Here is a 70,317-nt window from a genome sequence, read left to right as displayed (position 1 = left end):
ACCATAGCTGGCCCCAAATTTAACCATGGTTAAAGGGTCAAGTCTTGGTGGTTGTAATCCCAAGCCCCCAGGAGGCAGAGGCAGAAAAATCACTGTAGGTGGGAGGCTGCAGGTAGGAGGCTGCTTTTGACTACACAGAGAGTTCCAGGCCAGTCTGGGGTGGGCGGTAGGGTAAATAAAAGGCTGGAGATGTAACTCGGTGGCCGAATGCTTGTCTAGCATGTGAAGACCTGGATTCAACTCCCTGTCCCACCAAAGGCTGAGGGGGGAAGACTCTCTAACTAGTAAGGATTGGCCCTGTGAGAAGGTTAGGAGGACTAAGAGAGAACGAGGCGGGCAGCAAAGCCTCATGTCTGGCCTCAAACACACCATGTAGGCAAAGTTTAAAGTTTAGCCATGAACTCCTGACCCTTGCCTCTGCATCTCCAGTCCCCAGTGCTGGGATTTCGGGTGTGAGCCACCACACCAGGTTCCGAATGCATGTGTGTGTTTGTGAGACAGGGTCTCTCACTATGTAGTCCTGACTGACCTGGAACTCTCGAACCAGGCTGGCTTCAAACTCATAGAAATTGGAATGATGAGATTAAAGGCATGTACCAGCATCCTGGCTACGAATGTGGTTTGGAACAGAAATGTCTATAAGGCTGTGTGTGTAGGTCGGTGGTGCAGTAAGTTTTCAGTGTGTTGCAGGCCCTGGATTCACTCGCAATAGAAACAGAGGTAAAAGAGGAAGAAACAGGGGGAAGAGGGAAAAAAGAAAAAAGAAAAATATATTTCTATGCTCCTTTGTATAGAGGCCCACCTCACAGGCCTGACTGCTTGCTGAGATGAGGTCAGAGCCAAGAATATTTTGCACACAGTAGGGGAAACAGAAATGAGGTGACAATTGAATCCCAAAACTGAAGTATGTGAGGGTGTGAAAGCCCAGGTGTGTGCAAGCTCTGTGCATGTAGAGGCCAGAGGACAACTTGGAGTTCGTTCTTTCCTTCCACCGTGGTCCCTCCTTCCACCGTGGTCCCCTCCCTCCACTGTGGTCTCTTCCTTCTACCGTGGCTTCTGGGGATTGAACTCAGGATTTCAGGATTGCCTGTTAGGTGCTCCTACCTGCTCCTCTCTGTCTCCAGCCCTGAAACGGCCTCAACACCTGTTCGGCTGGCTCTGTGCTTGCCATTATTCCCCCAGCAGGACCACAAGATCAATGCATCTTAGTAGACGCCCAAGAAACACCAAAAGGAGCTCTTTTCTTTTGTTCTTTTCCTCCCTGAGACGGGGGTCTCATTTGCCCAAGCCGGACTCCGCTTAACTATGTAGCTCTTCCTGAGCTCTGGGGTTATAGATACGCCCCACCATGTCTGCTTTATGTGTTGCTGGGGATCGAACCCAGGGCTTTGTGCATGCCAGGAAAGCTCTCTTCGAGCTGATACAGCCCATCTCTCCTCTTATTTGACGTGTATGGATGTTTTTGCCTGCATGCATGTCTGTGTACCATGTGAGGTCCTGGTGCCCTCTGAGGCCAGAAGAAGGTGTCAGATTCTCTGGAACTGGAGTTTCGGACAGTTGTGAGCCAACATGTAGGTGCGGGGAACTGCAGCCTACTCCTCTGGAAGAGCAGCCAGTGCTCTTAACCTCTGAGACATCTCTTTGGTCCCAGTATTTTTTATTTATTTATTTTTTTTTTTTAGGTATGATCCAGGTTGGTCTCAAATTTCTGGGCTCAAGCCATCCTTCTGGAGTGGCTGGCACTACCACACTGAGACTACCAGAGTGCCTGGTGCTGGGACTTAGTGTGTGTCACTGGGCCTGACATGGTGGAGGCTTCCTGGCCCCGGGTGGTTTCTTGTATTAGTTATTTTTCAGTTATTTTTCTCATCACTGAGACAGAGTACCTGATGTAAGAACTCAGGGAAGAGCTGCTTTCTTTTGGCCCATCAGACAGTCCAGCAGAGTGGGAAGGCAGTGTGAGTGTGCTCATCGTCAGAGTGGGAAGGCGGTGTGAGTGTGCTCCGTCGTCAGAGTGGGAAGGCGGTGTGAGTGTGCTCATCGTCAGAGTGGGAAGGCGGTGTGAGTGTGCTCCGTCGTCCAGAGTGGGGAGGCGGTGTGAGTGTGCTCTGTCTCGTACTCTATGAAGAGGCACAGGAGAAACGTGCTGAATGAAGGCAGGGCACCATCACACCTGCTAAGGAAAGCTTCTCCAGGATGATTTCCATCCCAGGGCCTCCCTTTCTGTGAGGCAAATGGCTCAGAATAACTTAGTGCTCCCTCAGTTTCAGGCATTGTTCTAAGTATTAGCCTAAGCCAGAGGGCAGGGGCCCAGTGTCCCATCCAGTGCTCAGCTACAGGGCCTGTCGCATCAGGGAGGCCCTGGACCAGTCACTGAATGAGCAGTCACATCACGTCCTTTCTGCAGGATGACTAGCTTCGGAGCACACAGTGTGACTAGCTTTGGGGCACACAGTGTGACTAGCTTTGGGGCACACAGTGTGGAGGTGACATTGCCTCTCAGTGTGGGCGTGTGGGGATGTGGGGAGACTTTGCACAGAAGTCCCCACTGCCGTGTGTCTCTGTGGACATGTGCACTTCCAGCTTATTCCTCAACTGCCCTTTCCCATAGTCTTGGCTCTGTAGGCTCCAGGGCGGGCCTGTTTGGTGCCCACGTGACCTGCTCTGGCCCTGGCCCGCCAGCTGCTCCCCAGATGTGCCCACAGCGAAGTCTTCCAGCAGCCAGGCCGGCGCCTCTGGGCTGGGACTGAGGGAGCTTTGGGGAAAGACCTTGGGCTCTGGCTGTCCCCACCCCTGCTTGTAACTAGAGACTACATAGTCAGTCCCCCATCCCACCCCAGGACTCGGGTCCAGCCAGCACAGGGTCTGTGCCCATCTCACCAAGAACAGTACCCAAACTCCTCCCCTCTGCTCACCCCTCCCCCTTCCCCACCCATCCCATGTCCTGTCCTCTCTCCAGCCTCTTGACTTCCTCTAAACCAGCTCCATCCGGTCTTGAGGCTCTTGCCCTGGATGTGCCCTCAGCCTAGAGCACTTACCAGCCAGATCTCTGCAGGTTTGTCACCCTGAGGTCCCAGGTCAAAGGTCTCCTCCTCACTGGAGACCTCAGAACACCCTTGGCTATTTTCCTTTACTATCTAAAGTGATCTTTGTCTTGTGCTCTGTTATCTACTTCCTTTTCCCACCCTCCACTGACGGGGCTGTGAGCTCTGGAAAGCAAGTAGGATTTACAGGGCATGGTAAACCCGTAACCCCAGCACCCAGGTGGAGGCAGCTGGAGAGCTGGCCTTCTGTGGCCATCCTGGATTGCATAGAACAACCCTATTGAGGGGCTCAGGGGAGCAGGATTAGAGACCCACTGAGGAAGTGCATAGCTCAGGAAAGGTGAACAGTTTGCTCAAACAGCATAATACTTGCAACTGAGTAATTTTTTTTTAGATAATTTTAGTTAAATAGTGATGGTTCCTCTAAGGCCCTCAGTTTCCTCATTTGCAAAACGAGGACAAGACTTGAACTTGGGCCTCTGCAGATGGAAGAGGGGAAAGGTGCTTGGGGCCAAGGCTGACAGCGCGTGCTCTGTTCTTGGGACCTACCCTCATGAGAGAAGGAGAGAACCAGCTTTTACAAGTTGTTCTCTGCCCTCCACACGAGTGCACGCACACTAGATAAATAAATAAAATACAACAACAAGATAAAATTTAAAAGTTGAACTTAACCCAGAATTAGGGTTAATGTTTAGCTCACAAGAAGTACTCTGAAATGGGAGCCAGGACAGACAGTTTTGTATCTTTTTCTAGGATCTCATTTATCTAGCCCCCAGATCCAGCAGGAGGTTGTGGTGGTGGTGGTGGTGGTGTGTGTGTGTGTGTGGGGGAGTTTGCACACGAGGTGTGTGTGAAGGCTGTGACCTTTCTGGCCTTATCACTCACAGAATCATCTCTTTCTGCTCTGGACTCAACTTCTCCATCTGCACAATGGGGTCCATAGTCAACCTTACCCTAAGGGTTCCGGGCTGGGTTTCTGGGTGGTTCTAGGGAGTGTGATGGTCCAGGCTTGGACCCACCTTTTGCCGTCCACCCCAGTTTCCCAAAGAGACCCTAGAACAATGGGCGGGAGTCTGGAGCCTGGTAGTCTGGGCCCCTCCCCAGGTCCCTGCAGATGGAGGGGGCGGGGCCTTCCTGTGGCTGGACAAAGGGCTGCTGCCCCCATCCCCCAGTGTCTCCAGTGACAAGGAGAAAGGGCAGAGCCTATGCCAGGGAGCTTCTGTCTTAAGCAACCAAACCTTAAGGCAGCACACTGCTGTATACACCCACACAGCAGAATATAGGTGCACTGATCCAGCACCCCATGAGTGTGCAACAGACACAGCCAGCATGATAGCAGCACACTCACACAAAACCAAAGGAGCAGCCTGCCAAGATGCACACGAACGTGCATGTGCAAACACAAATACAGAGTCCGCACAAAGCCAACACACTGGAAAAGACTAAGGAGGCAACATACAAACTACACAATGGTTGTCCTTCTCCCAGCCACTCACACAGCACATACAGCCATCCCGGGAACCCAAACCACACGCAGATGCACACAGCCTCCTGCCCCTGCACCATCCGGAACCACGAGGACAACACACACTTCCAACTGTGCGGTACTAGTCATACCAAAGCACCATCCACAGACTGGGTTGTAGCTGGGGGCGGAGCATGGCTGGAGCACGCCGGAGACCCTAGGTTCCCATTCCCAACACTGCAAAACCCAAAGGAACCAAGCCCAGGCCTCCTATCCCGTGGGGGAGGGTTCCGAAGGATCACTGAGAACTGGAGGCCAGCTCAGTCCACCCAGTAAGTTCCAGGTCAACAGGGGCTACACGCTAAGTGAGATTCGGTCTCAAAAGAAAAAAAAAAAAAAAAAGCCAAAGCAAAAATGAAAACATTAAAAAACAAAAGAAAGCCTCCCAGTCATACCAAGACCTGTAGCTGTACAAAAATGCCTCTTTTAGACATCTGTCACAGTGCTTAGGCCCAGCCACTGTCAGCCCATGCCAAGATGAAGACTCCATGTTGGCGGGTGATAGCGTGCAGCTAGGATTCCAGCTACTTGGGAAGATCACAAGTTCAAGGCCAGTCTAGACTACTTATGGAGACCCTGTCTCAAAATAACAATAAACAAAGATAAAGAACAGATCAATAGATTCTAAGGAGTTTAAAATTAAAACAAGGCAAAAATCCCACCAAGACCCCCATACTGTCACCCAGCCCCGAGTATTTTTAATTGTACACAACCCCTTGACTCTCAACATGAACACATACTTCAGAAGGCTACAAAAGCCCCACAGACACACAGCTGTAAAGATCCAGACCTCAGGAGTCTCACACCCACGCATGCAGGCCTAGCCCTTTCCCAGGACTGTGGTGTAGGAGTTAGCCTGACCCTGGCACACTCTGAGGCTCTCAGGCCACAGCCTAAGCAAAGGCCCGCAGAGGTGGGAGGGTGGGACAAGGAGATTGCACAAGACACCCCTGGGCGGGGCCTTGGTGGTTTCTGCATGCACTCACTGGGGATGGACAGGAGCCTCCAGAGATCCCATCGGGGAAGCAGCACCCCTCCCTCCCTAGCATGTGACCTGGTCTTCCTTTGACTCACCTACCTCCCATACACCTGGGTTCCCCCTCCTGCTGCTGCAGGGCCTGGAACCAGGGGAGGGGCTGAGGTGGAGGCTGTCATAGGACCCCACCCAGCTCCCTGCCCGTCAGTCCTTCAAAGCCTTGAGCACCCCCTTCCTGTCTGCTCCACCCAACCTTGAGTATCCTGTCACCAGGGGTGGCACCTCTAGCTCCTCCCTCATCTCAGGCCCCAAGGAAGGACAGCTGGATTCCGACTGTGTGTGACTCACCACGATGCCTTTCCTACTTTTCTTTTTAAAAGTATCATTATCATTTTACCGAGGCCAAAGCAGCGATGAGCTGGCTGAAAGGCAGTTCAGACATCCTGGAAGCTGGGCTTAATGGCTCACACCTGTAATCCTAGCACTTAGGAAGCTGAGGCAAGAGGGTTACCTTTAGTTCAAGGCTAGCCTAGGCTACATAGTGAGTCCTGGCCAGCCTAGACAAAAATAGGAGAGCTTGTCACAAACACCACCACATAATAATAATAATAATAATAATAATAATAATAATAATGACATCCAGGAACACTTGAAAAGGGAGCTTTTTTCTGGGTGTCTCAAAGGCCCCAAGAGTCTGGCTCCACAGGACTGAGCCACTTTATTTCATCATGTTTCTGTGTCATTATCTGTGAGAGCATAGACGGCAGATGCTCCCACCTCTGTGAGAGTGAAATGATTACGCCAGTGAGGAGCTTGGAGCAACCTCAGCAAAGTCAGCCTTGAACAGACACTGCTTCTTCTTCTTCTTTTTTCCCCCAAGACAGTGTCTATGTAGCTTTGTAGACCAGGCTGGCCTTGAACTCACAGAGATCTGCCTGCCTCTGCCTCCCGAGTGCTGGAATTAAAGGCGTGCACCACCACTGCCCAGCTCAGACACTGCTTCTTAATTATTGTTCTCATAACTCTGCTCTCTCTCTTAGCGGCTCCACCATGGCCATTAATTCCATAGTAACTCCATGGTTCACACTCGCATCACAGAGAGTGACTTGACTTCATGACTTTAGGGACCCCATTCGTTCAGCTGGGAGTAAACCAAATGGGAGCAGTTTGCTTGGGACACACAGATGCTGTCTGGAGCTGGCGTTTGTCACCTCAATAGCACACTTCATAGAATAGTGAAAGCCCTACATTCTGAGTAGGGGCAACGTCTGCAAGAACACTATCTATAGTGCCTGTGTACCCTTCACAGCTGGTTCAGTAGCCGGAAACTCTGGTGCCTGCCTGGGGAACTCATAGTCTGGAGGGAGAGACAGGCTGGAATGAGGCCATCATCTCCCAAGTTCCCCAGGAGAGACACAGGGAACTAGAAGTCAAGGGGGTCTTTCTGTCAGCGGAGGCTACTTCCCCCGCGGAGGCAGATGTTTCTAGCTCCAGCGTCTGCAGACCGATGGCCACATACACTGCAAAGGTAATTGAAAGCGCTGGTGATGGTGTGGGAGAAGGAAGCCTCTGGTCCTCTGCCGGTGGGTGTGGAAACTGGTAGGATCGCTCAGAGCTCTGTGTGGCAACAAGGAGGAAAAGTGAACATCCAGACACCCTGTGACCCAGAGGCTTGCTCTCACTCCCACGGACAAACCCAGAGAGCCTTTCACACAACCCGCTGCGGATGTGGGCTGGAACCCTTGGCTAGCACTTGCCCAGCAGCCTCGAATGGAAAGCTCCTTGTCCTCCGCAGAACAGAAATGAAGTGACAATGGCCAACTGTGCAACATTTCATCTGGGTGAGCTGGAGGGATGAGAGCACTCGGCAGATACATGACAGACTTGCTAAGGGCAGATGCAGAACGACAGAAAAAAAAAAAACAAACACTCGAAAACCTCTCCAGCAAGACCAAGACGTTTATGTGGAGCAAAGTCTGAAGCATGGGGTTCTCAACCTGTGGGTCGCGCTCCCTTGGAGGTTGAAGGACTTGTCCACAGTGGTCGCCTAAGACCATCAGAAAACACAGATATTTACATTAAGAGTCACTAGGAAGGTAGGGAACCACTGCAAAGAAAGAACCACGGCCGAGTAATTAAAAATAGAAGTATGGCCCAGGCGTGGTGGCTCCCTGGTCAGAGTGTGTACTGTGCAATAGGAATCCCAGCTCCACATTGGCAGTTTAAAACCACCTGGAACTCTAGGGGAATCTGTTGCCTCCGGCTTTCACGGGCATTGGCATTATCCCTCCCCACAGACACACACAAGCACATACACAATTAAAATAATAATAAATCTTTTTTAAAAAAGAAAAGAAAAAGAATGAGGTGGCTAAGGACGCAGCTTAAGTTAGGCAGAGTGCTGGCCTAACATTTATGAGGGCCTGGGTTTGACCCCCAGGACTGCATAACCTCAGCATGGCGGTCCTTGTCTGTGACGTCAGCACTCGGGAGATAGAAGCAGGAGGATTGGAACTTCAAGAGAATCCCGGGCTACTAAGGGAGCAAGTATTTGCTTAATCTCTGGAGGTAGGGTGCCGGAGAGATCCAGGGCAGGGCAAGTTGACGACACCACCTCAAAACAACCACCAAAAAAACAAAACCCTCCACAACCAAGACCAGTACCTTCTGGCCCAGGCCTGCAGCGTTCAGAACTGAGGCAGAGCTGGGCGTGGACCTTGGCCTCAGCTGCTCCTGCAGCGATTTAGGACTCAGTAGGACTGGGCCTGGAGGAGGCTCGTACCCCGGCTTTGTTCCGGGCGCGCACTGCCCGAAAGCATCCCCCGCCAGGGCACCCGCCCCGGCAGATGGGAGCCCGGGCTGCGCGCGCTGGACCGTGGGAACCGACCGGCGGCCCGGGCAAGGCAGGGCACAGATGGGGCGGGCGCCGGGGGCGGCGGCAGATGGGTGCGAGGCTGGCCCCGGCTGTAGCGACAAAGGCGAAGGGCAGATGTTTGTGACCAGATGTTCGCGAGAGTGGGGCGAGGGCCTGGGAAAAACCGACAGGCCAGTTTCCTGCATCCTTCCCTCGCGGCCGCTGGGGAGGGCCTGGGAAGCCAGGGACCGAGGTCGGGGTCTCAGGGCTGATGTGATTCTGTGTCTCAACCTGGGTCCCCTGCACCCACGCCCTGCACCACCGCCCACCCTGATGTAGGAGTCTGTGGGTGCAACCACACCATCCTGGCCACAGCGGGGGCTCAAAGCCTCCTGCTACTGAACTTTCGCAGACACTTGTGCAGAAGTTGATCCAAGAATCGCCTCCCATGAGGGTCTATGAACCTGGAGGTCTCCAACAGCAACGACTGGACCAAAGGCTCAGCCCGTAGTGTGTGAGGACTGCGGCTAGAATCTAGACTCGCAAAGCCTGTGGGTCCTCTACACCACACCTTTAGTTTGTCCGCTAGAACTTCACAAATCTTACCCAGGGATCAGTCGGGGAGCCCAGCATGGTGTGGAGACAACCCATAATCTCAGCACTTGGCGGGAGGATCAGAGGTTAAAGGTCGTTCTAAACTAAGAATCATCTTCGTGTTCTGGGCTATATGAGGCTCCATCTCAACACGACAAGTATCTGGAAGACCCTACGTGCCAGGTTCTGGCCAGTGCTGAGATATTATAGAGGACAGAAACAACTCCAGTCTTTCTCCTGGGCAGCTTTTATTTTGGAGGTGGAGACAAGGAGACATGCAATATAAATGCATAACATTATCTCATATGAGAAATTACTACTACTACTACTACTACTACTACTACTCTACTACTACTACACCAATAATAATAATTTTGAGATCATCTTGTTATGTAGCCCAGGCTGGCCTGGAGCTCAGGATACCTCTCCCTTGTCACCCAGCCTCCTATCCTAGGATGATAGGTACACACCACTGTGTGAGGTACAAAAGGTAATTGGTGTAAAAGGTTCTCTATCTTCTATATTTTTAAAATTTATTCTTATTTATATGTATGAATTTTTCCTGCATACACGTAAGTGTGTTGTATATGTGCCTGGTGCCCAAAGAGGTCAGAAGAGGCCCTTGGATCCCCTGGAACTGGAGTTACCAAGAGTTGTAAGCCACGATATGGGTACTGGGGAGAAAACCTGGGTCCTCTGTAAGAGCAACAACTCATCTCTCCAGCTGTCTGTCTGTCTGTCTGCACTGGCAAGGTTGAGAGAGGAAGATGGGAAGTTTAAGGTCATCCTTAGCTACATAGTGAGTTGGCGCAGGACTGGGTTGCAGGAGCCTCTGTCTCAGGTCAGCTTCAAAAGGCCTGTGAGGTGTCTCAGCTGCTAAAGGTACCTGCCACCGAGTCTGATGAACTCAGTTCCTTCTCTCAATCCCAGGGACTCACATGATGGAGGAAGTGAATTGATGCCCCAAAATTGTCTTTTGACCTCTAAACTTACACACACACACACACACACACACACGCGCGCGCGCGTGCGCGCGCGCAGGCACGAATAAAAACACTTTAAAATAATTCAGTTTTTAAAAAAGGTCAGGTTAATTTGTTATGTTTCTTTGGGAGAGTTAAGCCCACAGCACGGACAGGCAGCCAAGGGCTCAAGGAGGGCTTCCCGCAGTGTTTCTGTCAGCTTGTTTGAAAGAGCAACCCGAAAAAGTCCTAATAAACAGCCGCTGGAAGAATGGCTGAATAAACTATGAATTCCTCATGCCTCGGGACCTCATGAGACAGCACTTTCCTTTCAGGACTTTGTCCTAAGGAAGTCCTCAAACGTGGGAAATAATGTATGTCTGAGAGGGGCAGCCAACTGGAAAAAGTCACACAGTCATCAATCACCAAGGCACATCACCTCGAATCATGGTGTTGTAGTCACTTGAGAGAATGAGGAATAGCAGAGCATGGAATGTGGACCTATAATTGAGATGGAAGCAGGAGGCTGGAAAATTGGGCTTACCTATGCTACGTAGTGTGTTCTAGACCAGCCTGGGCTACCTGTCCTAAAAAAGAAAACTACCAGGGTTGGAGAGGCGGCTCATCAGTTAAGAGCATTTGCAGCTCTTGCAAAGGATTCAGGCTTGGTTCCCAACATCCAGCTCATAACCATCTGTAACTTCAGCTCCAGGGAGCTAATGCATTCTGGCCTTTTCCATGGGCACCTGTATGCACATGCACATACCCGCCCACATACATACACACAATTTAACATAAAAGATTAATCTTTTGTTGTTGTTGTTGTTTTCCAGACAGGGTTTCTCTGTAACAGCCCTGGCAGTCCTGGATCTTGCTCTGTAGACCAGGCTGGCCTCAAACTCACTGAGATCCGCCTGCCTCTGCCTCCCAAGTGCTGGCATTAAAGGTGTGGGTCATCACTGCCCGGCTAAAAGGTAAATCTTTTAAAAAGGAAAACATCCAGGCTTACTGGTGAATGCCTTTTAAAAACCCTAGCATTCAAGAGGCAGAGGCAGGTGGATCTCTGAGTTTGAGGCCAGCTTGGTCTATATAGTGAGTTCCAGGACAATCATTGCTACACAATAAGACCTGCTGAAAACAAACAAACCAATGAAAACCACGGGCTGGGGCTGTAGTTCAGTATTTGTCCCGAATGCTTGCGGTCCTGGGTTTAATCCTCAGTACTGCACACAACAGTATCCCTTGCTGTCGGCCTGAGGTCAATTCTGAGACCCCATGCAAAGGAGGAAGGGGAGACTCCAGAGAGCTGTCCTCTGATCTGCACACTCACGCCATGACATGTGTGCCCTTTCCCAACACACACACACACACACACACACACACACACACACACACACACACACACAGATTTACTAAACCAAAGTTTTTTAAGACAGGGTTTCTCTGTGTAGCTTTGTGCCTTTCCTGGAACTCTACTCTGTAGACCAGGCTGGCCTCGAACTCACAGAGATTCACCTGCCTCTGTCTTCTGAGGGCTGGGATTAAAGGCATGTGCCACCACCGCCTGGCCTTAAACCAAAGTTTTAAAGCAGTCCAAACAATGGCTTGCTTGTCAGCAGTGATTGGTGCATTGGCAGGGCTGTTCCACCATCACCACTGTGTCTCTAGAGCATTCCCACTGCTTCCCAGAAGCCACCTGTAACTATTCCCCATGGGACCCAGCCAGGCCTCTAGTTAATTTTCTGTCTCTATATGTCTGACTGTTCTGAATACTTGAAGTAAATGCAATGGTTGAGGCTGGATCCTTAGTGACTTCGGCTTTTGTTGTTTTTTGAGACAGGGTCTCTCTGTGTAGTCCTGTTACTCACCCTGTAGACCAGGCTGGCCTCGAACTCACAGAGATCTGCCTGCCTCTGCCTCCTGAGTGCTGGGATTAAAGATGTGCACCACCACCACCTGACTTGCAACTTCTTTTATATCTAAGGTTTTCAAGGCATCTCCCCCTCTCCCTGCCACCTTGTTAAGCAACGTTAGAATAGCTGCTCCAGACCTTTTTGTGCATGCTCAGTAGACAAGGGCTTCACCACCGAGCTGCCAGCTGCACACCCAAACAAGACTAGTTTTCTTCAGTTATTTTATTTTAGATAAAAAAAAAATTTTTTTTAAACTGTGTGTGTGTGTGTGTGTGTGTATTCCATGCATATGTGGGTGCCCATGGAAGCCAGAAGTGTCAGATCTCCAGGAGCTAGAGTGACAGGCTGTTGTGAGCCACCATGTGGGTGCTGGGTCCTGGTGCTCTGAACCATTCAGTCATCTCTCCAGCCTTTTCTTTCTATGACAAGGTCTTGTGTCGCTCCAGCTGGTCTTAAACTTGCTATATAGCTCAGAGTGGTCTTCATCAAAGTTGGATCCTTCTATCTCCATCTTCTGGGAGCTGAGATAGATGCGTGCCACTATACCTGGCTGGTACAGTGCTGGGCACTGAACCTGCTGGGGGCTTTGTGCATGCTGGCTTGGCAAGTCCTTTACCAAGTGAGCCACATTTCCAGTTGTAGAACATGGATTTTGTTTGTGTGTTTTGTTTTTGAGACAGGGTCTCACTGTGTAACCCTGGCTGGCACGGAACTGGATATTCAGGGCAGGCTGGCCTCAGATTCAGAGATCTGCCTGTCTCTACCTCTGGAAGGCTGGCACTGAAAGTGTGTGCCACCATGCTCAGCAGAACATATTTTTTAAGGGCACAGCTGGGCATGGTGGCACACACGTGCAATCCCCACAGTTGAGAAGCAGAGGCAGCTGAAGCAGGAGTTAGAAGCCTTCTTTTTCTTAGGAAGGGATTAAGACCAATCTAAGACCCCATGTCAAGGGGCTGGAGAGATGGCTCAGCAGTTGGAAGCACTGGCTGTTCTTCCAGGGGAGCTGGGTTCAATTTCCAGCACCCACATGGCAGCTCACAACTGTCTGTCTGTAACTCCAGTTCCAGGGACCTGACACACCCTCACACAGACATACATACATTAAAACACCACTGCACATTAAAAAAAGACCCCATGTCAAAAACAAAAAGCGGGCTGGAGAGATGGCTCAGAGGTTAAGAGCACCAACTGCTCTTCCAGAGGACCCGGAGTTCAATTCCTAGCACCCACAAGGTGGCTCATAGCCATCTGTAATGAGATCTGGCACCCTCTTCTGTATTCATAATAAATAAATACATCTTAAACAAACAAACAAACAAAAAAACCAAAAAAAACAAACCCAAAAAGCATGGAGACACTGGCAAGGTGTTTTTGTTTGCTTGTTTTCTTTCCGAGACAGGGTTTCTCTATGTAGCCCTGGTGTCCTGGAACTCGATCTGCATATCAGGCTGACCTCAGGGAACTTAGAGATCCACCTGCTTCTGCCTCTGGAGTGCTGGGATTAAAGGTGTGCACCATCACCACCTGGCTTAGTAAACTGTTTTAGCAGGGATTAGGATGGGGATTATACGGGCAACTCAGGCTTGATGTGGACTTTCTTCACGTTGTCCCTGTTCCTGTATCCTTTGCCAGCCTGTGGTGCTGCATCGCTTGTATTGTGCTGACTAAAATGTCATATCCAGAGTGCAAAGCTAAGAAACATGTTTAACTTTAAATAGAGTGCAAGTCTTTCTCGGTTTACCCTCCTGAATGTCCTGAGATAACTAGTTTGGACGTTTGGGTGTGGGTAGGAGGAGATGGATTTGGAAGTGTGGAGATGCTATTTTTCTTGGGGGATGGGGAGCTGGGAGAACCAATGACTTCCAAGATTCCATGGGAATGGACAAAGATTCTAACTGTCACTGGCAAAAGTCCCAGCTCGTCCCATGTCCTTCCTTTATGTTGAGGTGGAATTGTATGTTTGAGGACTCATTTAGTTCAAGAGCATTTGAGGTCTTGGAGGCTATAAACCAAGTAGGAATAACAGCTCCAACATCACTTAGGGACCTGGTGAACGAAGCATGGGTGGACGCATCCAGAGCTCAGCACCTTGATTCCCAGAGACCTTCATCATCTGTGGCATGACACCTGGAGTGTGAAGATATGTGCTCATCATCTGGTCATGCCATACATTTACTGGTCAGTTTTGTTTTTTGTTTGTTTTGCTTTTCTAGGCAGTCTAGGCAGGGGCTTGCTATGCAGTTTAGCCTGGACTTGAACTTATGATCCTGGGCCGGCGATGAAGCTCAGTTGTAGGTTCTTAGCCTGCAGGAGGTCCTGTGCTCTGTTCCTAGCACCACATAAACGTGACACACTTCTGTAATCCCAGCTCCGAGGAGGCAGAGGCAGGAGGATCAGAATTCGAGATCATCTTTAACTATACAGCAAATTTACGGTCAGCCTGTGTACCGAAGACCCCACTTCAAAAATACAACAACAACAAAAAATTTTTTTTTTAAAGAAAAGCAATTCCAATCCTTATGCCTCAGCATCTGAGGGGAGAGCAGGAATTCTGGGCAGGTTCATCATACTTGGCTTTGATCTTCAGTTTTAAGCACCCACTGTTATGTTTCATGCTCTGCCCAAGTCTTGGGGAGACAGTGGTGGGTAACATTTGGTCTCTTTCCCTTCTTAGCCTCCTTGAGGTTTTCACATGACCAAGGTCACGACCTAACTCATGAACTGATATTAATAATGATGATAACGACCTAATGTGCTTCCAATTTCAGATTGGAATAGCAAAACTGCCCTCATATCTTGGCTCTGCTGTTTGGGGGACATTTATCTTCTTGGGTCTGGGTGCTCTCCTTTGGAAATGAGAGGCCCACCAACCAACCGCCTGTCACAGCAAGCTGTAGTCCGGCACCTTGGTGGGACATTTCCCAGCTGGGCTCTTCCTGATAATGCTACTAGCAAGGCTATGGTGGGAATATAGGAGACAAGGACGAACTTGAAACTTCCTCTTGTCCAGCTTAGTCCAGCTAAGTCCTCAAGAAACCACAGGGACTGGAGTGTTCTTGGGACTGGAACCCAGGGCTTCCCGCATGCTAGGGAAGAACGCCATCAGAAAAAAAATAAGTAATTAGAGTAGCAAATTTTTAAAAATATCTCTACGGGGGAGGCGGGGCTCTAGACTGGTGTCCCCTCCTGGACCATTCTCCATTTGTCCCGCAGCAACCCTTGCTAGCCTGCCCCCACGTTGACTTTGGCAGCCTGGCCTGCCACACTAAGTTGCTAACACGCACAGCATCACCTCCATTTGCTGAGGAGGAAACAGAGTGCGGAGGAGGATGGCTGTGAGCCGAGCCAAGGACAGCAGGCTCTTGGGAGTTGATTCCCAAGATCAGGGTCTACGGGAGGTGGGGGCTGAGAGCCGGGGCTCCTCCTCTTGGTCAGCTCCCTCCCTTCCCTGGGAAAATCCAACAGGTGGTGGAGCCACTGCACTGGGGCCATTGTATGGCCCAGAGGGTCCTGAGAGTGTGTGTGGGAAGATGGATGCCTTCATTACCATCTGAATCCTGGGAAAGCGCAGGGCTGGAGGTGGGTGGGCGTGGGGCCGGGTGGGGGACTTGGCTGGCCCTGGCCGGACCACACAGCGCCTGGGAAGGGGGTCCCCACAAACCCTGAGAGAGCCTTTTAAAAATCCCAGGTAATGGGATTCCTCTTCTTGTTTAGCTCCTTAGTTTTAGGACATTTCCATCCTGTGAAGCTTAAACGGGACACAGACAGAAATACAAATTTTTAAAAGGAGAAACATTCCTGTTTCCCATCCATACTTTCTCAGTTGCAATGTCTCACCGCGGGCACTGGCCCACCAACCCCTATCACAGCAAGCTCTGTAGTCCTGCACCTTGGTGGGACATTTCCCAGCAGGGCTCTTCCTGACTGCTCTTCACATGCGTCCCAGGTAACTCCAGAGTGATTAGTTGATGAACAAATTGACAGAGGCAGGGTTTGGACTTAGAAACTAGATGTGGTCAATTTGGCCAGAGTGGAAATGGCCGTGATGGGAAAATAAGCGAGGGAGAGAGAATGCCACTAGAATAACAATGTTCGGTGACCATGTGTCCCCACGTTACAGATGATGAGAATTCACTGACTAGAATCCACACAAGGAGAGAACCGCACGGTCAGAATGGCATGTCCTGTTTCTCTAATCCAGTTCCTGCCATTTCTGGAGGTCTTCCCTGGGGGCGGGAAAGAGGAAGGCTACTTGGGAGATGGGATGGGTGAGGGGACACAGGAAACTCAAACTGGGAGTCACACACACACACACACACACACACACACACACACACACACACACAGTCGCACAACCATGCACGCAGGCTCACACCCACCCACCCACCCCACACAAGCAGAGAGAGGACAGAAGAGCACAGGTTCACAAGTTGATGCCAACAGGCTTGCAAACCTTTATGAGCGCATTCTCAAACTAGTGTGCTCCTGCTCCCCACCAAGCATCCCGGCACATTCTCATAGAGACACACACTCCTAAGCCTATCAGAAACACGAGGGAGGGCATCGGCATGTACACTGTGGAGGAGAAAGTATAGGCAGCCACTGGCTTAGCCTGAGCTCTGGCACTAGACCAAAATGGTCTCTGATGGTGGAGGCCCACTTGGCAAAAGCCAAAGCAAGATGCTTATCTGACTGTCCAAGAAAGGAGGGCTGAAAGCCAACTGCTCGGCGGCATGCCGGTGCAGCCAGGTGTGCTGGGAAGTCCCTCCTCTGTGCCCGTAACCTTTAGGACAGAAAGGTGTGTAAGACAAGGCCTTCCTTTGTAGGCCAGGCTAGCCTATAATGCCACTGTCTTCCTGCCTCAGCCTCCACATCTACTGAGGAAGATAACTTTGAAATGACTAATTCACTTTTTGCTGTTTCTACTTTCGTCCTTTGGATCATCTCCATCCATGGACTCAGGCTCTCTCACTCACCTCCCTCTCCTTGTTTTGAGACAGAATCTCCCCCTGTGTCTCGATGGCTAGCCTGAAACTTGCTATGTAGACCAGTCTGGCCCCAAACTTGAAGTTCTCCTCCTGTCTCTGCCTCCCAAGTGCTAGAATTAGAGGTTGTGCCATCACAGGCAGCCTGAACAGTCACTCCATGTCAGCCCAAAGCGCTGCCTGAATACAGAACCACACATAAAACCAGCTAAGAGCAGAAGTACAAAGCTTGGCCAGGTGTGGCGGCCCAGCACTCACTCAGGAGGCAGAGGGAGGTAGATCTCTGTGAGTGGAGGCCAGCCAGGTCTATGTAGCAAGTTCCAGGCCAGCCAGGGCTGGACTGTTCCACAGACTGCGGGGGACACAGAAGGGAGGGGAGTTTAGCCTTCCCAGCAGACAGCCTCCGAATGACAGGGATCGGGTCCTGGCTGGAATGAGAGGCCAGGAACTGACGGGAAAGGGAAGACATCAAAATGATATGTACTGGGGAGCTGATTTAGGCCAAAAACATAAGAAACAGCCAGGTTTGGTAGCACACGCCTTTAATCCCAGTACTTGAGAGGCAGGCGGATCTCTGTGAGTTTGAAGCCAATCTGGTCTATACAGTGAGTTCCAGAACAGCCAGGACTACATAGAGAGACTCTGCCTCAAACAACAACAACAACAAAGCAAAAACAAAAAACAAAACAAAACAAAAAACCCAAAATAGATTAAAAAATAAAAACAAAGAAGCAATATCGCTTTTAAAAAGACCTTTCGTGTTACTAGTCCCTCTCTGTAGTATTATCTCCTCCATCCTGCCTTCCCTATAGAGACCACCACAGCAGCTGCCTAAAGACACACAGAGAATTAAATGGAGTTACCGTATAGCGGACAACAATGTCCCTATGGGCAGGCACTACAGGCTGACAAAGTGAGAAGCCTGGTGCAGGAATGGGTTACCTCCTCTGAAGCTGAAGGCCAGTGATATCCCTAGGCAAGCATTACAGGCTATTGCCAATGCCATGAGAACTGGACAGAAGACCCTATTGCTGAAGACACCACATACTTGAGTCACAGAACATGGAGAAATCAAGTCGGTGCTGACCTGGAAGTTCCATCCCTACTGGCTAGTTTCATAGTTCTGGAAAGTACTATCTATGCTACCAGAGGAGAAAAGTAGTCATCCGTCTTATCCAGCTGTGAATCCTGCCCAATGATGCAACAGTAGTATGAACGTCATGGGAGTAACCAATAACTTTCTGATTGGATTTCAATTCCGATCTATAAGGTGAATCTCGTACCTACCACCATTATCAGGCCAAGAACCTGTTGCTAGATAGGTCACAGAAAATAGATAGGAAACCTACTACTCCTCCTCTGCTTAAATAGACACTGTCTTAAATTGAGTCCTTTTTCTCTTTCTTTTTTCTTTTTCTTTTTTTTTTTTTTTTTTTTTTTTCTTTTTTCTTTTTTTTTTTGATTTTTTGAGACAGGGTTTTTCTGTATAGCTTTGCATCTTTTCTGTAACTCACTTGGTAGCCCAGGCTGGCCTCGAACTCACAGAGATCCGCCTGCCTCTGCCTCCTGAGTGCTGGGATTAAAGGCCCTATTAATTTCTTTTAGGTTAGTGAATCTCTCCATCCTCATATGAGACAGTTTTTTCTTTTTCACAAATAACACTAGATTAAGGCCAAAATATGAAAAGCACAAAACGTGAGATCAGGGCAAATGCAGTGTGGGGAGCACTACAAGGAACTCGAGCAGGGGGGCTCCAGCACACAGGCGCAAGATGACACAAGCACAAGCTACTTGGGCCTCCTTCTCTCGGCCCTGCCTGCTGCATGATCTCCGAGTCCTCTCTTGCGTCCTCTGCTTGCGGGGCAGCAGAAGCCATCATCTCGGCGCTTTCCCTTAACCGAGTCGCTCTGCTTCTTCATGTTCTTCTGGCCGAGTCTCGCTGTTACCGCGTCATGGCGACGCAGCGGCTCCGACCTGCCTCCGTTGCGTCCCTCGTTCGGCCGACTTGCAGCCCCGTAAGTGGGGCATCTTTTTCACAACCCTCCTAAGGCTCAGGGAAGAGGTGGTGGAAGACTGTAAGCCAGAGGCAGTGGATGACCACGAGGTGTTTCCGGGACATCGCAGGACAGCAGCACACAAGAACTCATAGTGGTTGTGACCGCATGCACAAGGCCTGTGGAACCTCGACCCAGACAAACTCTCAGTATGGTGTGTGTGTGTGTGTGTGTGTCTGTGTGTGTGTGTGTGTGGCATCAAGCTCCACCCCTCGCTGAGAAGGTATTGGCAATTGACACCTGCCGTGAGTGGCTGAGTCAGTTTTCTTTAATGGTGTGGTCCCTGGTCGGTGCATCACACTTCAGGAGAAGGCCATACATCCAAGAATATATAAGCAACGCATACAGGTGACTAGATGTGCTAAAAAAAAAAAAAAAAAAGAATTCAACGTTGGGTGAGTAGGGAAGGTGGGATAGGTCTAGGCATGGGGGGAGGGGGAGTAGGATAATATCGTGTGACATTCTCGAAGAACTAATACAAAGACAAGAGGCAAACCAACAGGGCCTTACGTGAACCGTCACTGTGTGAAATGTATTGCTGTGCTTGGTGTAGTCAAAGCAAAATGGTCACTAGCTAGGCAGGAGGTGTAGGTGGGACTTCAGGGCAGAGAGAACTCCGGGAAGAAGAAAGGCAGAGTTGCCAGCTGGACGTGGAGGAAGCAGCATGAGCAGTATGGAGAAATGAGGGAAATGCAGATTTAAAAATGTAGGTTAATTTAAGTCATAAGAACTAGTTAGAAACAAGCCTAGGCTAAGGCCAAGCATTCATAATTAATAATAAATCTCTGTGTCATTATTTGGGAGCTGGTGGTTGTGGTGATATTTTATTTGTGCTGAAATGTGGTGATATTTTATCTGTATGTTAATAAATAAAGTTTGCCTGGCAATCAGAGGACATAGCCAGCCATAAACAAAAGTCAGGTGTTGGTACCACACGCCCTTAATCCGATCACATGGCAGGCAGAGTCTGTGTGTTTAAGGACACCGCCAAGCGTGGTGACACACATCTTTAATCCCAATACCAACCATAGAGTCCTGGAGGTCTGTATAGACAAGCAGTGATGAGGAAGTGAGGTGGCTGGGCTAAGAGCCAATGAGAAGGCAGAACAGCAAGGCAATAAAGGCGCAGGTTAGACAGGAAGAAGCTGGTTCTCTTGGGAAGCTACAGCGGCATGGTGAGCTAAGGTTAGCTGGTGGCTATTCCTATTTCTCTGATCTCTACGGCTTTCACCCCTATATTTGGCTCTGTGTTTCTTATTTAATAAGACTGTTTAGAGATTTGTCTACATGTGGTCTTGACGAGAAAGTTTATCTACAGCCTTATACTCGTTAATAAGTACTTTATCATTAAGCCACACTCCTAGCCCCAATAAAGGGTCTTTTTTTTTTTTTTTTTTAAGATTTTACATGTATGTTTTGCCTGGAGGTATTTCTGTGTACCACACGAGTGCCTGGTGTCTGCAGAAGAAGGCATCAGTTCTCTTGGATGTTCCTGGAGTCATGGAGTTACAGATGGTTCTAAGTCATCATGTGGGTGCTGTGAACCAAATGTCCTCTGTAAGAGTAGCAAATGCTCTTGGCCACTGGGCCATCTCCCCAGGCCTCCAACAAAGGCTCTTTCTTTTCTTTCTCTTTCTGAGACAGGATTTCTCTGTGTAGTCCTGACTGTCCTGGAACTCAGAGATCCGCCTGCATCTGCCTCCCGAGTGCTGGGATTAAAGGCATAAAGCCACCACTGGCTCTTTTTTTTTTTTTTTTTTTTTTCAAGACATGGTTTCCTCTGTGTAGCCCTGGCTGTCCTGGAACTCACTCTGTAGACCAGGCTGGCCTCAAACTCAAGAGATCTGCCTGCCTCTGCCTCCCGAGTGCTGGGATTAAAGGTGTACCAACATTATTTAAATTAGTGACATTTGGGAGAGGACCCAGACCATTCTCGGTGGGGCCACTCCTGGGCTGGTGGCCCTGGGTTCCATAAGAAAGCAGGCTGAATGAATAGTGAGAACAAGCCAGTAAGCAGCCCTCCTCCATGGCCTCTGCGGCAGTGCCTGTCTCCAGGTTCCTGCCCAATTTGAGTTCCTGCCTTGGCTTCCTCCAGTGGATTGTGACTCAAGATGTGTAAGCCAAATAAAGCCCTCCCCAAGTTCTTTTGGTTGTGGTGTTTCATCATTGCAATGGAACCCCTAAGACATGTGTCTCGAGCACACCCCAAACCTGGAACCCCCTGTGGGTGGTGGGTAGGTAAATACTGCCGCTCGTTCTTGTCAGCGCTTCTGAACCTCTGCACTATGCCCAGATTCTTTCATGTCAGTCAGGCCCCAGAGATCTTGAGGTCTGGAACTTTTTTTCTTTGCAGTGTGGAGGATCAAATCCTGGCCTTGCACGGTAGGCCAGTGTGGTTCCACTGAGCTGTGTAGTCCCACTCGGTCTTAGGACTTGTCAAGGGAGAGGATGGGAATGTGAGGAGTTGCCTTGGAACTGTCCCCTCCCCCCTGGGCTCTCAAACTGGGCTAAAGAGAAGTTCCTCAGTTCTGGGTAACTAGCTGGAGAAGAAGGATCATCCCTGGCTGAGGAAGGCCCTGCCCAGAGTATGGGTTCCCTGTAGTTTGCCTTGTAAGTTTCTGTGACCTTAAGTCTCCTTGAGAGAGAGAGAGAGAGATTCAAGGTGGAGGGCCTCCTCATCCACCTTCTGCAAGGTGGGCCCTTTTCTTTTCCCCATCTTTTCTTCCTCTGTTTTTTTTTAAAATGTAATTTATTTTTATTCTATGTGCATTGGTGTCTTGCCTGCACATACGTCTGTGTGAGGGTCCCCTGGAACTGGAGCCACAGATAGCCATGAGCCACCATCCAGGTGCTGGGAACTGAACCCAGGTCCTCTAGAAGAGCAGTCTGCTCTCCCAATCGCTAAGCCATCTCTGTCTTTTTTTTTTTTTTTTTTTTTTTTTTTTTTTTTTTTTTTGTTGTTGTTGTGTTTTTTCGAGACAGGGTTTCTCTGTGTAGCTTTGCACCTTTCCTGGAACTCACTTGGTAGCCCAGGCTGGCCTCGAACTCACAGAGATCTGCCTGCCTCTGCCTCCCGAGTGCTGGGATTAAAGGTGTGTGCCACCACCACCCGGTCATTTTTTTTTTTTTTTTTTTTTTTTTAGATAAAACTTTTTTTTTTTTTTTTTTTTGTTTTTTTCGAGACAGGGTTTCTCTGTGTAGCTTTGCGCCTTTCCTGGAGCTCACTTGGTAGCCCAGGCTGGCCTCGAACTCACAAAGATCCACCTGCCTCTGCCTCCCGAGTGCTGGGATTAAAGGCGTGCGCCACCACGCCCGGCTTAGATAAAACTTTTTAATTACATTATTTTAGTGTATGTGGGTGTTCATGCCAAGGTGGAGACAGTTGTAGGAAGCAATCCTCTTCTACCACCACTTGGTTCTGAGGATCAAACTTGGGTTATTAGGCTTGGCAGCAGGTGTTTTCTATCTGGGTCATCTTGCTGGACTTGTCTCTCTTTTGACATAGTTTCTCATAGCCAAGGCTAGTCTTTAATTCCTACATTTTAACTGTTTATATTTTGTGTGTAGGGGTGAGTGTATACTCCAGCACATGTGGAAAAGTCGGAGGACAGTTACCAGGAGTTGGTTCTCTTCTTCCAGCACGTGAGGCCCCAGGTCACTAGGCTTGGATGCAGGTGCCTTAACCCACTGAGATGTCTTGCCTGACCATTGACCTCATGCCTGGCTGGAGGCCTTAAACTTCTGAACCTCGTATTGGGATTACGGGCATGTACCACCACACCCAGTCCTAAGGCTGCATTTGAGTAAACCTGTTTCTGCCTACCAACTTCTGGTCCTGTTTTTTGATTAGAGTGGTGAGCTGTAAGAACTTGATTATTCACATGAATGAGGCCATGAGAAAATTGTCAGGACATGCTAAGGGACATCTGGATGACCTTGGGTCCACTCTATAGCATGCCTCCAGTTCCCTGTCTCTCCTTTCTACCCAACCCATAGTCTCTGCTCTGGCCTCCTGGCTTGTTTATTTTAATGCCCATTAAGGACAATGACACTTCTCAGCTCAGAGTCCTCCCTTGGCTCCCCATTGTCTTTAGGATAAACTCTAAGTTCCCTGGTCTGGCTTTGTGCAAGGGCGGTATACTGCTCCCCAGCTCACTCCTAAAGCCTCTGGCTTCTCTCCCTCTCCGCTGGGCCCTTTTCCTCTTTTGGACTAGGACTCACTCCTGGAGGAAGTGATGAAAAGCCAGGGAGGGAGACGAGCTTCCCCCCCTTACTTTCTGTGTATTTAATTTGGAGTCCGACAGATTTTCATTCATGTCTCATCCTACTGTTTCCTGCTGAGGTTCTTGTTACCATTTGGTTTTGGCACAGGGGATTGAGCCTAGGGGCCTCCTCCTTCTAAATCAATGCTTACCAACTGAGCTCTGGCCCTAGGCTCTGGATCAAAATATTTAATATGAAATTTGATAAATTATTTCCTCGAATCTAGGTACACCATAAACTTGCAGGTACCCCACGATGGATTTCTTATCTTTTAAAGATTTATTATTTTATGTGTATGAGTGTATGTATGTGTGTACATGGTGCCTGTGGTGGTCAAAAGATGGTGTAAAATGCCCTGGGACTGGAGTTACAGACAACTGTGCGCTACCATGTGGGTTCTGGGAATTGAACCCAGGTCCTCTGCAAGAGCAACAAGTGTTCTTGACTACTGAGCCAACTCTCCAGACTTGGATCAAAATCTTTAAAAAAGCAAATAAGAACAAAATTGCCGGGTGGTGGTGGTGGTGGTGGTGGTGGTGGTGGTGGTGGTGGTGCATGCCTTTAATCCCAGCACTAGGGAGGCAGAGCCAGGTGGATCTCTTTGAGTTCGAAGCCAGCCTGGTCTACAGAGCAAGATCCAGGAAAGGCGCAAAGCTACACAGAGAGACCCTGTCTTGAAAACAAAACAAAACAAAACAAACAAACAAAAAAAGCCGGCAGTGGCGGCACACGCCTTTAATCCCAGCACTCGGGAGGCAGAGGCAGGCAGATCTCTGTGAGTTCGAAGCCAGCCTGGTCTACAGAGCTAGTCCAGAATAGGCTCCAAAGCTACAGAGAAACACTGTCTCGAAAAACCAAAAAAAAAAAAAAAAAAAAAAACCAAAACCAAAACAAAACAAAACAAAAAAACAAATAAGAGGTTGCATATGTAGAAAATTTCTAGTAGTCCTAGCCTGGTATACATAGAATTTCATCTAGGCTAGCCTGGGTTACATAGCAAGACCCTGTCTCAAAACCCAACAACTCACTTTATTATTATTATCATTATTATTATTATTTTTGGTTTTTTGAGACAGGGTTTCTCTGTGTAGCTTTGCACCTTTCCTGGAACTCACTTGGTAGCCCAGGCTGGCCTGGAACTCACAGAAATCCACCTGCCTCTGCCTCCCGAGTGCTGGGATTAAAGGCTTGGGCCACTAACCAGCCGGCTCCCACTCACTTTAAATACTACTACCCTCGAAAAAGAAAAGGAAATCTTCCAAGTGGAATTTTATGTATCTTTTACCTCCAAATTTATCTTACATTCGTTTTGAGAGAATAGTCTTATGTAGTCCAAACTCTCTGCAGTGAAGCCCTGATGCTTCTGTCCCCATTTCCCTCCCGACCCCAACTCCAGTGTCACAGGAGTCAGCCACCACACCTAGCTTTCACTTAATATTGCTTTTTCACCTCTTGGCGATTCCTCCATAATATCTTTTACTGAGGATATACTAGATGTCTATGCTTCCAAGGACTGTTTAATCCCCAGCTACCCTTGAAGTAGAGGAAAACGTAGCTCAGATTAAACAAAGGATGCCTCATCTAAGGGAAGTATTCACCGAAGACAATGCAGACCTTCGCATCCATTCATGTAACAGACAGTGCCTGCATGAGTCCGCACTAGGCCAGGTGTTGGGGGGGGGCAATTGTTCCCTCATTTTCCAGGTAAGAACACCAAAATACAGGGCTGGAGATTCAGCGATAAAGCGCTCGCCTAGCACGTGACCTTTCACAGATTCGGCCCCCTGGGACTGGGATGAAAGAAAAGCAATGGAGAGAAGGTAAAGCCAGACCGAATTCCGAAGCTTGTCCTTGGCCAGTGACCCCGCCTTCTTGGGTGGGACCAACGCCGACCACGCCCCCAAGGCGAATGGCTTCCGGCCGCAAAGCTGCGCGGGCGGGCGAGCAGCCCAGCTGGCGGCCCCCGCGGTGCGGAGGGAGGCGGCCCAGACTCGCTGGAGCCAGGCGCTGGCCGGGCCGACCGCCTGCGGGGCCCAGGTGTGGCCTTGGCGGGGGCGGGAGAGGTGGCGCTTTCCTTCCCGCTCGCTCGGCCCTTCCTGGCGCACCCCGCAGGATGCTGCTCCTCCCGTGGCCGGCAGTCACGTGGGGAGTCCAAAGTCGGGGAGCAGGAAGGAGGTACATGCCGCCGCAGAGACCCCAGCCAGCCTGGCTTTTTTCCTCCCTTGGTGTGGTGGCAGTGGCACTTAGTTTTGCAAGGGCAGCTGATGTCATAGGCCCTTGCTTTGCCCACCAGGACCAGGAGGCCCCTCTCCTGCGGCGTCCATCTTGACATGTCCACCCAGTCATCTGTTTAAATCAGTGTCCCCGGAGGAATGTCATCTTGCAGGATGTCAGCTCTGGAGAACCACCATTTGAGTCCCTTGCTAAGTCCTTGGTGCCTTAGCTAGTGTCTGACACACTGCATGGAAACAGAAGGGCCCCGCACTTTCCATAATGGGGACTGGCCCTGGGAGGAAGCTCTCACCCCTTAGCTGGGGATAGGGGCCAGATGTCAGGACGGCCATCCCATCGTGGAAGCCAGAATTGGGAAGCCTTTGACGTCGTCACCCTCTCCATCCCCACACCCCTATGCTGTCCCTAAGGAAAAGAATCAGGAAGTGGCTGAACATGAGCTTAGAAGCCAGACACCACGGTTCAAACGCCCCCCAGGCACCTACTAATGGCCTCACTGCCTCAGTTTCCTTATCTGTAAATAGGATGGTAGGTACCATATAGGATTACAATTAATCTTCCCGTTGGCTTTGAGAGAGGGTCTCATAAAGAGGCCTTGAACTCTCTGCAGTCAAGGGGACCTTAGCCTGAGTGCTGGGATTAGTTGGGCACCAGCATGACCAATCATGCTTTTCTCGCTTTGTTTTGCAATAGGGTCTCTCATCATGTAGCCCTGGCTGGCCTGGATGTAGACCAGGCTCCTCTCAGCTTGCTGCCTCTACAAGTACTGGGATGACAGGCATTCACTACACAGGGGTACAACCAACTACTTCTAGAATACCAGCACAATGCTGGCCACATGCGTACCCGGTTCGTATGGAGTATTGGGGTCTCTTGCAGGGATAGTCTTACTCTTAACAGCCTCCTCCTGCTACAACCAGGAGAAGCCAAGGCACACAGAGAACATCACAAATCAGGGGAAATCTGTCTGAAAGCAGCTTCCCGAGGATCCCCCCCCCCACACCCCAGGGTGAGCCTGGCCCCAGGCCCACCGGAGGCCCTGCCACCCACCCACCCCGTACCCCAGTGTGCAGGACCAGTGCGTGCCCGGCCTGGTGCCATTTTTCCATGGGGCTCAGGCGGTGGCGGTTCACATCTGGAGTCTAGACTCAGAGGCTCTGCTGGCCGGGCCTACCGCCCAGGCTGGGCCCCGCTGCCCGCTGTTTGCTCAGCTGAAGCTGGTTAATTGGAACTGGAGTGGCCTCTGTGGCTGGTTGGCCAGGCAGGCCCTGATCGGTGCTACAAGGTCTGTGGAACATCTGGCCGGGCCAGGACGGTCATTAGGTGGCAGGCGCCCGGCGCCACTGCCACCTCAGCCTCTGCTGGGGGTCGGCTGTGACTCAATGAGGCCTTTGTGGGCTGTGGGCTGTAGAAGCCAACCACACTGTGTGCCTGGGCTGCCTGCCCCATCTGCCACCCTCAGAGGGGCTTTGTTCCAGGACCACACGGCCTCCCCCTGAAGGCAGTACAAGCCTGCAGAGATCCGAGAAGCCCCTAAAGAGATCCCCTGGCTGGAGGAGCCTTTGAGATTTTCCTCTCCATAGAATTTTAGACCCAGAGAAGTTGGGTGGCTGACTCAGAGGGGCCCAGCATACCAGCTACAGTGACTTGGTCTTAGAAGGCCTGGAGAAGAGCACAGTGCTTCAGTACACTGAGCTGGACAACCACTTGAGGTCACATCCATGTCTGAGGGCAAGCTGCCCTCATTTCCTCATCTGTACGGTGAGGCTAACAATGTGTTAACACATTGGTCCACATCGGAACCCAGGGAAGACTCAACCCCTGTATTCTCACTCCCAGGGTCTGGCCATGTTTATTCTCTGGCTACTTCCAATCTGTTATTTTTAGGCATTAAACCTGAACCCTGGACAGGGAAGAGCTGCCCTTCCCTTGTCTCCGGACTCTCCTGAAGGTCAGAGGTGAGGGAAAACTCTGGCATTGGGACCCCTAACTCCTGTCCCCGGATGGCCTCTTCTAGTCACCGGAGCCTACTCCCTTCCTAACCCAGGCTCTCTGAAGATCTGGGCTTTATGTTGGGAAGCCCAGGAATGGGCAGAATGGGAAAGATGGAGCTTTGATCTCCAGCCAGATGGACAGCAAGCCCAGGGAGAGCCGCCTGTCCACGGTTACAGTTCCCTGAGTCAGGTGCCCGTGAGTCTCTCATCTCCTCATGCCAAGGCCAGCGGGACACAAGCACTTGCCCACCACCTTCACTGTCCCCAAGGGTTTGGAAGAGCGTGGTGAGGAAAACCACAGGCCGGGGAAGAAGGTGCGTGAGGACCCACCCTCTTCTGGCTTGGCAATGGGGTGGGCACCCAAGAAGGGGCTTGCAGAGACCTCGTGAGCTTAGCACAAGACACTAGGTGAAGCTGGGAACCCCCCAGGAGCACAGTGCCCGACAGCCATGGGATGAGTTTTTAATGTGAGTCAGTCCACAATACAAAATCTAAAAACCACGTTCGGCTCCCACCTGGCTCCTGGGGAAAGAAGAAGCAGAGGGTTTCCTTGGCCTGCAGGGGATGAGGAGCAGCAGAGGAAGCCAGAGAAAGGGGAGAGGGAAACAGGCAGCAGCGGCCCGCTCCCCGTCCTGGAGCCACCCTCGCCTCCTGCAGGTCCTGTCGGGATCCCACAGGCCGTCCCGTCTGTCCGATTTGGCCCTCAAGGGTCAGGCAGCGGCCGCCTCACTTCTCCTTCTTCTCTAGCTTCTTCGATGCTGACGTCTCTGTTGTCACCTCTTTGGATTCGGTTCCAGTTGCTTGATCTTTCGGGTTTGACTCCTCGTAACTGACCGGAAAACAAAGGAACACACTGAGAGGATGCTGAGGGCAGAGTCTTCGCCACCCCCTCTCGTTGCGATCTCAGGGAATCACAAGGACCCCGCATCTCAAGCCTGGCCTCTGCCAGTACCTGGCCCCAGCCTTCTGGGTGTCCTCGTGGACACCCTGCTTGGCTTTCTCTGTGCCCTGTGCTGCCAAAGGGCTGTAAGGACAGCAGCAAATGGGAGAGGCTGGGCCTGGACTTGTGTGGGTCAACACTAAACTTCTCGAACCTTCTGCTGGAAAGCAGCAGATAGCACTAGGGATGAGACTCGGGGAGACCAGCTGTCTCCTGGGGCACATGGCGGAGTTAGAGCTCAGCCCTGGGTGAGGACTGGTCTGGCAAACAGCAGAGTGCTGCTCATTAGGATGGACACACTAGGTCTTACCAGGGGCTCTGCTTACTGAGCACCTGTGCCCATTCAAGCATAATGCCTATTTCCTGCCTGGTTTAGGTGGGCACCAGGTGCTTGCTTGATGGATGAAGGCCATAGAGGAGAAAGTGGTGTGTTCAGGGGCAAACACACAAGCAGGCAGTCATGGTGTTTGCTAGTCTCACAGGCTACTCATGCTCATCTCATGTGACTTCCCTCTGTGGGTGAGCACCCCAAGGTTCTGCCTTGGGGCTGGGCAGCAAGTGCTGGTGGCTGTGAAGAGCTGCCTCCTGCCATCAGCCCCAGCCACACTCCATGACTTGACACCAGGGCTAGAGCTTCTGCCCTACCTTAGGCCCAGGACAGTGGGGGGAGCGGGCAGGTGGGCACCCGCTGGGCACTACATGGCGCTGGGATTCTGCGGGCGCCGGCGACGAGGGCCAGCCAGCTTCTGCTGCATGGAGTCGGCCAGGCTGGCAGGGGAGCCCGAGACAGTGGGGAAGTGAGTGAGCCTCGGCGTATGAGGCAGGATTACGGCCGAGGACTCGTAGCTGTGTAAGAGACAGACAGAGAAGACAGAACAAGTAGATGGAGAGGGGAAGAGGAAGGAAGGACAGAGACCTCCTTCCCGAGGAGCACAGAACACTGCTCTTGGTCACCTGGCTTGCACTTGCCCTCCACTGTGGTAAAGCAGCCCGTGCTGTTTTGGGGGAAGATGCACCACTGCAAACAAGTGTGAAGGAGGGCTTGCGGTGCTGGGCTGGCACACTGTGAACTAGTGTCTCCAACATATGCTGTTCCGCAACACACGAAGTGCCCGGGAGCCGCTCAGCAGGAGAGCATGTGCTGAGACTAAGAGAGGACCCGGATTGAACCTCAGCCCTCTAAAACACCACACAGGAAAAGCACCAAAGTGCAGAGAAGATGCTGGAGATCCTGTCAGTGCACAGATGTCTCTGAAGGTCTGTAAGAACTGGCCTCCCGCAGGCCAGGGTAGGAGGCTATCCTCCCTTCTCACAGCGGTGCCGTGTCTGTGTGTGTGTGTGTGTGTGTGTGTGTGCCGTGTCTGTGTGTGTGGTGTCTGTGTGTGAGTGTGGAAGCCAGAGATTAATGTTGTCTTCCTCTATAACTCTGCACCTTATGTTTTGAGACAGGGTCTCTTACTGAACCACAGCTCACCTATTGGCAAGATTGGCTGTCCAGTGAGCTCCAAGGATCTGTATGTCTGTCCCACCCAAAGCTAGGGTTACAGATGTGTGCCACTCTGCCCATCTGGGTATCCAAATACAGGTCTTCATGTTGGTGCAGGAGGCACATTAATAACCGAGCTAGCTCCCTAGTTGGTTTAAAACAAAATAAAACAAAACAAAACAACCTTCGTGTGTGCCATGGTGCTTGTGAGGAGGTCAGAGGACAACTTCTGGGATCAAACTCAGGTCCTCAAGCCTGGCAGCAAGCAACGTTACCTTGTAAGCCATCTCACCCATTTAAAAAAATTCATGCCAGGCGGTGGTGGCACACGCCTTTAATCCCAGCACTGGGAGCCAGAGCCAGGCGGAACTATGTGAGTTCGAGGCCAGCCTGGTCTACAGAGCGAGATCCAGGACAGGCACCATAACTACACAGAGAAACCCTGTCTCGAAAAACGAAAAAAAAAAATCACTTCCATTTTCTGTACGTGTGTGTTTGGCCTGCATTTATGCATGCACACCAAGTGCCTGCAGATGTAAGAGGAATGTGTTGGATCCCTGGAACTGGAGTTTACAGAAGGGTGTGAGCTGCCCCGGGGGTGCTGGGAACCAAAACCACGTTCTCTTTAAGGGTAAGAAGTGCTCTTAACTGCTGAGCCATCTTCCTAGCTCTCTTTTTAACAACTTTCTGAACTTCAAAAATTTTATTTATTAATTTAGAGACAGGATTTTACAATGTTGCCCTGGATGGGCTGAGATTGTACTGTACAGAGATGTAGCTGCGTCTGTCTTCTGAATGCTAGGATCAAGGGTATGTATCACCATGCCAGGCTTTTTAGTCACTATATTGATGCTGAACTTAGTGTGGACACCTGATAAGCATGACACACCACAGTCCAGAACTTCTGGACTTGAGCAATCCTCCTGTCTCAGCCTCCCCAGTAGCTGGGACCACAGGTGTGCACCTGGCTGAAACAAGGTTTTATTTTGCCACCCAGGCTGCTGGCCCAGAGCTTGCTATATAGTAAGGGCTGGTTTTGAAATCAGTGATATTCTGTCTCAATCTTCTAAGTACAGGGATTAAGGCACGCAACACCATAAGACACAGGCTCAGCTGCGAATATGAAAAAGCAAGGGGAACACTCCTCCACTGTTGGTGGGAGTGCAAACTTATACAACCACTGTGGAAATCAGTATGGCAGTTTCTCAGAAAATTGGGAATCGATTTACCTTAAGACCCAGCCATACCACTCTTGGGCATATACCCAAGGAATGCTCAATCGTACCACAAAGACACATGCTCAACTATGTTCATATCAGCATTATTCATAATAGCCAGAACCTGGAAACAACCTAGAAACCTGTCAACCAAAGAATGGATTAAGAAAATGTGGTACATATACACAATGGAGTACTACTCAGCAGAGAAAAACAATGACAGCATGAAATTTGCAGGCAAATGGATAGAACTAGAAAATATCATCCTGAGTGAGGTAACCCAAACCCAGAAGGACAAACATGTTATGTACTCACTCAAAAGTGGATTCTAGATATAAAGCAAAGGACAATCAAACTGCAACCCACAGATCCAGGGAGGCTACATAGCAGGGGGGACCCTAGGATGACTGTGCCTTATAATAAGTTTTGGGTTTACCCAATCACTGGGCAAGCTTTAGTGAAACATTTCACTATTAGGATAAGAATTTATACTGTATCAAGCTGATAATAGAAAACTAAATAAATAAAAATGGGGAAATTTTTTTTTTATATCCAACTGGGTGCTGAGTATCCAAACACAGGTTTTAATTCTTACGCAGCAGGCACTTTGCTGACCAAGCTCTCTCCCTGGTCTCATATATTTGAATGTTTAGTCATCAGGGAGTGGCACTACTTGAAAAGAATTAGGAGGTGTGGCCTTGCTGGAGGAAGAGTGTCCGTGCCGGCCCAGTCACTCTCAGCCTACCGACCGGGATGCAGCTCTCAGCTCCGGCCCTAGCATCAAACATGCCACCACGCTCCCTGCAACGATGCTAACCCTCCGAACCGTGAGCCAGCCCCAGTCAAATGCTTCCTTCCACACGAGTTGCCTTGGTCACGGTGTCTCTTCACAGCGACAGAACAGTGACTGAGACAAATACATTACTTGTGTGTGCCATGGTGCTTATGAGGTCAGAGGACAACTTATGGGAGTTGGCACATGTGTGTGTGTATGTACATGGGTGCAGGTGAGTACATGTGCGGAGTACAGGTGCCCCATGGAGGCTTCAGGTCCCCCCAGAGACATGGTTGTCAGCTGCCCAATGTGGGTTCTAAGAACCGAACTAGAGTCCTCTGGGAGAGCAGCAGGTCCTCTTATCTGCTGAGTCAACTCTCTAGCCCCAGCAAGGGCACTTGGAACCATGCAAATGTGCAATCCACTCAAGAACCAATCAGTGAACGAACTTTTCAAAAGGGGAGTGGCAGTGAAAGAGAAAAAAGCGCAAGAGACCAGGTTGAGAATGGGAGAGGACAGAGGAGAGAAAGGCTACCTGCTTTTCCCTAAGGACCTTCTGGGCAGGGTGGGGCTTACACAGAAGAACATTTAGGAATGGGGCCTTGGGGGGCGGGCACCTTCTGGCTGGGTGCTCAGAGCTCAAGCTGCTGAGGATACAGGGGGTGGTTCAGAAGTTTCTCCAAGCATGGATGTGCAGAGGGAGGGATGGTAAGTGCTGACCTCAAGGATCAGCTGCATGCCAGAAGATAGGGGTGGGCGGGCTTCCGAGGGCAGGCCGGGAGCTGGGGATTCCAGGCAGGGCAGGCACGGGGAAGGGGTGAGTCATCTGCGGCCCTGAGGCATCCAGGTGCACAGGAGGCCGTGGCAGGCACTCGGGGGACAACTTAAGGCCAAGCAGGTGGAGTTGGGTGAAGGGCCCGAGTGGGCAGCTTTAACAGTAGCTGGCAGCTATTTCTAGGCCTTTGGCAGACAGGGTTGATGGTGCCTGGGAGCAGACACCTGCTGGGAGTCATGCGGGCCCTGGGGTAGGGTTGGGGCGGTGCACAAGGTGTGGCAGATATGGCAGCAGCCAGGGAGGAAGGGGACTGTGTATCGAAAACAAGCTGTGGGGTATGGCTACAGAGGCATCTGGATGGGGATGGACATGACTTCCTGTGGAGGTGTCCTTGTCCTAGAACATGCAAACACGGCGGCGGTGGGTGGGTGGGGGGGGGGGAAATGAGCCTCAAGCCACCTGGCAGAGTTAGCTTGTGATCCAAGGCCCAGGAGAGCAGGCAGCCATCCCTTTAAGACACAGTAGGCGCGTGGTATGGGCTGCCCTAGACTAGACCTCCCCTGGCTCCTAGGGAGGGTCCCACTGGTGACCACAGGCCAGGCAGCTGGTCACCGGCGGCGGAAAGGAACAGGTGGTGGGAACACTCCCTTGGAGACATGCTCATGTGATCCGGCAGGCCATGCAGGTGCGCGAGGGCCGTCTGCATGCCTGCTCCACCCCGCCTTACCTGAACATCTCGGCCACTTCTCCCTTGGCCAGTGCCACCAGGACAGGAAAGCCAATGCAGGCAGGAACCAGGTACAGGAGAGCGGGCTGGGAAAAGACAGAGAATGTGAGGCCAGGCACTCCACCCTCTTCCGGACCTGACTGAGGGACAGCTCAGACCCAGGTCTGCAGAGTGAGTCAGTGGCTGAGCCAAACACAGGGCTGGAGTCCCAAACCAGGGCTGCTCCTCCCTGGGAGGGAAAGCATGCGCTGCAGGAAAGGGCGCAGCGCTCCCAGGCTCCTCAGGTAGTGTCTGCATCACAGAGAGCGGCTCAGTGCTGCTCCTTCTCGGCCGGCTCTCTTCCTAGAAGCCTGCAGCCTAGGCTGGGGCAGAGCCTTGCACTTTAGTAATGCTCACGAAACACTGTAATGATGGCGACAAGGACGGTAGCCAGACAGGACCGTTAGCCAGCCGCGGTCGGTGTTAGCGTGACTCCTGCTCACTGGCTTTCACTCTCATATGCTCTGCTTTCCACGTCCCCTACTTCCAAGTCTGTGCTGAGACTCCCGAGAAAGCTGGGAGAAAAGGAGACTGTCCCCAACGCTTGAGGCTTTTCCTGGTGGTTCCAGCTCACCTCCATGGCTGTGACCACCCCCTTTGGGCAGAGAAGGGCTAACGTTCTAGAGGGAGGGGACAGTCTAGGTCTCAGTTCTATGAGTTAAGCCGAGGATGGAAGCGCTACGTCCTAGGCCCTGACGTCACTCCTTGCTCCTTTCCTCTAAAGGTGAACGTCACACCTGTTGGATACTCTAAAGTCATCAATGCTGCCAGCGGCCTAAAGGCCCCACGAGACGTGACCCTTGTCATCACCTCCTCCCACCTCCGTCCGTCCGACCTCACTCCGACCACAGCCCCAGTACTCAGGCATGTGCAGCTGCAGCTGCCTAGGCATTCTTGCCCCCTCTGCCCAGCTCCTCCTGTCCTCAGCCCTCAGCTCTGTGGAGAAGCCCCCACTGGCACGGCATCAGGTCCCCGGCAGTGTGGAAGTGATCATCCTAGGCAGAATAGAGTCTCTATCCCCTGACGGGCGGTGGACTTGGATAGAGCAAGTGTCTGCTGTCCTATTCAGTCTGTATGCGTGGCATTCCAGAGGGCCTGGGGGTGGGCAGGTATGCGGTATACTGGTGGCTTCTTTGCCATGCTCACCAAGTTAGGTCTTGGAGATGAATGGGATGAGATTAAAGAGACATCATTCTCAGTACAAAACCAGCCTGGGGCCCAAGAACAACAGGATCTGTCCCCTGAGGATGAGCTTCAGGAGACCATTTCTTGCACTGGTCTGGGTGGGTGGTGAGCCACATTACTTTATACAGATTACCCTAGAATTTAATAATAGTATTCAGACCGAAGTTCTAAAGATGGTGTTCCTGATTTGCCCAAGGTCAGAAGGTCTGTGAGGCCAAGCTGAGTTAGGATCTGGGGAGCTGGCCCTTCGTTCTTTCTTGGGTCCTTGCTGTGGGTTTTTTAGGTCCATGCCCCAAGCCGTGAGAAGCAGCTGGTGGTACTCTAAGCCCTAAGCTAGCCCCAGAAACAAGACACATAGAATGGTTTAAAAGCCTCCAGGTCTCCAGGTGATGGTGGTGCACACCTGTAATCCCAGCACTTGGGAGGCAGAGACAGGTGGGTTCTGTGAGTTCTAGGCCAGCCTGGTCTACAAAGTGAGTTCCAGGACAGCCAGGGCTGTTACACAGAGCAATCCTGTCTCCAAATAAAACAAACAAAACAAAACAAAACAAAAAAGCTTTCAGGTCACAGAACAAGAAAAAACGGGCAGGGGTCTAGCGGCAGAGTGCTCACATAACATTCATGCAATGCTAGGGTTTGATTCCCAGCACGGCTGCAGGTGGGGTGCAAGGGGCAGCTAGAGACAGATAAACTATCCTGAAAGTAGACAAAGGCGGGCACTGTGGCGCACACTTGAAACTCTAGCACTGTGGAGACAGGCAAGAAAATGACTGGGCGTTCGAGGCTGCCCCAGCTACACAGGGAGAACTTGCCTCAAAACAAAACAAACAAAAGCCAACCACCAACCACCAACCAAGCACACACCCAAAACCAGGCTGGGTGTGGTGGCGCACACCTTTAATCCCAGCATTTGGGAGGCAGAGGCAGGTGACCTCTATGAATTATAGGCTACCCTGTCTACAGTGAGTTCCAGGCCAGCCAGGGATACTCAAATGAGACCCTGCCTCAAACAACAACAACAACAACCAAACAAACAAACCTAACCAACCAACATAGGCCCCTAAAAACAGGACGAAAACAACGTGAGGAGAGGCAGGAAAAGAAGGCCAAACTTAACATTCAAGTTTAATTTGTGGGGGGTGGAGGGACGGCTCAGTGGCGAAGAATGCACACTACTCTTGGAGAAGACCCGTTTGGTTCCGTTGGCTCCCGACTGCCTATAGCTCCAGCTCCAGAACCTGACACCCTTTGCTGGCTCCTGCAGGCATTACTCCCACGCATACAAACCCAAGACTCTTCCACACAGTAACCCTAGGTTAACAAAAGGATGAGCAAACCGAGCTCTGAGGATGGAGAAGGCCTGGTCGGGATTTGGAGCAAGCCTCCTCCTGTATAGTCCAGTGCCTTCTCTTGCCCAAGACAGTCTTGGGCAGAATGTAGGACTTCTAGAGGAGCTGGTGGCCTCAAGCTCACGGGAAGGCTCCTTCAAGAGAGAGCAAGTTTGCTATTTTCAGAGGGATACAAGCCTGCCTTTTCTTTTCTCTCATGGCACCTGGGGAAATCTTCAATGAGAATGTGATGGAGAGCTGGGCGGTGGTGGCGCATGCCTTTAATCCCAGCACTTGGGAGGCAGAGCCAGGTGGATCTCTGTGAGTTCGAGGCCACCCTGGTCTACAGAGTGAGATCCAGGACAGGCCCCAAAACTACACAGAGAAACCCTGTCTCGAAACAAAATAAAACAAGAAAAAGAAAAAGAAAAAGAAAAGAGAATGTGATGGAGAAAGAGAGCTGGACTGCTCAGGGCAGTGAGCCGAGGGCCAGGCTTTCTGAGACAGCATCGTCTTATATGTGTGACCCAGGCTTATCTGAATTAGCTGTGTGGCTGATTCTGAACCTCTGTCCCTCCTGCTTCCACCTCCTGAGCGCTGTGATCACAGGCATGGGCCACTGTGTCTGGCTGGGAAGGCTTTTGAAAAGGCTAAGTGAGCTGAAGGCCGCAGAGGGACCTCCGCCCAGAACAAAGCAGACATGGAGACTGCCTGCATTGTCTTGGAAAAGACAACCTCACTCAACAGGCTCTTCCTACGTCCTGGATCCCCTCTTCAAGGGCTTTCAGGGAGATGGCCATTTGGATGAACCAGGACCAGGAGGAGCCTGGGCCCAGGCAGGCCTGGCTAGCCGGATTACCTGGGATTTGTTTCTCGAGGTCTGCAGTGTCTCCACAATGGGGAGGACACCACCTTGCTCGAGAGCAAGATCCTCTTCCGGTTCCTGCTGGGAAGGCAAGCCTGCCACCTGGTGGTTGCCAGGCGAATGGCTCTGGCCTACTCCAACGCAGGGTTGGGAAGTATAGTACAGGCCTTGAAAAGGCCTCTAAGCTATGTCTTGATCTGGCACTCTAATCCTCTCACCAAGCGCATGCCATGCTCCACAGGCACACCATAAGCTGTGCCAAAAATAACTGAACAAACGCGAAGGCTCTGTGAACACTCTGGGTTTCTCTGCTTATGAGCCACACCCTTGGATCTTTGTGGAAGGTTTAGCATAGGTACAGTGATCACCAATCTGATCTTGTGATGAATTCAAAGGCAGCTCCCATGTGACAGAGCTCTGGGGGAGGGGAGGAGTGAGGAGCAACACTACAGTAGCCTCCCTCCAATCCCCGGAGCACCTCAAGACTACAGTATGGCAGGCGGTGAGTGACTGCTCACGGGGTCTAATGGTAAGCAGTATGTAGTGTGATAGGCTGGATCAAGGAATGGCTTATGTGAGCAGTAAGAGTTCATCTTGGTCTTCAGGATGCATGGCATTTAAAACTAGAGTTTCTGATTGAATATGTTTGGGCTGTGGGTAACCGAACTCACAGAAGGCGACGCTGTGCTGGAGGTGTGGGAATGCATTATCTAGATAGTGGAGCTCTGAGGGATTACATTGATTTACCCCATCCCCCAAGCCACTCTTTTTCTGCTTTTATTAATGAATGAGGAAATTTGGAACCTGGCCCGAGTCCCAGAGAGGAGTCCACTGCTTCCCCTGGGGCTTCCTTGGCCTCTGCCCCACACACTGTCCTTGCAGTCTGGGCCTCGTTTGTACAATGTTCAGGCCAAGTCCTAGCTCTACTACCCACTAACTGGGTGGCACCTCAGCTCCAGTTTCCTCACGTGCTAAGACCTCAGGAGCACAGGATTTGGTATGTGCACTGTGTTTCTTAAGCCAAGAGAAGAGGCCATCCTGCCTGCTCAGTCCCTACCGGCCTCCCCTCTCCAGGCCCCTGAGACCCCAACCTTCACACAGGCTGTTCACTGCTGCAGCATATTGCTTTAACTGTGCAAAGGTGTGTTACATCTGCTCACGCTGCACTGCTTTAACGATGTAAAGGTGTGTTTTAATTATGTCAAGATGTGCTCCATTTGTTTCACCTTGCCTGCCTAAGGCACCTGATTGGCCTAATGAAAAGCTGAATGGCCAATAGCTAGGCAGGAGAAAGGATAGGTGGGGCTGGCGGCAGAGAATAAATGGGAGGAATCCAGGCTCAAAAGGAGAGAAGGAGAGCGAGAGGGACGCGCCCAGAGCAAGAAGCCCGCCAGCCACAGAGAAACAGTGAAAGTAAGTTCTACAGAAGAAAGGGAAAAAGCCCGAGGCAAAAGGTAGGTAAAGAGAAACGGTAATTTAAACTAAAGAGCTAGCCAGAAACGCGCCTAAGCTAGCTGAGCATTCGAAACCAGGAGCAAGTCTCTGTCATGACTTGGGAGCTGGTTGGTGGCCTAAAAGAAAAAGCCTGGCACAGCTCACTGTGGTAGAGCCCACCTTGGTGGGAGGAGGCGGCGGAGCCTTGGCTTTCCTGGGGTGGGTGTAGCTAGCTTTCACTTGGCCGAAACACCTGACTCTCCCCAATCCTGCTCTTTGTTCGTCCATGCTAGCTTGCCTGGGAAGCCATCCTCTCTTCCCCAGCCTCCTCCTGCAGCTGGAATGGCCACGTGACGTACTAGCTGGCTTATGGGCTGCAGGCGGAAATCAGGTAGAGAACTCTGGCAAAAATGTCTGCTTTTCTAGTGGAGACAGTGGTGTGCTGAAAAAACCATTTGCCTGGAGCAACAGCGGCCACATTCCCACGAGTCAAAAACAACCAAACACCTTGTTTTGCTCCCACCGCAGGGTGCCCACCTCAGGGCTGCTTGTGCAGGTGACAGAGCAGCTCTCTGAGTTCTCTTACTGTCAGGGACGCACTCTGGACACAGCAAGGCTGTTCTGCTCACCTGGGCATGCTTGAAGATGTGCATGATGAAGATGGTGAGGCCCAGGCCGAAGATGTAGGCCGCGAAGCTGGTATAGAAGTAGGTGTGGGTGTTCTTCTTCAAGCTTCAAGGAAGGCAGAAAGAAGGGTTAGAGTAGGAACATCCTTTCTAGGGAACTCTCTGCAGTTGATGTACGTGGGAGAGCGCTCTCTCAGCTGGGGGCCTGGAGGGCCATGCACCCTGTACTTGCCCGAGTTAAGTCTCTGTAGTAAAGTTACCTTTACTTTTTCATATTCAGTTTATATCTTTGCAAAATGGGAACGCCATAAGCCTATTTGTAAATAACAAATATTATAATCTAAAAACGGCCTGTAAGACTATTAGCCATAAAAATCTCTTGGGAGAAAAAGCAATTCGGGTTCTAGGTTTTCCCCACAGAATGTAAGGCTGGGGCAAGGCCCTGCTGGGGACTGAGTCCGGCCCCGTGCATGCTTGGCAAGTGTTCTCTCGGCTCCAGTCCAGCCTTATGTTTAGTTTCTACCACAGCCATAAAAGCACGTGGAGGGAGAGCACAGGGACCAGCTAGACTGACCAGTGACTCGAGTGCGGCCTGGCAAACGATGCCTGCAGCTCGCTTTCCCCAAAGCCACTGAGGTCAGCCTGTGCTCAGCACTCTCCACAGACCGGCACAGGAGACTCAGTGGGAACTCTTGCTCACCACCGTGGACGTGAGGTGGAGGCTCCTGAGGTGAGACTAGCCGCCAAGGGCTCAGGGCGCCAAGCACCAATCTCAACTAAAAGGACTTTAAAAGGACAAAAACAAACAACAACAAAAACCCCAAACACTCAAATCTTCAGAACGCAGGTGAAATGAGAATTTCTCTGGATGTGTGGGTGGAGGTACCTGCTCTGGGCTCCTGATAGCTGGAGAATGCTGGGAGAACCCCAGGCCAGGCCAGGCCCGGCCCCCCTTGCTTACCTGATGTCAAAACGAAGCAGCAAGGCAATGAAAATCCCTGAAAGGGAAAAGGCAGGGTTAGCAAGCCAGGGCTGGGGAGAAGAGGGGCAGCCAAGTGAAGGAGCCTGGCCTGGTCCCCACCACAGCGCCACACTGTCACAACAGACACTGTCTGTTCCCCTCTGACCAGGCACGGCCTAGGATCAAGGGAAGCCAGAGTCCCAGAGCTCAGCCGAGGGCCAAGACGGGAGGGAGAAGGACACCAGCTCTGACAGACTGCAACGGGGAATTCAATCTAGGCCTGCTCTAACTGAAAAACAGACTTCTGTGTCATAAAAGGTGGTCTGGCTGGGATCTAGTCTGGAGAGGGCTTCTTCAAAGTGACACTGGCCAGGGGAGAGTGGAAGGCATGTTCTGAGCTGCAGGAGGGAGACACCCAGCACAGACCGTCATACAGCAAGCAGGCTTGGGTCTATATTCCGAGCAAGGAACATAGCCCGCTGAAGAGTTCTGGGCAGGAGAGCCTAAACAGGTCTAGAGAGAGCCCTGTGGCTGCTGCCTGGCTGGAGCAAGAAGCAGACCATTGGGAGGTCCCACAGGAGCCCAGGAATGCTAACTCTGTCCCTTAACACCTGGCCTACACTTCAAAACCAAGTCCAGATACCCCAGGATCCCCAGTCTCAGACAGAGCCAGCCAGTCCAACCTCTGCATGCCGCACACACCACATCCTTTACAGATCTTCCCCCCTCACTGGCCTTCGGGCTCACACAGGACAGAGACTGAGTCTCATTTAGCTAAGGACAGCCTCTCAAGAACTGAAGCACGGTGGCCATCAGAAGCCTATCCAGCACGATGAATAGGTATTTTTTGCAGTGTTGTGTTTGGAACCCTGTGCAGGCTGGGCACGGGCTCTACCACTGAGTTACACTCCCCACCCTTTGTTGCTAATTTTCAAGAGGGAGCCGAGTCATTCTCGGCGAGGACTGTGAGAGGCGAGTTGGATGGAAAAAGCTGACCAGAGCGGCCTTTCCTACAGTGTTTGGAGCTCAGCGCCCCCTGGTGACTGATTCTTGTAACAGCTCCTCAACTAAAGCAGGGGCAGGGGCTGTGCTGGTATACTAACAGCCTGGGGGTCAACAGGCTGCTTTCTGGGCTGGGTGACTGCTGGAAGATTTGGAGCCACATACGGATCCTGAAGGAACTATTAAGGAGAGGATGTGTCCACTCCTAAAGCCCAGAACCATGCACTGAGGAGACTGGCGAAGCTAGACACTGGGTCTCTGTAAGGCAGCAGTTCTCAGCCCATGGGCGGCAATGCAAGCCCTTTGGGGTCAAAAGACCAATATTTACATTATGATCCATAGCAGTAGCAAAATTACAGTTATGAAGTAGCAACGAAAATAACTTTATGGTGGGGTATCACTACAACATGAGGAGCTGCGTTAAAGGGTCGCAGCGTTTGGAAGGTTGAGAGCCACTGCTGTAAGGCATTCTATTTAAAGACCGCTCTGGCCACCAAGCCAGGCATCCCACCTAGGATGAACACAGGACCACAATCTACTCTGTCCCTGACCACCACCACCAATGCAGTGTCTCTGCCCTTTGCCAGGGGATTGGAATTCAATTGTGTTTTGAGACACTGTTGACCACTTAACCAGGCTATCCTTGAATTCATGATCCTCCTGTCTCTGTGTCTGGGGTCATAGGCACATGTCATCATTCTTACTGAAGGACTCAAATCTCTCCTGCGTTACCTGGGGTGGGGTATGTCAAGCCCAATCTCTCAGACAAGTAGACCTGCTTCTTCAACCTGGATCACAAATTCCCTCTATTCCCTGGACTTGCTGGGAACAGCAAAATGACCCAGCACAGCACCCACCACAGTGCCTGGGGAGGGAGTGGCAGGTGCTGTCACCAGCCAGCACACTGTCCTATGGCGCGCGCCGCGCGCGTGTGTGTGTGTGTGTGTGTGTGTGTGTGTGAGTGATGCTGGGGATGAACCCAGCGTCCCTGCATGCTAAGCTTCACTCTGCTACTGAGCCACAGTCCCATCCTCTGCAGGAGACCTTTCTCACAGTCAGACGGACCCACTGCTGAGGACGATGGGAATCTCTCTCAGTCCTTTAAAGGAACTAGGAGCTAGACAGATCCCTGACAGGCGACAGGGAGAGGAGCCATAGATAGATAAAGATGCAAACCTGGAGCTTCGTCAGCCTCCTGAAGTGAGAGAAAGGCCAGGCAGGCTTTTTCTCCCCACTGGCAGGGCTCCTCCTGGCCTAGAAGTCCAGGTTGGCTAGGAGATCCATTCAAGGCCATTCTGAACACGTTTACCTGAAGCTGAGGGCTCAGCTCCACTTTCTTGGTTAAAGTCCAAAATTAAGGGAAAGAGAGCTTCCCTATGCCCCCCAAGGCACAAACACATACAGAGGGGGATCTGCCAAGTCCTCACCTGATCTTCCCTATTCCCAACAGGTAAGGCTACCTATCCATCTCCTAGTAAAGCCCTTGGCACCCCCCACCACAGCGCTCTCCCCAGCAATCACCTGGAATGACGATATCTCCAAGTCCCAGCATGGCAAAGTTGTCCGCTTCAAGGCCCTTCTCCAGCAGATCCTGGGGGAACACCACTGCAGGGAGGAGACGGGAGGAGACAGAACCATCAGAGGGAGCCGCTTTCTCAGGCTGCCAGCCTCCAGCCCTGCCACGCCGGACTCTCACACATTTGTATTTCGAGTGTACAGGAGATGACAGGGTGTTCTCAGGATGAAATGGCAGCTTTTACGGCAAGGAGGGATCTAGGACCATCTAACCAAAGGTTTCCTCTTCATTTTTCCTTCTATGTTGCTATAGGACCCACGAGAAAGAAGCCCTAAGCTGACTTCACCCCAGCTGCTTGCTGCCTCAAGCCAGCCCCGCCAGGGCGCTACCAATCACTGGGCCACATTCCATCCTCTCAAGGCCACCTCGCCTCCTTCCCAGCTACCATGCCTGGTACAGCCTTATGGTCCCAGGTGACTCGGGATCATCCACAGTTGAGACTCTAAGTTAATCTCCTTTCCCATCTACCTTGGGATGGTTAGTTGTTTGCTTTGACTGTTTTTGAGATGATCTAGCTATGTAGCCCAGGCTGGTTTTGAATTTTCAATCCTTTCAAGTACCAGGATTAGCACTCGTGTGGTATCATGGTCAAGCCAAAGGACCCAAGTCCTCGTGCATGGTAGGAAAGCACTTTACTACTGGTGATGCCTGCAGCTCCCTAACACATGACTTGGCCAAGGAAACATGAAAGACACTTCCCCAGGGTTTTTTTTTTTTTTGGGGGGGGGGGGGGGGGACGACGACCAAAAACACTCTTCCTGGGGAAACGAAAAAGTGGTCCCTTCTGTGCCATGTCTGGGTGAGGAGTCAATGCTAGAATTGTGGTTCCCCTCCGGGGACCATGGAAAGGTGAGCTAAAGGACAGGTAAGAAACACGTTGAGAACAGAGGGCGGAAATCTCCTTGGTTTGGGTGATTCCACTGAAGGGCACTAACCCACCCTTGAGCTGTTCCACCCAAGCTAACAGCAGTTTGAGATAAAATTTCCCCTTGTCTATTCAGGCTCAGCGATCCCTGCACTTTGGAGGTGGAAGCAGAAGGTGTAGCGGTTCAAAGCCACCGTTAGCCACAGTGAGTTCCAGGATGGCTTCAGCTACCTGAAATCCATCTCGACAAATATCCAGAGTTCCCCCTTGTTTAAAGACTTTGGTACCTGATTTGTTTTTTGGGTTTTTTGAGACAGGATTTCTCTGTGTGGCCGTGGCTGTTCTGGAACTCAATCTGTAGACCAGGCTGGCCTTGAACTCAAGAGATCCACCTGCCTCCTTCCAGGATGTGAGTCCTAGGTACTGAACTCAGGTTGTCAGGTTTGGTAGCAAGAACTGTGCCAGCGCAGTCATCCTGCTGGCTTTTTTTTTTTTTTTTTTTTTTTTTTTTTTTGACTGTCTTGCTATGTAGCCTAGGGTAGCCTTAAAGTTGCAATCCTCCTGCCTCGGCCTCTCCAGTACTAGGACAACAGGAATGTGCCCCATGCCAGTATTATGGATCTTTTTTCAGGGTGCAGGGATGGAACCCCAGGGTTCACACATGCTAGACAAGCATTCTACCACTGAGCTACTACAGCCCTAACCTCTACAGTTGGGTTTTCTAATACTTGTATAGACAACGGTTATTCTAAAAAACAAAACCAAGGTATGGTGAGTGTCGGTAGACAAGAGAGCATCTGGTACTCAGGTAACAAGGGGGAACCCAGGGAGTGTGATACAGTTAGTGTGACGGTCTCTACTTCTGGAAAACCACTGTGAGCCCTACAATAGGCCGTTAAGCACCTCTCCTCTATGCTTACCCCCATTCCTATACATTTCATGCCACACGGCGTCATGACCAAGTGGCCAAGGGACTGGGGGTGGGGTGGGGGGACTGAGAACAAGAACACAGCCAGATGAATCAATGAAGAGGAAAGAGAGGGAGGTTCTGACACCAACAGGGATGATGAGCCAACTGGGGGAGAGGAAGATGCCCAATGGTGGGAGGTGGTCACTTACTTACATTTGATTGGGGCCTCAAAGGACTTGGCCACAGTCACCATGACGTTGGTGCCGAATACCTGGAAGGAGAAGACAGGAGTCTAAAGGGAGGTGGGTGGGCACGAAAGGCTGTCCCTAGGCTTCTAGATGTGGTGTTGAGGTGCATGAGAGTCCAACAGGGAACCGGAAGAGCCCAGAGCACAACTGACATTCATGTGGTTCTGGGCAAAAGAAAATCTGAAGGAGTCGGAGAAAGACCCTCAACTGGCCCAAGCTGGGCAGCCTGCTTGTTCAGGCTCCTCTCCCTCTTACGATACAAAGACCCTAGGCAGCTCCCAGATCCCTTAGCAGTGCCTCAGAAAGGGAATACTCCGCCAGAACACAGCTAACCTCTGTCCTCCTTGCTGGGTCATTCCCCAGCATCCACCACTCCTATTCAAACGGCGCCGCATCTCAACTCATTTGCTCTAGAGACACAGGATTTAGTGGTACCCCTGTAAAGACCACAGAGGGTGTATGAGGGCACTGGGCACACTGGCTCTTGGTAGGAGATGCCACCCTTTTCCTCCAGATTTACAGAGGGACCAGAAATAGACCTGCTCTAGGGAACAAATTCTATCAGATTGCCACTTGGACTGAGATGGCAAAGACGCAGGGAAGCCGGGAGGCGGAGAAGGGCCCTCAGAGCTGGACAGCACATCCCTGCCTGACTCACCCAGAAGATGTCATAGATGAAGAGTCCGCCAAGCAGGATGCAGCCAGTGCTCACGTTGTTCAGGTGAAGAAGCTCTACCCCATTAAGGGAGAAGGCCAGGCCAAAGAGGTTGTTGGCAATCCAGTGCTGGGGAAAGGTTGGAGTGAGACTAGCTCCCTGTGCTCCATCCTACCCTGTCTCCCCAGCTGCCCACCTGCTCAGGCTCTGACCACTTACCTTCCTCAGCAGGTACCAGACACCAACGACGCTGCTTAGGCCCAGGCACACCAGGTCCTTAGTGTCAAACTCATAGTTGATGATCTCTGGGCAGAGAGGCCAGGTAAGTCCACTCCCCCACGTGAGGCTATCCCCCTCCCCCCCCCCAAACCTGTCAGCCCCTGGTTGAAGGCGGGCATAACTGCCGGCACGGTCGGACAGGCTCATGGACTTGGCCTTGGCTGCCTCAGACCGGCAAAAGTATTAGGCTGGGGAAAGCTCACTGGGGCCATGTCCAACCCCTCTTAATTTTCTAGAAGGGGGAAACACAGGCCCATATAAAATACAGGGTATTGGGGATATAAGCTCTGCCACCTAAAGCTGGGCGATCTTGGAGGAGGCTGTGGCCTCTTAAGAGTTTGTTTCCTCATCGGTAAAAAAGTCAACAGCACCTTTGTCAGGGGGGCTGTTGTGAGAAGTAAGGCTACTCTTACAATGCCCTCAGCACAGTGCCCGGAAGGGAACACATTGGGTTCCCAATTAATGTTACTCCTACCAAGTTTGGAATTTTAGGAAATCAGAGGGATTACTGGTAACCCTTTCCAAGCAGAGGAAGAAGGAAAGAGAGATGTAGAAAGTAGTCAAGAGGGAATCTTGAAGGCTGCTCTTGTCAGGAGCACCTCGGTAGAGACCCTGATGTCAGACCTACTCTGGATGCTACGAGATTTCCTAATAACTGAGTGTGGCCACTTCTATGATTCCAAAGTGCAACAAACTGTTACTTGTCTCCCAATTCCTGCTCTTTCTTGTGGTTACAACACCCCGTTCTCATTTTTTAAAGGTATCTGTTGAATTTATTCATCACAACCACAGAGGCATTTTCTTCATGATGTCACATACAGACACACACACAGATACAACACAATATTTATATTTAGCTCAAGTGCATTGCATCTAAGGCTCACTTATATGTCTTCATGTGCCACAGCCCGTCATTTAGATAATGGATGTTCTCTATGCCGATGCCCTTGTTGACTTTCTCAATGTCTGCTGCAGCCATTTTCATGACTCCGACACACAGGGCATGCTCCTTCCCTTCGGCCATGACCGCCACGATGGTATCTACTGCAGCAGCATAGAGCTTTGCTCCAGGAGATGTTAAACCCGGACACATGATATTTGCACCACTGAGCACAAATTTGATGGCTCCTTTGTCGACCTGCTGGTGTGGTAGGATAAATGGGTATTTGTGAAGTAATCTTAGCGTTGGATAAAAGGGTCCTTTTCTCTGCCTGAAAAACAGTAATTCTCCATTAACTGTAAGGATTTCCATGTGTTCATGGCATCGCACTATTTTGACGGGATCTTTCTTAGGCATGATTTGATTAAGCCACGGCTCGATACCTGGGAACTGCTCAGTCAGTTGGCTCTTAATACCCTTAATAACGGAAGTTTTCAGCTGGATGCAGTTGGACACACAGTCCTTCTCGTCAAATTTCTTGAACATGATCTTGGTGTGAAGAGGCGCCGACAGGGTAGAGCTGAAGCGAAGCGTGGATCGCCGAAGGTCCGCGTTGCGGTCTACAGGAAGGATAACACCGGCATCCGAGCCGGCCGTTGTCGCTAACCGGAAGATGGTTCGACCGACTGCACTTTACGGCTACGTAAGATCCGATTACTTCCGTTCCACTGACCCCCACGTTTGCTCTGACCCCGACGTGGTCACCCCACGGCTCTTCCCCCCGACTTCCGGCCCTTTTCCGGACTTCCGATTGCAGAAAGGGCGGGGCTCAGACCGGATAATGCGTCAGAGTGTCCACGTCTACAGATAGATGGCCACTTCGGGTTCCGACTGGACCTGCACCGAGTCGCGCCGCCTCTTCCGGGCACACTGCCCAACTCCCTTGGAGCTAACCAGCCAATCGGGATGCGCCCGTCCTCCCTACGGCTGCGCAGTAGATGCTCCCGTCTTTCCCTACAGCTGCGCAGTGGATGCTCCCGTCTTCCCTACGGCTGCGCAGTGGATGGTCCCGTCTTTCCCTACGGCTGCGCAGTGGATGATCCCGTCTTCCCTACGGCTGCGCAGTGGATGGTCCCGTCTTTCCCTACGGCTGCGCAGTGGATGGTCCCGTCTTCCCTACGGCTGCGCAGTGGATGATCCCGTCTTCCCTACGGCTGCGCAGTGGATGCTCCTGTCTTCTACGGCTGCGCAGTGGATGGTCCCGTCTTTCCCTACGGCTGCGCAGTGGATGGTCCCGTCTTTCCCTACGGCTGCGCAGTGGATGTCCCGTCTTCCCTACGGCTGCGCAGTGGATGGTCCCGTCTTCCCTACGGCTGCGCAGTGGATGGTCCCGTCTTCCCTACGGCTGCGCAGTGGATGGTCCCGTCTTCCCTACGGCTGCGCAGTGGATGCGTCTCACGGCTGCGCATGGATCCCGTCTTCCCTACGGCTGCGCAGTGGATGGTCCCGTCTTCCCTACGGCTGCGCAGTGGATGGTCCCGTCTTTCCCTACGGCTGCGCAGTGGAGACGGCCGCGCAGTGGATGCTCCTGTCTTCTACGGCTGCGCAGTGGTCGCACTCCCAGACCCCCGAGGGGCCCCAGAGTATTATGGAGCTTGGCATAGATGGGGATTTGGAACCCTGAAGGTTCTATAGTCGTTAAAAAAACAGGCTTAGCCTTTAAAAAAAATCAATCCGATAATCATTTATTTGGCACAGATGTACTTGATGCAGAGACGAACCATCGCATCACCGTTTGGGGGGAAAAGGCAGAATGTGCTTGGCAACCAGCAAAGAATGGAATACATTCCACAGGCTTCTCAAGTGTGAGAATTATCTTCCATTTGGTTCAAACCATCATTTCTCTTGTCACCATGTTTGAATCCATATGACAACGAACACATCTTCATTGTTTTATTTTCCAAAGCTTAGGCGAAACAATCACTGAGCAGACTTGCTAAGAGCTAGCTGTCTGGCATAGCTTTTACGGAGTGTACAGATGAGCCAGGCACTGTGCTGAATGCTTTCCACTTATCATTTACTTCCTAATGAAGGGGCTAGATTCTCATTTTTATTTTACAGATAGGGGAAACAAACTTCCAGTAAAAACACCTAGTGCTCAGAAATAATGGATTCACCCAGATGCCCAAGTCTGAGTAGTGGCAAAGCTGGGACATGAACCAGGGCCGTAAGATCGGAGTTTCTCCTTTTCGTTACGTGTTTCTTTGGAGAACCCAGTATTACAGGAACAAAGGGGGGAGAGGGAAGTGGGTACCACTGACCTTCCTTGTTTTCCCCAGAGCCCTGTGTGAAGAGCAGCTGATACTGGCGATTTGGGAAGTTGGCTGGAAAAAACTTATTCATGAAGGGGCTGGAAAGAAAGACAAAGCAGGTCGGCAAACAGAGCCCCCACAGGCAATCATAGCTCTTAACAGTCCCACTAACTTCCACTACGGCTGTTACCCCCAGGCACCTTTTCTAAGTGCCCCGGGAGGTACATGTTATTTTTGCCACTCTACAGATTTGGAGTCTACTAGAGGATGACTTGACCAGGGTCACACAGGGAGCCAGGATCTACGCTGAGATTCAAACTGCAGTTTCTAAACTCTTAAGTGATTTGTTTCGCTTATTGGCAAAGTGGTACAGGCAGACTTGGTATGAAAATTTTGGGGGAAGAGTAAAGATTTCCAAGCCTGGCCCATCAGCTTCTTGTCAGGAAATGTACTCCCAAACTCTTACCAAGTCCCATGCTACAGAACTGGGCTTTTACAAATGTTGTTGAAATCTACCAGCCAGATGAACCATAGCCTCCAGGGCAGGAGCATCCTCTTTTTCAAGCCTACTATGAGGTCTCTGTTGCTTAGGACCAGCATAGCTTTAAAAACATTGTTATCCAGCATGCTCCTGGCCAGGCAAGGTACAGACATGTTCTTTCCCAGACTATGTTAGAGCAAGATTAGCAAACCAAGGCCTCTTGATCATGAGTGTGACAGTACTATAGAGTGGCTACTAGTCCCCACAGTCCTGTGGAGGCCACATTTGTGGCAGCCTCCCAGGCTTTGGTCTCCTTACCTGTGTGTGAGGATAAGCATATGGCCTATCTCAAAGAGGTGTGTGAAGATAAAATAAGGCAGGAAAGATGCTCAGCTCAGTGCTGGCCTGTATTAAAGATGTTTAAGAACTGTGAACAAAGGTCACAGAAGATATCCCAGAATGGTTTCCTAACGACTAAGAAGTAAAGCAAGGTAGGCCTGGAAACATTTAGGTCACAATGGATAAGGCAGTGATGCGAGATGTCTGTTTTGAAATTCTGGTGGCTTGGAGAATATGAATTGAAGAACTATCTCTGGGCCTCAGTTTCCCCACTTGTCAAACAACTGATCCCTTGTATCCTCAAGCTGTGTGATGTAACTGATGGTGAATGGCATGGCTGGAATCTGGAGTGGGCATTCATGGAAGAGCTCTGAAGAGATGGAAGGCAGAAGCAGCCAAGATGGCCGAGGCTGGAAGCTCAGTTTGCTGAATCTCTTTTGGGAGGGTGAGGCCACAGTGCCAAGTACAGAGAGAGGCAGAGAGCAGCTCAAGCTGAAGCATTCACCCAGCCTAGCCTCTTAGCAGCTTGACGTTCTGCATCTTAATCAGCATAACAGACTTGAGACACGCTTCCTAGGTTCAAGTCCTATGTCTGCCACTTCTTAGAGGTGTGATCTTGGGGAAGTTACTTAGCTGCTCCTTGCAACTCTTTCCGTATCTGGACATTACAATACCTTTCTCAGAGAATCAGTTTGTTCAAAGATAGGGTCTCACTCTACAGCTCAAGTTGGCCTTAAACTTGCAATGATCCTGTTTCTGCCTCCTGAGTGCTGGAATTATAGGGATAACACACCAAGTCTGAGACTCTCACAGGATTAAGAGGATTAAGCTAATGCTTGGTGTCTGACAAGTTCAACCGCAGCTTCCACTTCAAGAGTTAAATGTCTGGACTGATTTCTGCATCTGATCTACACCACTGAGCTACAGATCCAGCCCTTATTTTAAGACAGTCTCACTAAGTTGCCCAGGTTGGCCTCCAATTTTTGATCCTCCAAACAGCTGAGATCACAGGCAAGCACTGGGAAAAAGAGCCTGCTGCCTAACACACACAAAGGATGACCTCTGTGATGCAACTGGTCAGTCTGAACTCAAGGGCGGGGCCCTGTTGTCCCATCATTTCCCATGCATGATGGACACAGTGGTGGATGTTTGCCAGCCAACTCTGAATGCACTTTTACTGTGGGCAGAGTGTTCTTAGATCCTCATGGCCCAAACAGACCTAAAGTTCATTGCTTTGTCCTGAGAGACAGCCTAGTGCCCTTGCCATTTGGGGGCAGATGGTGAGGGTTGATAAAACTTGACAATGTGCCCTTGGTCTCCTGAGGCAGGAGACTTTGGCTTTCTGTCTGTGGGCCACTTGAGTAGGGCAGGAGCTCAGCCACAGGGGATAAAATAGGCTAAGGCTGCCTGGGCAGAATGTGGAATCTGGCTGGGTTGGAGTCTTGGTGACTGTATTAGGTGAAGGCGGGCTGTGACCCCTGCCTGCCCGCAGTACTACGAGCTGTGGTCTGTTCTGAACAGTTTGAGGTAGGCAGTGGATGGCAGCAGAGGTGGAGGGTTCAGAGAATTGCAGCCAAGGCCAGCATGGCCTGGGATATGGCTAGTGCAGCCTTTAGCAGGCATTTTAGAGATCTGCGGAGAGGAGTCTGTTCTCTCCACGTTCTCCCTTCCCCTCAACTTCTGCCAAAGCAATCAAGAATTCTAGCCCTGGAGTCAGACAGACCTGGGATCAAACCCTCTGCTTTTATCAGCCATGAATCCTGGTGGACTTCCTTGTCTCATACCTTCAGGCCTTATGGTACAGATCCAGAGGAAGGTCTGCCTCGTGGATATAAACAGCCTGTGGAAACTCTTAACACTGTAGCATTCTTAACCGAAAGACTTGAGAAAATACAACTCCAGTGAGTGAGAGTCAGTTTAATATTTGGATCAACACTAAAAAACCCCGTGACTAAATTAATCCCCTCCTTGTAATAAAATTGCTTTTGTTGGGTTTTGCTCTTTCTCATGACAACTTTATAGCTTCATTCATTGGCAGTTTTTGTAGCCCAGGCTGGTCTTGAACTCATGATCCAACTGCCTCATCCTGCCAGGTTCCTGGGGCCTTTACATGGGTGCCAGAGCAGATTACTGTTGCTCTGAATTTTATGAGAAAATGATTGTGGGGAATGTGGCTTAGTGCTAGACCACTTGACTAGCATATGGGAGTCCCTGGGTTCAATTCCTAACACCAGAAGAGAGAGAAAAAAGCAAAACTAGGGGTGGGCTATGGCTGGGTAGAAGAGACTGCCTAGGGAAGTACAAGGCTCCAAGTCCAACACCCAACATGAAAAAAACAAAAACCAGTCTCTAGCTGACAAATTTTACCATGCACCATTTATTTGTTATTTTGAGACACTATTTCATATAACTCAAACTGGTCTTGAAGCAGCTGTGTAGCTAAGGACGACCTTGAACTCCTGTCCTCCTGCCTCTACCTCCCAAGTGCTGGGATTAGAGGCGTGAGCCACCAAACTAGCCCGTGTGTCCTTTTTTTTTTTTTGGAGACAAAGTCTCACAGTGTAGCCCTGGCTAATGTGTAACTATGTAGATCAGGCTGACCTCGAACTCGGGGATTTGCCTGCCTCTGCTTCCTGAGTGCTGGGATTAAAGGCGTGGGGTACCACCTGGCTTCCCATGAGGTTAACGGCTGACTTTTGCTTATTTTGGTGCTAGGTTCAAACCCTGGGCCTTACCCTTACTAGGCAAGTGCTCTACCACTAAGCTATACTCCCAGGCAATTGCTGGTTTTTTTTTTTTCTGTTGATAAAATCTATCACTAAAATGTACGAATTGGTTAGAGGTTAGAGAGACACCTGGTTAATCTGAGACATTGGGAACACAACAGTTTGTGGGTAGATAGATGCCGGGCTGCTGGGATGCTGTGAAATAATCAGTGCCCAAGCATATGGCCTAAATGTTGCTTTCAAAGTATATGTTCTGTGTGGTGAAGCTAGGCTGTGGAAGGACTGGGGATCTCAAACCTCTTGTAGACACTGGGGTGGAACTGACTAGACTTGGAGGAGTCATCAGCATGGAAAAGGAGACCCAGAATTTAAAAATGATGGCTCCTGTCCTTGCCTTAGGTCCTCATGAGTGCTGGACCTGCTGCTATTCTTACTAGGTCCAAGTTATTCAGATTCTCTGAGCTGGGCCATGGTATTTTCAACTCAGCTAGAATAAGATTTTGCAGGTAAAGATAGTGCTGGGTTTCGTATAAAGCCTATAGCCCAAGTCCCAGGTCTGTAACACCGGGCCAGCCCTAAGCCCACTGTGTGCCTGGAGACGGCAGCCCATCTGATGCTTCCTGTCCCTGTTAGAGGTTCTGTACTGTCTATAGGGGAAAACTGATACTTCGAGGGGTTGAGGCTACCTTCTGAGACCACACTCTGACTGCCACCTTCCCGCCAGTGTGTGGAGAGGAATAAGCCTCACTGTCCTTGGCATTCATGGCCTCTGGGGCAGATTCTACTGTCTACCTCTGAATGCTCTGGAAGGTGCCTGACACTGATTCCTTAATGTGCAGAGGCCATCCAGCTCCTAGTATGGCACCTCTCTCCTTACACCTCTCCCAGGATACCTATCTTCCAAACCTGAGTGCAAGCTGAGTTCCTTTCTCTGGGCAATTCTTCCTGGCCACTCCTCAGTCTATCTGTAGACTACTGCAAAGAGGCAGGCAGAAGCATGCTGGGCTAGTTCTGCTGTCCATACTAGAGGGTAAGATGGTGAATGTGAAATGATGCCAAGAGATAAGTGTGCAGGCTAGCCCTGCAGAGTGAAGGTGGCCAGTAGCCCCTTGTTCCTATGACACTGTCCTAAATCCTTTATGCCTGATGTCCTGATGCGAGTGACCGGCTCTGAGCAGAATGGCCTGTGTCTAGACCTGGGCTTCGATCCTGGTTTGGCTGTTTGCTGTGTGATCCTATCGAACGTCTTACTCTAACTTCAGCTTCTCTGACTCTAACCCGGGGTCAACAGCAAGAGCTGGCTAGCCAAGGTGTCTAGCAAGTTGACACAGGCAATCATAGCCGTCCTAACGAAGGTGACAGTTGTACCTACTGACTATGACCCGTTTTCTACATGAAGGGCATTCTTTTTTTTTTTAATACACCCTTGAGGACACTGAAGCCAGAGGTTAACTTGTAGTGTAGAGGCTGGACTTAAGGCCAGGCAGTCAAATTCAGAGTCCGCATCCCACCCTCTACTGTTAGGAGTGTGTCCCACGAAGAGCTGAGCCTAGTGCTTGGCAAGTGGCGCTAGGGTGATACATCTCAGCACCGTGATGACGCTTTGACACTGACTGGGCTCTCCCTCTCTAAGATGCCTGGAGCTTGCCTCAGCCTCCTGAGTGCCGCGAGCCCCCAGAACTGGCTAGCCCTGTAAGTCCCTGTAAGGAGACTGTGGCCCAGAGAGATCCCAGTTCCCATCCCAGGTCATGTACAATATGACACAGGGGAAGAATCCCTTGGATTTAAACCTGGCTTGGAATGACACAAAAGATCATGTTCCTATCCAAGAGCCTGCACTGGTTCCTGAGAAAGTGGCTTCAAATGTTGCTGGGAGATGCCTTCTGACCTGATGGTGTGGGACAGGGCCAGGATCCCCAGCACGAAGAAATACATGGACAGCAAGAGGTTGATGTACTCCTGGGAGAATATCTGAGGAAGAAATACAAAAAGAAACAAGTCAGGGTTGTCAGAAGCCAGGACCCATCTCCTGGAGGTTGGTCTCATTCTACCCCTCTGGAGTCAGGGGCAGTCAGCAAGACTCTCTTTTGACTCCAGGCTTCCATGCTCACAGCTAGGGGGAAGGGCAGTACCTCAGGTCCCACCCAGATGGACTCTACCCACAACGGAGTCTAGATGTTTGCATATGTGATTCCGTCATTTGGAGAAGGGTAATCACTATGTGTGCCCAGGGTCTTACACGAAGTCCTGAGGGCACAGGGGAGGGGTCTGAAATCAAACCCAAGGGCAGTTTCAGAAGCAAAAATTTGTTTCTTTCTCCCTGCTCAAAAATCCAGGAGCCCCTTCAGAGTGGCCCCCAAGCATGCTAGTTACAAGATCTCTGGGTACCCTGACCCACTCTTCGACCCAACCCTTGCCTCTTCATGCCTGTGACGGCAGCTCAGAGTCGGGACACCGGGCCCTGCCGGCTACTTCCCCATCTTATCCCCGTCAGCTGAAAGATTCTGTCGCAATGCTCCAAAGCCAATCGTCCATAGTCTCTCCAGAACTTGGGAAGGCTGTGCTCAATCTGTGCCTGCCGCAGCCTCTGCTCCACCAGTCACTGTGCTGACTCTCAACTGGGAGGCAGCACGTGCTTTTTGGGGGCACAGGGACCACGCCGCTTGAGTACACTCTCCAGTTATCTGTTTAAACGCCAGGCCGATCGTGTCGGTGCCCCACTTCAAGCCTTGCCGCTGTCTCACTGTTTGCTGCAGCTGTTCCCCAGTGGGAAGGCCTTGTAGGCCCTCCTGATGGACTGTAGATCACTCTGCCTGCTCACACACCGTGTGTCACACTCTGCAGCCTCCCTCCCCTTCCCAGGCAGCCTGGGTGTGTGTTCTTGGGTTGCTGAGATGTCTTTTTCCCCTTACCTAGGTTACTCCACCTCTTCTTTCATCAGCTCTCAGCCCTGAGCAGCTTTATTCAGGGACCTGTCTGAACTCTGCCCGGCAATTTGGCTGCATTTCCAGACTGCCTGCTATGTGCGGGGCATGGAGCCAAATACTAGCCATGCAACGAGGAATAAGGCAACTTCAGAGTTCATATGCTGCTAAGAGAGAAAGACTCTCAGAGGATGCTGGGAGCCAGGGGAGTGCCGTGACAGGTTTGAGATTCACCAAGCATGACTGGAGGGCTGCAGGCAGGGTTGTGGCATGATTTGAGGGCCCGAGATGATCCTACTGCTGCTGTGCGTATAGAGCAAGAGGCGGCAGAGTGCCCAGGGAAAGAGGGTCCTACACAAGCCAGCAGAGTCCAGTCTGTCCTGGACCGGCAGGATGTGCAGAGGAGCTGGGTGTGAGTGGAGGGGTGTGACATGGGCTCCAGCAGGAGGAGCTGACAATGGCCTGGGTCTGTGCCTTTTGTCAGACACAACTCCATACCTGATGCACGAGGCCTAAATTCAGAAAGGCTGAACAGCCAGCAAACTGTCAGGTAATGGGAACTCACTTCCCCTTTTACAACGTAGCTGGTGGCCAAGAAAGATGGGAAGTTCCTCAGAAAGGTGCGCGAGAAGAAAGGACTTCTACTCATGGGTCCTCCAGGGAGGGGGCAAGGGTCTGTGCTGGGACCAGCTCCACGGGCAAGGGTCTGCGCTGGGATCACAATCAAAGACTTCAGGTGATTTCATGCGCACACCCGGATGTTGCTAAGTCACAGCTATGAGAGCACAGGAGGAGGAACTCACAGCAGGGAGTGCGGCTGTTACAGCTCTGGAGGGAAAGGTATCTGATTCGCCAGGAAGTCAGGCTACACCTGGAGCTGCCATAGGACAGAGCTCTGGTTTCGGGACCAGGGTGGGTTTCTTTGGTTGGCCCTTTTTCCCTACAGGGAGCAGCCTTATTGCTTGGTGGCACCTGGTCCCCTGGTCTGCCTAGAGCCTGTCTATGAGGAACATAGGTGGTTAGAAAGCAGGAAAGGGCTAAGTGCCACCGAGGTGGGCCTTCTCTAGTTACACAAATCACACTGCCGTCAGGCTAGAGCTCTTGCAGAGATTGGTGGCCACACTGTCCCACAGCTGTGCCAGGTCCACTCCCCAGAGAGAACAGACTGAGCAGTGCAAAACTTTAGACAGAATTCACACCCTTTGTTGTTTTGGGGGGCAACTGGCCTAAAGAAATTAAAAACATTAGGGCTGGAGAGATGGCTCAGAGGTTAAGAGCATAGGCTGTTCTTCCAGAGGTCCTGAGCTCAATTCCCAGCAACCACATGATGGCTCACAGGCATCCATAAAGAAATCTGGTGCCCTCTTCTGGCCTGCAGGTGTATATGCAGACAGAACACTGTATACATAATAAATAAATCTAAAAAAAAAAAATTAAAGAATTAAACTAAACATTAAAAATGTGAGAGGACAGTTTGGAGGCAAGGGACTGGGTGTGAATTCACACACTCAGCATAAGAGACTCAGACATCAGCAGCAGCCAGATCAGAGGCCGTGCAGGGCAGCAGTGTGGCAGGAGGCTGGATGACAGCGTAGGACTGCAGGGTACCAAGGGAGTCCCGTGCACATCGCTGCCTCTGACAGTTCAACTCTCAGACACACCAGAGGAACCTTGGAGCTAGTCCTCTGGTGGAGAGGGTAACGGAGGGGAGCATGGAGGTGGGCACTGGGGGCAAAGGAGAATCAAGAAGACAGGGCTCTGAGCAGAGCGTGCTCCAAACTAGTACCCCTGACAGATCAGCTTCCATGTGAGGTCCAGGAAAAAGGAAAAGAAATTAAAATTGGGCTTTTACTTGACTCTTGATGCTACCTGGGGTGAGGGTCCAGCTCAATGGTACAAAAATGTGCTTGCACGCCTAAGGCCTTGGGTCTGGTTCTCAGCAACCCCACTTCCGCCATCACTACGACTTCCGCTACGGAATTCGGCACTGTGTGTCCAACTGTAAATGGAGACCCTGTTTTCCTGCACAGACTTGTGTACCAAAGTAGTTTGTGCTACGCTGTGGAATGAACAAATTCATAGCAGCACTGCTATGATACCCCAATACTGGGCATACCTAAAACACCCTCAGGGTGTATGAAACCATCAGGAAGATGTGACTGTGTTGATACAGGCAACTCCCACACTCTTCTAACCCCCCAAACATTTAACACAAATCTAGGTCCATCATTACAGATTCTCAAGAAACTACAGGAGCAGGTCTAACTTGTTTGTACCTTTCCTTAGATTGAAGTATGCATGTACATGTACGCACGCATGCACATTTCATTATTGCGTTAATAATGGAATCCAGGGCCTTGTACATGCTAGGCAAGCATTCAATGACCTAGCTACACTCCCAGCCTTGAAAAAATATTCATCATATAAATGTACTTTGCAATTGCAAATTAAAGCTATTCTTGACTAAGTTTCAACAAATAGGAAGTAAGTACTTGTGATACATTAGTTAAAAAATACCAAGAGTTTATTTTAATGCTTTCCTTCTGATGTCAAGGCATGCTTACCAAAAGCCTGAAGGGAGCCCCATGAACGGGGACACTGATTGCTCATTGTGGGATCTACTGCTCTCCCCCCAACAGACTCTTCTGTGTAATGTTAACCATCTGGTACATGTTACTGCCACACCCAGAAAGCAGTACACACAGAAGAACATGTACACGGGCAACAGGTTTAAGGAGCCTTTAGCTACATGCGAAAATGCTCATGACATTTTCAGCGGGAAGTGGAAGCTACGGAGAGGCTACACCGTGGGGCCGAAGCTATGGAGAGAGCATGCCCAGGGCGGCCATGGAAGACACAGCTCCGAATGGGAACTGGAGTGTCTGTGAAGTTGAGTTTTGGATGGCTGCCACCTTCTCCCTTTTCACTTTTCTCTTTTCCAAGTTTTCAACATTGAGGCCGCTCAACTTCTATTGGGAAAATCAACCTCAATAAATCAATAAAGGTGACTGGTATGGTAGAGGCACGTCTGCAACAGAAACTACATTCCAGACCAGCACAAGCAACCCAAGGAAGCAGAACTGGTAGCAGCGGAACACAAAGCTACACGGAGAAAAAGGGCTGGCTGGTGGGAACGGGGAATAAATACCAACAGGCTCTGGCTGGAGACTTAGGGCTGAATTACTGTTCTTCCTGCTGTTTTCTATAAATGGCCATTCATAAAATCAAGTTATCCTGGCAGCCAAGGACTTACTTTGAAGAAGAGGTAGAGCCCCAAGAGAGTGCAGCTGGCGATGATGGGGAAGCGGGCGGCATCTCGGCTGGTGATGGTTTCCGGCATGTCCGACGAGCTCTACAAAGAGAAGGCATGTGAGGCTGAGCCACCCTGGCGACAGGCTGCCGGAACACCAGGCTTCAACAGTCATCTCCTGCCCCCGCCATGCTGGCCCACTTGGCATCTCATTCCTTGTCTCAAGGCTTTTGCTAATGTTATTCCCTCTACCACAGAGGTTTATAATGACAGATGTTATAATTAGCAAAAATATGGTAAGGAGCTGACAAAGGATAAATATTTACACAAAAACGAACTGAATATAAAACAAAAGCATTTCAGTATTGTAAATATGGGAAGAAACTGAAAATGGAGTGATAATGTAGCATAAGGACTAAATTAGTTTTATAGAATTTGAGTCGAAGTCTTCAATGAAACTTCGTTAGCGTTAGTACAATCCTGGTTTAAATTTGTACTAAGAAACTTTCAACATGGAAGTGGTGTTGCACCTTTAATCCTAGCACTCAGGAAGCAGAGGCAGGTGATTTTTCTGTGAATTCAAGGCCAGTCTGGTCTACATAGTCAGAACCATGGTCTCAAAAACCAAATCAAACCAAAACCCCAAATTCTCAATGTCTTTAGGAACCCAGCTAGCATCCCTGCTGGGAAACCCTTCTGACTTCTCCCAGAGATAGGTCTACTCCTCAACCCTGTTTTCTTTAGAGATGGATGCGCACGGACCCTGCCACTCAACCTACTTCAGCCTCCTGAGAGGCTGGGATTGCAGGTGTGCACGGCTTGGCTCCCCCATTTTATATCACAGCTACCCCAAGTCCTAGCAATGCCAGACTAGACTCCTACTCATGCCAAAGGAAAAATCTCTCCAGGGCAGCACTGTCTCATCACAGCACCCGGAACTTCACTATCACGACATCCATCTTGTGAAGAGGCGTCTACATCCCGGGGAGACAGGACCTCAAGCGGCTGTGGAGGCACACCAATAATTTGGCTCATCAAAATCATCAGGAAAAGGCATGCTAAGAGGGCAGCTCTCTAGAGAGGAAGATTCTGAATCTGAGAAGTTCTTGTGCCTTAAAGTGCAAGACTGTAAAAGGGCAAGGAGACAGGAGCTAGGCAGCAAGCCTGTGAAACCATCACCAGGTACGGGAGGCGTCCAGTATGTGTGCACCCATCCATTTAAATGTATAGAAACCTGGGCAGCCTTTTGGATGGGATGCATAAAGTTTACACATGTCCAATGACACACAGAGCACACACCTATGGTGTGCACGGGTACCCCTTTTATACAGACAGGGCCTCTCACTTGAACCCATAGTACTTCAATTTGGATAGTCTGTCTAATCGCTTGTTCGAGGGCTCCTGTCCCTGTCTTCTAAGTGCCGGGATTACAGGTGAACTCCACACCCACCCAGCAGTTATCCCAGTGGCGGGATCTGAACTCTCGTCCTTGATCTTGCTGAACAAGTGCTCTGCCCACTGAGTCACCTTCTCAGCTCCAAGTCTCATTCTTTGTCAAGTTCTTTGTGTGGTACTGGGGATTAAGTCCAGAGCCCCACACAGTTAGGCAAGCACTCTGCTTCCAAGATTCCCAGTCTGTCATTCTACAAGCTCAAATGAAAGAACATCGGGATTCCATTTCTCATCTACCGGAATGGCAAGAATCCATGCCTGTAAGACACCGAGCTGATGAGCCACGGGACAAGTGAAGGCCAACAGGTCTTCCTGTAGAAATAATTGGGATATACGTCAAAACCTTACTGTACATATTCTTTGGCCAAATAACCCCAAGTCTGAGGATCTTCCCTACAGACAGTCATTGTTGAGTCTGTTCACCCTCTGTCAGACAGGGTGACAATCTGTAGCTTCACTTACCTCAAAATGGGGGAGGAGTGCTGTTAAGAGGCTGGAGACTAGGATACATCAGGGGCATTTAAAAAAAAGCCACTGTGATCTTGTAGGTGAATGCAAAGGTCCTTAACAGCTCCCCTCAAGGCAGGGCTGAGGGGCTGCTGCCCCAGACGGCATGGCAGGCCACTCACCCCTCCACCAATCTCTCCAGTTTGCCAGGAAGGGGGAGAAGCGTGGGCAACTCTGACAGGGAGGCCCAGTTTCCTTCCTTCTCTCCTCGGGCAGCCCCTGGCTTCTGCTTTTGGCAGCAGAGCAGGGACACTTGGCCAGTACCCCGCCCCTGTGCAGCTCCACATGTTGAATGCATTTCCTGTGCAGCGGCAGTGTGGGTACAGCATCAACCGGACGGCTCTGACCTCAGTGGGTCCTCAGGCAAGTGGGCTACAATCTGACAGCTTAAACAGACTGTTACAACGACAGTCATGTGAGGCAGCATGGACGTGCATGCTGAGACCGGGCATGCATGCCCAATGGTTAGAGCGTGTGCTAAGGCCAGGCCCAGTAGCCTCCCAGCTGCATTTGGGAAAGTGATTTTTTCCCCCATCTCAGAGCCTTCATTTCCCTGACTGCAAAACCGGGACTCCAGTCTCTGCAACGAAGTACTTAGCATAGAGCCTGGAGTCAGTACTGGTCTCGGTGCTATTTCTATCACTATTGCGGGAATCACGGGTAAGCCGACACTATTTCTGAAGGGAAGTAAGTGTCACAGGTGGCTAGAGCAGATGCCACTTAAAGCCTTGAAAGCCAGACACAGGGTCTGGAATGCAGCAGAGGCCCGATAAAGGGCAACTGTGTGGAGGCGTCTGCTCTGTGTACACAGTGGAGCGGTTCTCAGGCAGCCTGCACAGAGAGGGAGGCTTGGGACTCGAAAGCACATTCAGGACTTTGTGGCTTCCCATCAAACCAGTGCTGTGGCTCATTTCCACAAATTCCTTTCAGTTCAGCCCAATCCCAGGGCAGGAAGAGGCTTCACGTTATTCGATGACAAACCAAGGCTGGACAGATGCTTCCAACAGAGGAATCTGGTCTCCTCTGTGGGTGACGGTTATAAATATCTCCCGCTGCAGTGTTGAGTCAGAGTGAGAGCCTTGCGATCTGACTGGTAATAACAGAAGGCGAATATTTACGGAGCCCTTTCTATGTGCCAGGTGGTGCCCCAGGAGCTGTGTGCACAGCCCCTGCTCCCAGCAGGTACTTTTGACATATGAGGAAACGAGCCTTAGAGGAGGATCTTGCTCAGTGCAACACAGATGGTGAGTGGGATCGAACCCAGGCAGCCTGGCTACGTGTTACTAGCTGTCTTCCACCTCCCCTCCCTGGAGAATCCTGTTGGAACTGATGATGCTGGAGCCTGGTGGCCTTCCCGAGACACAAATCCTGAAGATGAGGAACAGTTCAAACCACCCCACCCCCAACACAAGACAGGGCTTCTCTGTGTAGCTCTGGCTGTCCTGGAACTCACTCTGTAGACCAGGCTGGCCTCCAACTCAAGATCTACCTGCCTCTTGCCTCCTGAGTCCTGAGATTAAAGGCGTGTGGTACCACCGCCAGGCTGAATAGTTCATCTTTGTAGTTATAAAAATTACTACAACTTCATTAGGATTTACTGCCAATTTGATTTGGGTTTTTAAGCCAAACATGAAGAGAATTAGAGAATCGGGAGAAAGTTTCACAAATGGCTGAAATAAATTTAGCTTTCAGTATCCTGGGTATTCAGATATCAGGGTGGAAGCCAAAAGCAGCAGAGGGAGCCAGATGCCCAGCTTCAAGCCACTGGCACAGCCAGAGCCCTGGAAGGACTGCTTCCTGACCACACCCCAGAGACAGCCTGGGATTCCTGGGCCACGTATTGTTGTCTCCCCAGACTAAGGCCCTGGGGTCTCCTGTACTCACCCCCTTTGCCACCGTTCTGCCTCCTGGCCATGTCCTGAACTTATCTTCTCCTCATCTTTGCCTCCCCGAACTGTACCAGCCCCTGTGTCTCTCCTTTTACCTGACAGAGCACTCTCTCTAAAGCCTACACCTGCCCGGAGTTGCGTCAAGACCTCCGGAGTAGACTATGTGGCCCTCTAATAGCAAAGCTCCAACCCATGCCAGAGGACTTGCCACAACCTCTACAGCAGACCATTTTGTAAAACCTAAGGATGGAGATTCAGGCAGTCTTTGACTCAGTAAGCCAATTTCAAGAAACTTGCCCTACAAACAAATTATGAAATAATAAATGTGTAAGGATACTGATTTCATCATGGTTTGTGGTGGTTGAGGACAACAGCCAGTTGTGGAGGCCTCTAGATTAGCGGCTCTCCAATTTTGAGGGTACACTAGAATCACCAGGAGGATGTGCAAAACACTCTTCCGGGCCCACCTGGAATTTCGACTGTGAATCTGCATTTGCTGAGAGTTCAAGTTCTGCCCTTTCAGAACTGGTGCCCTGAACAAACTGTAGTTCCAGCACCTCGGGAGCTGAGGCAGAAGAGTGCTCGGTTAGAGGCCATGCTGAGCTACCTAGTGACTACCAAGGCCAGCCAGAGCAACTAGCTGCATTCAGCCTCATAAAAATAAAACCAAAACCCAACCCCTCCCCATTCTCCCGAAAAGGACCCTTCCAGACACACCAGCGCACTGGGGTGTCCAAAGGAACATTTCTATGGATGGGTAAACGAGACCCAGGCAACAGGAGCTGCTGCTGGCAGAGGCAGCTGGGGTGGGAGGCTTTCACGGTGTACCTGTGGGCCTTTTGCATTGTGTACCAGGGACCTATTTCACTACAAAAAGGTTGAGGCAGCTGGAAAGCAGAAAATGACTAATTCACACTGCTAAATAAAAACAAGCTGCCGAGCAGCATGTACTGAACAATTGCTTCCATAACAGACCTACCTGTGCGTACATACAAAAGCAAGCATATATGGTTATGCACACAGAAAATGTTCTAGAAGGCAAGCTGGGGATATAGGTTGGTGGTAGAGAATGTACTTAGCATGTGTGAGGCCCTGGGTTAGATTAGGAGTGCCACAAAAATGAAAACGTTCTGGAAGGTTCCACAAGTAGCTGGGCATGTGCGTCATATCCAAGCGGTTCTGAAGCGGCTTTTCTTATGCTCTACAGCTGCTTGAATTTTACACATCTTAAGTGTTACATTACTTTCAGGATTCTTTTCCTCAGAAAGGGTGTATGTTCCCCAAGCATCCTGTCCCGGCACTCAAGTCCCTCCCCTGGGCTCCTGTTATACTTCTCACTGCTCCCCGGTCTTAGCCTGCTGAATTCTCACTCGTGTGTGCAAAGATACCTGTTGCCTCTTCCAGGAGACCTTGGCTGATCATACATCCCGTGTCTGAGCCCAGCACTCCTGGCACCCAGCCCAGGACTTGACAACAGATGCCCAGCGCTGTTGGCTAAGAGGTCCCTCTGTGCTCTAGGTGAAAGTTCAAAGAACCTACCCAGCAGTCAGCTCCTGCTTGGCTGGAATTTACTCCCTCTGGGGACACAGGTTTCTGACACCCCTGCTGTGACTCTTCCCAAACATCCCTGCCCATCTCACCTTCTTTGGCTTAGGGTTTTACAATCTGCTCTGCGCTGTGGACACTGTGGCCCCAGGGGAACTGTCCTCGAATGCTCTCTCCCTCTCAGCAGGCCCTGGTATCAAATATCAGCTGGGAGTGCCAAGCTCCTGCCTGGGTCCTCACTCCAACTCCTCCCTCCTGTCAGATGAGCAAGGTAGACAAAGGAGTCGTTTGGCTCATCCTATCGCAGGTCAAAACACTCCTGGTGTGTCTTCAGGGGCACCTGTCTCAAGGATGGCACCCCCATCTTCTAGAACTGGACCCACCCGGTTCATTCTTGAATGGCAGAGCAGAAAGATCTTCATTCTTTGGCCCTCAGGTCTTTTTTCAAACGGACCTGATAAACTAACTGGCTTTGCCTGCTGCTCAGCACTGTGAGCGTCAAGGCAGGTAAAGGTTCCATAAGCTCAGAGCATCCTGGTTACTGAGACCAGGAAGCCTCTAAAGAATGGGCGAACCCTGTCGTGGTTTTCACCTTCTAAGAAGGCCTCTCTGTGGACAATGCTCAGAACAGATAGAGATTATGGCCCCCTTTCTTCTATCCACACCCTCTGCTTCGCTACGCCGAAGTGCCTTCCTTCCTTCCTGCTTTGTTACCGTTCTTGCTTTCCCCAGCTTAGAATGCCCTCTCCTGGCTGGAACTGTACATCTCACCCAGTCAGGACGCCTGCCTGCTCCGCCTCTCTCTAGCCCACCCCAGCCCTTGCTGCATTTCAATCCCAGACCTCGTTATGCCTCGCCTAGACTCCCTGGAAACAAAGCTCTGACCTACCCATCTCCCATCTATGCGGCATCCCCCGGTAACAGCTTAAATTTGAGGAACACTGGTGCCTGGAAGGTATTTTCTGCAAAGAGTGGTTCATGTGCAGAAGGCGACAAGGAAAACCACTCAGTCTAGCGGCTGCTCAGCCTCGCGCCATGCTGCCCAATCCCCCCCCTCCCCAACACACACACACACACACCACCACGCCATGTTGTCCTCCATCTTTTGTCCTATTCTGTGTTCCAGAACTTGCCTTGGCACCAGGTATCTGCCTGACCAGACTGGGAGAGGCTAAGGACATCTGAAATCTGCTTAGAAGAGGCAGAGGAACAAAGAAAATGGGTCAGTCTTAGTGCTCTCTCTGCATCTGCCCAGAAAGAGCCAGCAGTAGGTTTCCTGAACTTGGGCAGAAAGGCGGTGTTTTCAGAATCTGAACTGAAGCAGTTTCAAAAGTGCCAGCTGCCCTGTGGGCCTGCCCTCTCTGAGTAGGGCAGCTTCCTCTCCAGGCCACCTTCAGGTTCCATGGGGGGGGAGGGGGAGGAACAGTGAGGAACTGTACACTCTGAGGCTGTTGAAGACTGGATGCCAGGAAGGGAGAAACTGTTGGTTTCAATGGGCTGTAGAGGCTTAATAGAGGGCAGGGAGATTTGGGAGGAAGGGAGGTGGAAGGTTCTGGAGTCCCCCTGGACATCAAATGAGACAAATGTCATGGAAGGCCAAAGGCAGGGTCTGTCCCAGTCTCAAATAGTTCACCAGTGGCTATTATTCAGAAGGTAGACTCAATTTGCAAAGGGATTTGGTTTTAATGGGACCTGGGAAGAAAGGCTACCCTGCAATCAGCATCTGGGCTTTAGTTTGGATAGATCCAAGGCTGGGTGCTAAGTAGGGAGAAGAAATCAAAGAAGAAATCTAAACCTGGGGAGAACCAAGGTGCCACATTCCAAAGAGCTGGATGGCTGCAACTGGTTCAAACAGTGAACAAAAGACGAGCAGCTGAGCTGGCGCTCTAATCCCCGCCCCCACCCCACACCCCTTTTTTTTTCCTGGCAACTGGGTCTCCCTCTGTAGCCGAGCTACCCTAGAATTTTTGATTCTCCTGCCTCAGCTCCCTGAGTGCTAGGCTTACCAATGTGTGCCATCACGCCAGGCTTCTATTTTAATTTAATTTAATTTTTTTTTTTTTTTTTAACATTTACTTAGTGCGAGTGTGACGAGGTCAGAAAATAACATGCAGGAGACGGTTTTCTCCCTCCACCATTTTCGTGTCTGGGATTGACCTCAAGTCGTCAGGCTTGGCGGCAAGCGCTTTTAACCGCTGTGCCACCTCCCCGTCCCTGGGTTTTGTTTTTAAGGCAGGGAGAAGGGTCTGATCAAGGGGTTCCAGTCGGGCACACACGCAGCAGTGATTCCCGAGCGACAGAAATCAGGGTCTAGGGATGGATATGGATGCTACAATCAACTGTGGGTGTGGCCAGGCATGGCTCCTAGCAGAAGGATGACAAAAGATGGTGCCTTTCAGAGCCATACCTGTAAGGAACACACTAGGGCTGACCCAAGCCACGGATGGGGTGATCGATCGAGGTGAGGAGCAAACACCTGGCTGCTGGTTAGCCATAGCATCAGGTGGGGCTGGTTTGGCTGGGCCCGGCAGGCTCAGCGAAGTCAATGCCTGCCTTTGTGTCTGAGGTCGGGCCGACAGCGTTCGCAGCTGTAGCATGAAGCAAAGGGTCTGGGGGAGGGGATATGGCAGGGGTCTGTCGGCGAAGCCGCTGTCTGAGGACAATGCTAATCCCCGCTTTGGGGAGTGGCCAGATTCGGGGACACCAAAGGCCAGCCACAGATGTGGACTCAGGCGGAGGGAATGGTGATCGATGCCCGCCCGGGTGCGTGCGTGACGCGGGAGAAAGGGGCCAGCTATCGGGTCTGCAGGGACAGGTTTGTGGGGGCTGTGGTCGGGATGGGGGTGGAAGGCGCCCACTCTCGCCCTGACCCTACCTTGCCGCGGGCGCAGCGCACTGAGCGCAGGGCGCCGAAGAAGATGGGCAGCAGCGCCATGAGCAGGAGGCTGCCGTAGGCCAGCGCGATGCCCTCGGGTGTGGAGGGCGGCCGCGTCGAGACGTTGGTAGGGCTGCTGGCCTCGGCGCTGCCGTTGTGCGGGTCGCTGAGGGCCGAATCCATGGCGAGACTGCGCTCGGGCTCCGACTCCAGCTCCGGCCGCCGCAGCACGAACGCAGATGGAAGGCGAGGTACTGCGGGGAAAAGCCACGTTCCCCTAAAGAAACAGGAAGTGACGTGCCTCCTCGCCTTTCCGCGCCCCGCAGTGAACGCGCGCGCGTTCACGCTACCCTCCTCCTCCTCCCCGCCGCCCGATCGCCCTCTAGTGGCGGTGAAGGGAGGGGAGGCTTGTTGCTAAGCAACTTGGGGGCCGACCCACAAAAGCGCTCTGGACCATTATGGCTATCATCCATCCTGAGACTTGAGGACCCATTCCTTAGTCCCAGGTGATTTCTTCAGTACCAGGCTGTCCTGCTCGCCACAAATCCTCAGCCTTCAGCCAAGAAGGATGCACACATTCATTCGATACTCAACTGTCCATGTGTGCCTTAAATATTTATTGGGATGTCCCACTTATCTTCTAGTCACTGTCGTAGGGTCTGAGGACACTGAAGAGAACAAGCAAAAATTTGTCCTTGCACTCACGAAGCTCGAATCTTAGTGCATAGGAGCTGGGAGGGGAAGACAGAAAGAGAGTAAAATGAACAAAATAAATTATGAAGTCTAAAATGTATCTTTTAGAATAGCTTTAAAATGTAAAGATGTCAGCATATAGGTATGAGTTCTAAATCACGTTAATGTGGATAAATTAGAGGAAAATAAAGCAAAATAGGGAAGGCGTATAAAAGGTTTGCAAATGTACTAATTGCTTATTATGTGCCAGGTAATAACAACCCTACCACTCCATAACCTCATACAGTTTATAAACACTGTGGCTCTCCTCATAATTGGAAGATGTGTTTGTTCAGTTGGCTTGTTGACTTGGCACTTAACTGAAAAAGCCAATTAGACTAAAATGTAGTATTTTCAAAAGCAACTGGTTATAGACCTGGAGAGTTTATAAAATTATGGTTACACACTTTAATACTCAGTTCAATTAATATGTTGCTTATTTTATCCATTTCTAGGGTTCTTGTTCTTGCTAAAATCATATCATCACATCGCGTTCTAATTACTCATCTGCTATCTCTGAGGCTTACTTACATCTTTATACTGATGCCATTTTTATGGACATTTGCTGACCAGAATGGTGCCATGTTGTCATTCCTTGTCTGCTTTAAAAAGCAGTTAGTTTATGCACGTTAAATAACTCAATCTTGGAAGCCAGGCATGGTGGTACACGACTTTAATCCCGGCACTCAGAGACAGAGGCAGGTAGGTATATCTGTGAATTTAAGGTCAGCCAAGGCTACATAGTGAGACCTTATCTTAAGCAAACAAACAAGCAAAACCAAAATAACAACAACCCTCCCCCTCTTTAAAAATTCAGATATCATGAGTGTAAGTAATGAATATCATGAGTGATGAGTGTAATTTAAAAAAAATAAATAAATATTCAGTCTTGTGGCTGGCCTGATGGCCTGGAGGTAAGAGCAGTTAGTTCTTAGAGGGCAGGAATTGGTTTTCAGCACCCACACAGTGTCTTCTTACATATGCAAGCCCACTTCCAGGGGCTCCAATGACCACTTCTAACCTCCTCTGGCACCAAGCATGCACATGGCATAATACATATGTGCAGGCAAAACAGTCATGCATGTAAAATAAATAAATCTAAAAAATTAAAAAAAAATCAATCTTAGTTAGGTTTGGTGGCACATGCCTTTAATCCCAGCATTCCAGGGGCAAAGGCAGCCAAATCTCTCCAAGTCTGAGGCCAGCCTGGTCTACACAGAGAGTTCCAGGCCGGCAAGGGCTACCTCGTAAGACTCTGTCTCAAACAAGCAAACACAAGATTCAGTCTTATTAAATTTAATCTCTTTCATTTCTCAGAAAGTGTTGTGTATTGTTAGGGTTTTATTGCTGTGAAGAGACACCATGACCACAGCAACTCTTTTTTTTTTTTTTTTTTTTTGGTTTTTCGAGACAGGGTTTCTCTGTGTAGCTTTGCGCCTTTCCTGGAGCTCACTTGGTAGCCCAGGCTGCCTCGAACTCACAGAGATCCGCCTGGCTCTGCTTCCCGAGTGCTGGGATTAAAGGCGTGCGCCACCAACGCCCGGCGACCACAGCAACTCTTACAAGAGAAAACATTTAACTGGGGCTGACTTATAGTTTCAGAAGTTTAGTCCATTATCATCAGCATGGTGGAAGCATGGTGGCATGCCGGGAGACATGCTGAAGAAGCAGCTGGGAGTCCTGCATCTGGATCTGCAGGCAACAGCAACAGTGAGCCACTAGGCCTGGTTTGAGCTTCTGAGACTTCAAAGCCCTCCCCCAGTGACACACTTCCTCCAACAAGGCCACACCTCCCAACAGTGCCATCCCCCCTGAGCCTATGGGGCCATTTTCATTCAAACGACCACATGATGCAATGGTATAATGTTGAGTAAAGTTTGATGGATCTCTTTAACAACTGAATTCAAATTTTTATTAAAATTTCTATCTATGTGTTTATGTGTGTGTCTGTATGCTACATGTACTTGGGTGTACTATGAGCTAGAAGAGGGTGTGGATACCCTGAAGTTGGAGCTTCAAGAAATGTGACTCTCCAAGAAACAGATCAAATAAAAGAACTGGTTATGGGTTACAAGAATTAAACACAGCACTTCTGTATCAAGGTGGATTCTCCTGTGTGATAGGGTATCATGGTTGCTAGGGTCCTGGGGCTCAAGGTGGGGTCCCCAGGTGAGTTGTTCTGACTTCAGTCAGAGCCTGAGAAATGCAGAAACTCGGGCTCTATGAAGGTGCAGGCTACTGTGTCTAGGTGTTCCATCTCCAGGAGCACTTTCTCCAGGAGTATCTTCTCCAGGTGGCTCCCATGAAGACAGAGAAGTGCTCCCTGTCTATAGACAGCCTACTCCTTCCTCAGGGATGGTGTACTTGATTGTCTTGGTACACCTTGCAGGTAGAGCATTCATTAAGACCCCAGATAACCTAGTAGCCTTAATCCGTGTGAGACCAGGCTGGACGCCTATAAAGTCCTACACAAATACTTGCTGTTCTATCTGCTAAGTCCACAAATGAATATGTGTGTACCAACGGACGAATCTACTGTTCCTTCCGGCTGCTTTTCAGTCTACGGCCTTGCATATTCTCCCTCCGGCACTGTGGAGCCAGCAGTGTCACAGGAAGGATATAAAAGAAACAATAAAATTGTCTCTGAAACCAGGAGCGGTGGCGCACGCCTTTAATCCCAGCACTTGAGAGGCAGAGGCAGGCAGTTCTCTGTGAGTTCGAGGCCAGCCTGGTCTACATAGTGGGTTTCAGGACAGCCAGGGCTGTATAGTGAGATCCTGTCACAACACAACACAATACAACACAACACAACACAACACAACTGTCTCTGCCCCTCAGAGCATCTTGTATTTGTTCCTAGTTTGTGTGCAGTACAGATGTACCCAAGATTTTTTTTTATTTTTATTTGTTAATATGATCTTATGTCACCTGGGCTGAGGATGACTCTGAGCTTCTGGTCCCCTGCTACCACCTCCGGAGTGCTGAATTGCAGGCACGGGCAACCAGATCCAGCTTTATTCAGTGCATGTTAGATAAAAAACGTTTGCAATTGAGCTATATCCCTAGCCCCAAGTTTTTAAAATATATAATATTTTTTATTAACTCTTCCAAGA

General features: G+C 50.6%; 2 protein-coding genes and 1 pseudogene across 4 annotated transcripts; all 3 read right to left on the bottom strand.

Moving 5' to 3' along the window:
• Positions 1 to 18,219: 18,219 nt before the first annotated feature.
• LOC114705585 lies at positions 18,220 to 18,775 on the bottom strand (annotated as a pseudogene).
• A 9,070-nt stretch (positions 18,776 to 27,845) lies between these two features.
• Hm13 (histocompatibility minor 13) lies at positions 27,846 to 66,782 on the bottom strand. 3 transcript variants are annotated; one of them, XM_028887542.2, is made up of 13 exons: positions 66,473 to 66,780; positions 58,208 to 58,306; positions 53,919 to 54,001; positions 48,494 to 48,582; positions 45,233 to 45,318; positions 45,017 to 45,142; positions 44,324 to 44,381; positions 42,281 to 42,364; positions 39,758 to 39,794; positions 38,800 to 38,902; positions 33,320 to 33,405; positions 29,039 to 29,185; positions 27,846 to 28,228 (listed from the first exon to the last, which is right to left on the bottom strand). In XM_028887542.2, exons 1-13 carry the CDS (start codon positions 66,653 to 66,655, stop codon positions 28,126 to 28,128), a joined length of 1,284 nt encoding a protein of 427 aa, XP_028743375.1. In that variant the 5' UTR covers positions 66,656 to 66,780; the 3' UTR covers positions 27,846 to 28,125. The 3 variants fall into 3 exon arrangements, 2 of the variants coding, with proteins under 2 accessions (XP_028743375.1, XP_028743374.1); XR_003736414.2 differs by having other exon boundaries at positions 28,142 to 28,228; positions 28,985 to 29,185; positions 66,473 to 66,782; XM_028887541.2 differs by lacking the exon at positions 29,039 to 29,185 and having other exon boundaries at positions 66,473 to 66,777.
• On the bottom strand, positions 46,043 to 47,619 carry LOC114705605 (malignant T-cell-amplified sequence 2). Its single transcript, XM_028887543.2, has one exon. The coding sequence runs from the start codon at positions 46,716 to 46,718 to the stop codon at positions 46,173 to 46,175; it is 546 nt and encodes a 181-aa protein (XP_028743376.1). The 5' UTR covers positions 46,719 to 47,619; the 3' UTR covers positions 46,043 to 46,172.
• Positions 66,783 to 70,317: the final 3,535 nt, after the last annotated feature.

The sequence above is a fragment of the Peromyscus leucopus genome, chromosome 4 (assembly GCF_004664715.2).
Source record: "Peromyscus leucopus breed LL Stock chromosome 4, UCI_PerLeu_2.1, whole genome shotgun sequence".
In the NCBI taxonomy this organism is placed as follows: Eukaryota; Metazoa; Chordata; class Mammalia; order Rodentia; family Cricetidae; genus Peromyscus; species Peromyscus leucopus.
This window is presented reverse-complemented; position numbering and strand designations above follow the sequence as displayed.

Excerpts from the sequence above, each read along its gene's own strand:
- LOC114705605 (XM_028887543.2), bottom strand. The coding sequence starts at position 46,718 with ATGTTCAAGAAATTTGACGAGAAGGACTGTGTGTCCAACTGCATCCAG.
- Hm13 (XM_028887542.2), bottom strand. The coding sequence starts at position 66,655 with ATGGATTCGGCCCTCAGCGACCCGCACAACGGCAGCGCCGAGGCCAGC. Across the intron at positions 58,307-66,472 it reads TGCGCTGCGCCCGCGGCAAG|AGCTCGTCGGACATGCCGGA; the intron begins GTAGGGTCAGGG and ends TTCTCTTTGTAG. Across the intron at positions 28,229-29,038 it reads CCGCAGAATCCCAGCGCCAT|TTACGAGGAGTCAAACCCGA; the intron begins GTAGTGCCCAGC and ends TTTTCCGGTCAG.